At 36.0% G+C, this 72089-nt stretch overlaps 1 long non-coding RNA gene and 1 pseudogene across 1 annotated transcript; one reads left to right on the top strand and one right to left on the bottom strand.

The window, feature by feature from the left end:
- Positions 1 to 40811: 40811 nt before the first annotated feature.
- On the top strand, positions 40812 to 53921 carry LOC141574828 (guanylate-binding protein 6-like; annotated as a pseudogene).
- A 7816-nt stretch (positions 53922 to 61737) lies between these two features.
- On the bottom strand, positions 61738 to 70766 carry LOC141574870 (uncharacterized). The gene is made up of 3 exons (XR_012501998.1): positions 67208 to 70766; positions 64334 to 64434; positions 61738 to 62385 (listed from the first exon to the last, which is right to left on the bottom strand). It is a non-coding gene; the product is annotated as an uncharacterized LOC141574870 (long non-coding RNA).
- Positions 70767 to 72089: the final 1323 nt, after the last annotated feature.

Genomic DNA, 72089 nt, shown 5'->3' with positions numbered 1-72089 from the left:
CATCTCAACCCGATTGCTATTCTGCTTCAACTTCCTGTTCTATCATTCATTATACACTCTTTTCAAACCTTTTTTCTTCATTCTTTTAAAATTCTTTCTCTCTTTTTTTTCTAAGTCTTATTCCTACATAGGCATTAGATAGATAAACTCCTTAAGGACCACAATAGATAACTGATACTCCATATAACACAGTGCCAGAGAGGCATGAGCATGATGAAGAAGCAGAGAAAACATCCCCAATTAAAAGACCAAGAGAAATACCCTGAAAGAAAATCAATGAAATAGACATTGATAGACTACTTGATCAACATTTCAAAAAAGGAGTGATCAAAATATTGAGGGAACTAAAAGAGATAGTGTTTAGAGAAATAAAATATGCCAAAAATGAAATTGAAGCTATAAAGAAGAGCCAAGTAGAATTGATAAACTCATTGACTTAGATGAGGAGTGATCTAATGGCTGAGCAAACCAGACTAGAAAATGCAGAGGAACAAATTAGTGACCTAGAAGACAGGACAATAGAAAGCACCCAATGAGAAGAGCTACAAGATAAACAAATTAAAATAAATGAAAATGACATAAGGGACCTATGGGATAATATAAAGCATCCCAATCTTCCCATAATAGGGGTCCCAGAAGGGGGAGAAAGATCAAAGGGGATTGAAAAGGTTTTTGAAGAAATCATGACTGAAAACTTCCCAAACTTAAAGAAGGAATCAGATATCCAAGTATAGGAAGCTCAGAGGGTCCCAAACAGGAAGAACCCAAAAAGACCCACACCAACACATATCATAATCATGATGGCCAGAGTCAAGGATAAAGAAATGATCCTAAAGTCAGCAAGAGAAAAGCAAAGAGGGAGTTACAAGGGAACCGCCATAAGACTTTCAGCTGATTTCTCTACACAAACACTACAGGCCAGAAGGGAGTGGCAAAATATAATCAAAGCCCTGAATAAAAAAAAGATGCAGACTAGTATACTTTATCCAGCAAGGCTATCCTTTAGGATAGAAGGAGAGACAAAGAATTTCACAGACAAGAAAAAACTACAGAGATTAGCAACACTAAGTCCATGCTAAAAGAAATATTGAAAGTTCTACTCTAAATAGAAAAGAAGCAGGATTCTACATAAATGAGAAACTCACAACTGGAAAGGTGATAACTCATGAATTACAAATAAAATAAACACAAAATTATAAAAGAAGGCATATAAATAATTGAGAGTGGGAGAGGGAGGAAGGAAAATATAGAATTTTTTTTTTTAAATTTCTTGTTCTCAGTAGAATGAGTTTGAGATCATGTTACTATCAGTTTAATAAAAACAGTTATAGTAATGGGTAAATAGACTTAAAAAAAAGGGTAACCACGAGCCAAAAACTTACAAGGGAGTCACTAAAACTAAATAAAATTCATGATAATACAAAGGAAAATTACCAAACCACAAAAGGAAGAAGAAAGGAACAAAAAGGAAATACCAAATCAACTGCAAAGATAAGTTCAAAATGGCAATAAACACTCATCTGTCATTAATTACTGTAAATGTTAATGGACTAATGCTCCAGTCTAAAGACACTGAGTGGGAGACTGGATAATAAAGCAAGAACCTTCAATATACTGCATACAAGAGACCCACTTCAGGGAGAAGGACACATATAGATTGAGAGTGAAAGGATGGAAAAGGATAATCCATGCAAATGGAAAAGCCAAAAAAGCAGGTGTTGCAGTACTGATTTCAGACAAAATAGACATTAAAACAAAGGCCATAAAGAAGGTCGTTTTATAATGATTAAAGGAGTGATACAAGATGAGGATATTACACTCATTAATATATATGCACCCAATATAGGAGCACCTAAGTATATAAAACCATTACTAACAGAGATAAAGGGGGATAATGATGGGAATAGAATCATAGTTGGAGATTTTAACACCACATTAACATCACTAGACAGATCTTCCAGAGGGAAATTAAATAATGCAACAGAGAAATTAAATAATACAATAGAAAAATTACATTTGGTGGATATTTTCAGAGAATTACACTCCCCCAAAGTAGGATATACATTCTTTTCAAGTGCACATGGAACATTTTCCAGGATTGATCATGTACTTGTGCACAAAAGAAACCTCAACAATTTTAAGAAGATAGTAATTATCTCAAGCATCTTTACTGACAACAATGCCATGAAACTAGAAATCAACAACAGAGAAACAAAGAAGAAGAAAAGGAAAGCTTGGAGATTAAAAAAAATGTTATTTAAAAAAAACAATGGGTCAATGAGGAAGTGAAAGCTGAAATTAAAAAATACCTTGAGACAAATGACAATGAAAGCATAACCACACAAAATTTATGGGACACAGCAAAGGCAGTGCTAAGAGGGAAGTTTATAGCGATACAGCCCTTCCTCTAAAAAGAAGAAAAACCTCAAATAAACAATTTAACCCACCAGCTGAATGAACTAGAAAAAGAAGACCAAAAAACCCCAAAAGGCAGCAGAAGGAAAGAAATTATAAAGATTAGGGAGGAAATAAAGAAAATAGAGATTAACAAGATCATAGGTAAAATCAACCAAACCAAAATCTGGTTTTTTGAAAAAGTAAATAAAATCGACAAAACTCTGGCCAAACTCACAAAGAAGAAAAAAGAGAGAGCACAAATTAGCAAAAAAAGAAAAGAAATGGAGAAATTGCAACAAATAAAATAGAAATACAGAATATCATTTGAGAATATTATGAAAAACTTTATGAAACCAAACTGGATAACCTAGAGGAGATGGACAAGTTTCTGGAAACATGCTGTCCACCAAGACTGAATCAATAAAAACTGACCACTTGAACAAACCAATCACTAGTAATGAAACCAAATTTGCAATAAGAAACCTCCCTATAAATAAAAATCCAGGACTGGATGGCTTCAATGTGGAATTGTACAAAGCATGCAAAGAAGAACCGATACCAGTCCTTCTCAAACTCTTCCAGAAGATTGAAAAGTAAGGAATGCTCCCAAACTATTTCTATAAAGCCACCATCATCCTGATACCACAACCAGGCTAAGACACTACCAAAAAAGAAAATTATAGGCCAATATCACTGATGAACATAGATGCCAAAATCCTCATCAAAATATTAGCAAATAGAATCTAACAACACATAAAAAAGATTATACTTCATGACCAAGTGGCGTTCATCCCAGGGACACAAGGGTGGTTCAACATATGCAAATCAATCAATGTAATACATCACATCAACAAGAGAAAAGACAAAAACCACATGATCATCTTAATAGATGCAGAAAAAGTATTTGATAAAATTCAACACCCATTAATGATAAAAACTGTCACCAAATTATGTATAGAAGGAACATATCTCAACATATAAAAGCTATATATGACAAACCTACATCCACAATAGTACTCAATGGTGAAAAACTCAAAAGTTTCCCACTAAAATCTGGGACAAGGATGCCCACTATCACCACTCCTATTCAACATAGTCTTGGAAGTTCTAGCCACAGCAGACGAGAGAAATAAAAGGGATCCAAATTGGAAAAGAAGAGATAAAAGTGTCACTATATGCCAACAACAAGTTACTATATATAGAAAACCCTAAAAGGTCCACACAAAAACTACTAGAGCTGATCAAAGAATTCAGCAAGGTAGCAGGTTACAAGATTAACGTTCAAATATCTGTTCCATTTCTTTACACTGATTATGAATCATCAGAGAAAGAAAGTAAGGAAACAATCCCCTTTAAAATAGCACCCAAAGTAATAAAATAACAAGGAACAAATCTAACCAAGGAGGTTAACGAATTATACACAGAAAACTATGAACCAATGATGAAGGATGTTTCCATGTCTTGACTATTGTAGGTAATGCTGCTATGAACATTGGGGTGCAGGTGTCACCTACAGCCTAAATGTCCATTAACAAATAACTGGATAAAGAAGAAGTGGTACATATAAACAACGGAATACTACTCAGCAATAAAAGCTGACAACATAATGCCATTTGCAGCAACATGGATGTTCGTGGAGAATGTCATTAAAGTGAAGTAAGCCAGAAAGAGAAAGAAAAATACCATATGAGATTGCTCATCTGTGGAATCTAAAAAAACAAAACAAAACATACAAAAAAAAAACCCCAAAAAACAAAAAAACAAATCATAAATACAAACGGAAATAGACTCATAGACATAGAATACAAACTTGTGGTTGTCAAGGGGGCAGGGGTTGGGAAGAGATAGACTGGGATTTCAGAGTTTTAGAATACATAAACAAGATTACACTGTACAGCACAGGGAAATATATACAAGATCTTATGGTAGCACACAGAGAAAAAAATGTGACAATCAATATATATATATGTTCATGCATAACTGAAAAAATTGTGCTCTACACTGGAAATTGACACAACATTGTAAAATGATTATAAATCAATAAAAAATTTTAAAAAATCATTGATGAAGGAAATTAAAGAAGACTTTAAAAATTGGAAAGATATCCCATGCTCTTGGATTGGAAGAATCAATATTGTTAAAATGGTCACACTGCAGAAGACAATTGACATATTTAATACAATCCCTATCAAATTACCCAGGACATATTTCACAGAACTAGAATAAATCATAATAAAATTTATATGGAACCATCAAAGACCTAGAATTACCAAAGCATTACTGAAGAGAAAGAAAGAGGCTGGAGGAATCATTCTCCAAGGCTTCAGACAATACTATAGAGCTACAGTCATTAACACAGCATGGTATTGGTAATAAAACAGACATATAGACCAATGGAACAGAAAAGATAGCTCAGAAATGAACCCACAAACTTTTGGTCAACTAATCTTTGATGAAGGAGGCAAGAATGTACAATGGAATAAAGACAGACTCTTCAGCAAATGGTATTGGGAAAACTGGACAGAAGCATGTAAAACAATGAAGCTAGAACACTCCCTTACAACATACACAAAAATAAACTCAAAATGTATCAAAGACTTAAATATAAGACAAGATAAAATAAGAGGGAAACATAGGCAAAACATTATCTGACATACATATCAAAATATTTCTCCTAGTAGAAATAAAAGCAAGAATAAATAAATGGGACCTAATGAAACTTACAAGCTTCTGCACAGCAAAAGAAACCATAAGTAAAATAAAAAGACAACCTATGGAATGGGAGAAAAAATTTGCAAATGAAATCGATAAAGGCTTGATCTCCAGAATATATAAGCAACCCATATGACTCAATAAGAAAAAATAAATGACACAATCCAAAAATGGGCAGAAGATCTAAACAAGCAATTCTCCAAGGAAGACATATAAATGATCAATAGACACATGAAAAATGTTCAATATCACTAATTATCAGAAAATTGCAAATCAAAACTACAATGAGGTATCACCTCACACCAGTCAGAATGGCCATCGTTCAATAGTCCACAAATGACAAATGCTGGAGAGGCTGTGGAGAAAAGGGAACTCTCCTACACTGCTAGTGGGAATGCAGTTTGGTGCAGCCACTGTGGAAAACAGTATGGAGATTCCTCAAAAGACTAGGAATAGACTTACCATATGATCCAGGAATCCCACTCCTGGGCATATATCCAGAAGGACCCCTACTTCAGGATGTCACATGCACCCCAATGTTCATAGCAGCTTTACAATAGCCAAGACATGGTAACAGCCTAAATGTCCAACAGATGACTGGATAAAGAAGAAGTGGTATATTTATACAATGGAATAATATTCAGCCATAAAACCCGACAATATAATGCCATTTGCAGCAACATGGATGTTCCTGAAGAATGTCATTCTAAGTGAAGTAAGCCAGAAAGAGAAAAAAAATGCCATAAGAGATCACTCATATGTGGAATCAAAAAAAAAAAAAAGCATAAATACAAAACAGAAACTGACTCATAGACATAGAATACAAACTTGTGGCTACCAAGGTGATGGGGGGTGGGAAGAGATAGATCGGGATTTCAAAATTGTAGAATATTTAAACAAGATTATACTGTATAGCACAGGGAAATATATACAAGAACTTATGGTAGCTCACAGAGAGAAAAATGTGAAATATATGTTCATGTATAACTGAAAAATTGTGCTCTAAATAGGAAATTGACACAACATTGTAAAGTGACTATAAATCAATAAAAATTTTAAAAAATAAATCTCGGAACTGAATGTGTGTGGAAGCCATCCATCACCTACCTTTCTGCGAACACTGAGTTTCATTCATTTGGACACAGTCATACCTATGTATATATATGGGGAGGCACTCTCTCCAACTCGATTTTCCATCACAAACGGCCTTTATCTTGAAACCGGCTCTAGGAAACGTGGTGAGAACTCAGGGTAAGTGATTCTATATTTACCCTTGCCCATTACGCTAGCTGAATGTATGCTTCTCCACATGTTCCATTCTGGGATCCAGGCCCTAACCTTGAACTCTGACCCTCACCATGAACACTTCTCCTATTCCTAAACCCTGGCACTGAACCTGCCCCAGCCCCAGCCCCAACCCTAACCTTGCCCCAACCCCAACCAGAAACTTGTCCCTGACCCCTAAACTGAACACGAGCCTCACTCTCATCCTGATCCTCACCCTCATCCTCTCCCTCAAACTCACCCACTTCCTCATACTAAACACGAACATGTACCCTAACCATCACCTGAGCCCGCATCCTACTTACCTGTGCCCTAAACTTGTACCCTGACCCCTAGCCCTATACCCAGCACTACCCATGAAATTGACCCTGACACTGACCCTAGACCTGACTCTGCCCCAAGCCCTAACCCTGGCCCTGGCTCTAGTCCTAACCCTAGTCCTAACACTAGCCCTATCCATAGCCATGACCCAGAAGCCCTGACCCCATCTGCTGACCCTGACCATAAACCCTGTACCTGAACATGACCCTGACTGATATTGACCCTGAACCTGTCCCTGAAACTTGTCCCCACACCAAAAACACTGACCTTAACACTAACCACTGACTCCTATCCAGACCCTAATGCTGACCCCTGAACTTGACCCTGACCCAGACTCTGACCCAGACCCAGATGCTGAACAGGACCTTACCTTAACCCTACCCTAACCCTAACCCTAAACCCTAACCTGAAACCAAGCCTTTACCCTAAACCTAGCCATAGACAGAGCCCTAGCCCTAACCCTGACCCTGAACCTGAACCCTGACCCTAAGTCTGAATGCTGACCATAAGCCTGAACCCTGACCCTAACCTTAACCCTAACCTGATTCCAACCCCAGCCCCAACCCCGAATCGAACCCCAACCCAAGCCTGAACCCAAACCCGAACATTAAAACCCTGACTCTGACCCTAGATCCTAAACCCTAGACCCTGACCTAGACCATGACCCAGACCTTGACCTTTGCCCTGACCCTAGGCCATAATGCCTAACCCAGTTCTTACCCATAGACCCAACCACAGCCCATAAACATGACATAAACATCCAATACTTCCCCAGGCCCCTGTTCCCAAGCACTGACCCTTAACACACTTCGCCTAACACTTACCACTGACTATTTTACTTTCACCCTGTCTCTACCCCTCATCCCTTAATCCTATTTTCTTGGAATAACCTAAGACTATCTTGATGGAATAAAATCCCACAGAAACATCACAAAAACAATCAACTTGCCTATTAAATTCGATTCCTCCACTTACCTAAAGTACTACTTACCTTAATTTAACCACACAATAAAAAGATTATGCACCTTAAGCAAATGTCTCCACAGAAGATTTTATACTTTTTTAACATTTTAAACCAAACAATGTCTTAAATTTTAACATAAAACTAAATGGTAAAATAAACAACAATATTACAGCAGGAGAAATTACATAATCTGATTCAATTGATCACAAGAAATTTTAAAAAAACTCCACTCTTACTTCATGGAATAAACACTCTTGAAAATAGGGGTAGAAACAAATTATCTTAGTATGATACACAGCATTATAAGAAACAGTAAATAAAAACCTGGAATAAAGCCCAGAGATTTCCTTTCAACAATTTTATTCACTATTTTCCTGGAACTTCCACAAAAAGCCAGGGTGAAAGACAGTAAGAGTATCAACAAATAAAATTGTTACACTAAAAACAAATCTATTCACCAATCAGATGACATCATATGTATATATATAAGTCTTGAAATCATGAACAATTCACTGAGTAGCTTAACTTTTAAGCTGTAAGCGACTCAAATACTTCAGCAAGTAGACAATACAAATTGTCAATGTATCAGAATTTCTTTCTTGTACACACTAACAATGAATAATATCAAGAATAATTTAACAGAATTTTATTTTACATAATATCAATATTACTAGAATACTTAAGAATCAATTTTATCAAGGTGTAAGACTAGTAAATTGAAATGGAAAAGACATTACCAAAAGAAATAAAATAAAACCTTATAAAAAGAAGACATCCCATTTTGATAACAAAACTAAACATGGAAGGAGTGCCCAAAGCGATCTAGAGAGAAATAGACTGAAGCCAGTTTACTAGAAGATTTATCTGCTGACTGAAACTTCCTGTAGTGGAAGCCCACCAATCTACTAAGTATTTACCTTAATTAAAGTGTTTGATTGGCTTCAATTGATGTAGTACAAACTCTTGTAATCCATATTTTCAGAAAGGAAATTGTACTTCCTTAAACATTTGAAAACTGTTGGTGTGTATAACCTGAATCCATACTTAAGCACTGATACAGTTGATATTAAGGGCAGTAATCCTGTGACTGTTAGGATTAGTAATAATCGGAGTGTTGTTTTCTATGTTTAAAATCTCATTTTTTTCATAATTTATTGTTAAAAATATAGGTAGTGCTATGGAGGATTTTAGCCAGAAGTACAAATATATGTTGAAAAATGCTGCAAGGAATATTAATGTTTGTAGATTGATATTAATGAATTTTGTTATATCTTGAGTTATTACTCATTTGAGGAAAAACCCTTATACTGGTGGCAGACCACCTTAGACAATATGATGATGGGGATAAAAATTATGATCAGAAGAGTTTTATTTTATGTGTGTGATAATGATACTGTTGCAGTCCATGCACAGGGCATAAATAGTAAGTTGACAGTGTTTTTGATACAAATTAGTGCATTTAGGGTTGTCATGATTGGATTACACATAGTAATAGCTTTTATTCATCTTATATGGACAGTTGATGAGCAGGCTATAAATTTTCTAGTTAGTTTTGTTAGTCTGTCTCAGCTTCTGATGATACTTCATAATACAGCTTTGAAGAATAGTATGTTTAGTGGGCAGTGAGATTTGGTGTAACACATAGGGGTGTACATCTGTCACATTAATAAGATTGGCTCTATTGTATGATGTATGCCCTGTATAAATTCAATCACTCAGAAAAGAAATGGGAGAAGTTCAATTTTATGTCTAGGGCTATTGTTAAAATGGTGGATGCTCTTAGATTAAAGAATTTTGTACTTGTTCATTGACTGGAGTATACTAGATTAATAATAATATCCAATATAAATAGTATAGATGTGGTGTTTATTGTTAGAAAAGACTTGTTGGATGCTTCTATAACTTGTGCATTTAATTTTCTTTTAGAATGGAAATACTAGTACCATGTGAGCTTTTTATTAAAATAATGATTCCTGAGATAATGGTCAGCAGAGTGACAGTAAAAATAGGGTTTACTAGTATACTAAAGATATAAAACAATACTCTTAGGGTATGTACCTGATAGTTTATTTAACAGACTATATTCACCATAGAATGTGGCATAATGTGGTAGCATGAACATTTTAAAATTCTTAGGGGTAGGATCAATTCCTATGATTCTAGGAACTGATTAAACCTCTTTTATTTACTATTTTAAAAGAGCTCTTTTGGGGGAGGATATAGCTCAGTGGTAGAGTGTATGCTTAGATGATGATAATAATAATAATAATAATAATAATAATAATAATAATAATAATAATAATAATAATAATAATAATAATAATAATAATAATAAATATTTTAAATAACAATAATAATAATGATAATAATAATAATAAATTTAAACATGCATAAATAAACCTACTTTCTTCCCCCCTAAAAGCAAAGCAAAAAAAAACAAACAAAAACTCTTTGGTCAGACATACTTCTTATGTTTGTAGTGGGATGCCTGATGCACTGACAGGTACTGAAACATATACATAGAGCTAGTCTTTGTGTCAATTTTTTTCATAAATAAGGGATGTATAAAAAAGAAATCTAAAAAGAGAACATAAATCCAAAACAGAAATAGATTCATAGACATAGAATACAAACTTGTGGTTGCCAAGGGGGAGAGGGGTGGGAAGGGATAAACTGGGAGTTCAAAATTTGTAGATACTGACAGGCATATGCAGAATAGATAAACAAGATTGTACTGTATAGCACAGGGAAATATATACAAGATCTTGTGGTAGCTCACAGGGAAAATAATGTAACAATGTATATATATATATATATATTCATGTATAACTGAAAAATTATGCTCTACACTGGAATTAGACACAACATTGGAAAATGACTATAACTCAATAAAAATGTTAAAAGTAAGAGATGTATAAGATGATCATCTAAAAATTGTGTGTAGGATATTCAAATTCATAGAAAGGATATTGTTAGGATGCATGTTTGAATAATAACATTGGCTGTATGTAATTTGGCTGTATCTAATTCTGTTATCCAGGGATTTTGAAATGCCCTTAAAAATAGAATAATTTTGAAACCATTTATGATAGTGATACTGACATATTCAGCTATAAAAATCAGAGAAAATAGACCTGCTACATATTCTACATGGAAGGTATATACAAGTTTTGATTCTCCTGTTAAATCAAAATGGGGTTCTGTTGATTTCTGCTACAGTAGAGGTAAATATAAAAAAATATGGCTAGGGGTTGGGAGGGGAAAATTAATCATAGGTATTCTTGTTTAATAAATGAGTGTATAAATGATCCATTTATCAGTGGGGATAATAAACCAATAATTGCTAGTTTACATTATTTGAGATTGTGCTCTTGCCCATAAAGCTCTGATTAGTGTGTATTTTTAATATTATACTCATCCAGATCAGAGCATGGAATAAGAAGCTAGGCTTCATACAGCCAGTATAAGAAGTGTGCCTAAGTTTACATCAGTGGATAGTGGATAAGTTATGTTAAGAGGAACTGCTAATGTGAAAGCCATGGTTAAGGCCAGCATTGGTGAAATAATATACATAAATTGATGATATTTGGGCCTCTCTAAATTTCCAGAACCTAGGAATTCCATTTAATTAATGTGAATAATGACACAGTGAGCAAACCTGTAATACTTAGTAAAAGAATGTAGATTGTAAATCTGTTCTTAGGAAGAGGACTTAACCTTAAGGAAATAAAGATTTATGTTTGAAGCAATTGTGTTCTGCTACTGTAGCAAACCATGTTCTACACTAGGGTATATATAAATTATTAAAATTTTACTGTATCACCAATTAATTTGATGGTGATTTTATAAAGTGACCCTTAATTCTTTTGTCCTCTCATACTGGGACAAGTGTATAATAGATACAAACTTACTGGGATCATTCCAGTCTGAACTCATATCTCACAGAATTTTAATCATTAAATGAAACATTTTCAGCAGTTACAACACTGGGATCTTCTGATCCAATTCTGAGGGTATAAAATCTATTGCTGAAATGAATTCTAAATTTGAATTGAGCTATTATTCTTAGAGTACTTTATTATGTTAATCAATGTATTGGATCAATACATGCTACAGCATTTTGAAAAGCTGGTCTAAATTTTAATCACTTGAAGCTGGTTATATTCATTGGGGCCAACACAACCATAATTATTAACCCATTAAAAGCTATGCTATCCCTTAAGATTCAGTTATTTATTTTATAGATTAAACACATAAAGCACCAAAGGAACTTCTCATTTTATATGGCTCCCACCTCTTATTGGGAAGGTCAATTTCACTGATGAAAAGAGATAGTAAAAACCTTGTGCCATTCTCCTAGTTGCTTATTTAGAAAACAAGTGATTATGCTACATTTTCAGTGTCAGGAAACCATGGCCATTCAATATGTCCTTTGTTAGGCAGTGCCTCTAAAATTAGAAGTGCTAGAGGTAACCTTCCTGGTAAACATGCAGGACATGTGATTACAAAGTTCCTTTTCCTTTTAGAAAGTCATTCCTTAAATGCAAACCTGTGTTGGACTAACAGTTTTTTATAATTAAGTATTGGTTAGGGTTTATTTTACTGTTAACCATCAGTAAGTGATTCATCCTGATATAAGCTTATGCAAGGATAAATATTTCTTGCTGCCAATATGAATAGTATTGCTTTTACTAATAGATTATTCCAGTATTAAATTATGAGGTTTATTATTTTGCTATTGATATTGAGATGAATGTGTTCTTAACCTTGAATACTTTCTTAATTGGTGGATGCTTTTAAGCAAACTACAGCATTGTTTATGCTTATTCTCTAGAGAAGCTTATATCCTGCATCTACAAACCTGTACCTTTTAAAATTACATTAAATTATATTAACAGTTTTGTTTTTAATTAATAAATAAATTGAACTAAAATTCTTTTATGAACAACCTGCTATCATCAGACTTGTTGGGCTTATTACCTCTACTCATAAATCTTCTATTATACCATATAGATGAATTTGTTCCAGTAAACTGTTCATAAATACATCATCTGGTTTCAAGGTATTTAACTTATTTCATCTTTCCTTAATGGTACTTTATACTACTAGATTTAATTTTCTATCTTCAATATATTAAGTGGTAAACAAATCTCTAATTTACTTATGATAGTTGAATATGGTAGGAAGCCTGGGCTGGCTTTAGTTCAAATTTTTCATGAAGTAAGGAATCTACTGGGTGTAAACCAGGTGCTTTTCTTTCAACTACACTTTAATGCATCAAGGCACACTTTATGGTGTGCTCACCTTGTCATGAATCACCTCCTCATTAATGACTTGTACTTGCTAATGGGCTGTAAAAATTTATCAATATTTGAGTAGGGTGATGGGATGAGTGTGCCTGCTTCGTGTCCTGATTGCATTTGTCACACTTCTTAATTTACAACTATGTTCTCCTTTGGTATTTCTTAACAATTTTGTATATATTATTTGTACTCAAGTTGGCCCTTGACTTGCCATCCAATAGTTTACATTTAGACCTGACATTTTTATATCTGATCATTATGATTATGACTACTCCTTTTGCGGGTATACTGAAGATGCTGTTACAGAGACAAACTACCAAAAAAAAAAAAAACTGATAAAATAAATGAGTTTAGAAAAGTTGTATGATAAAATATCAATACAGAAAAATCAATTCTTAAAATATACACAATATCACTAATTATCAGAGAAATGCAAACCAAAACTACAATGAGGTATCACCTCACACCAGTCAGAATGGCCATCATCCAAAAATCCACAAATGACAAATGCTGGAGAGGCTGTGGAGAAATGGAACTCTCCTACACTGTTGGTGGGAATGCAGCTTGGTGCAGCCACTGTGGAAAACAGTATGGAGATTCCTCAAAAGACTAGGAATAGACTTATCATATGACCCAGGAATCACACTCCTGGGCCTCTGTCCAGATGGAACCCTACTTCAAAAAGACACTTGTGTCCCAATGTTTATAGCAGCAATATTTACAGTAGCCAAGACATGGAAACAGCATAAATGTCCATCAACAGATGACTGGATAAATAAGAAGTGGTATAATTATACAATTGAATAATATTCAGCCATAAAAATCGACAACATAACGTCATTTGTGCAACATGGATGCTCCTGGAGAATGTCATTCTAAGTGGAGTAAGCCAGAAGGAGAAAGAAAAATACCATATGAGATCACTTATATGTGGAACCTAAAACAAACAAACAAACAAACAGCATAAATACAAATCAGAAATAGACACATAGACATAGAATACAATCTTGTGGTTGATAAGGGGGCAGACGGTGGGAAGGGATAGACTGGGATTTCAAAATTGTAGAATAGATAAACAAGATTATACTGTATAGCACAGGGAAATAAATACAAGATCTTATGGTAGCTCACAGAGAGATAAATTTGACAATGAGTGTATATATATATATATATATATATATATATATATATATATATATGTTCATGTGTAACTGAAAAATTGTGCTCTTCACTGGAATTTAACACATTGTAAAATGATTATAAAGCAATAAAAAATGTTAAAAAAAGAAAAATGAGTTGACTTTCTATATGCTAATAAGTTCAGGAAAGATAAATTACTAAAACAAACTTATTTCACAATTGTACCAAAAAATAACCAAAATGTCTAGAAATAAATTATAAAGGATGTGAAAGGCCTGCACATGGAAACTTATAAAACAGTGATAAAGAAATTGATACAGGACACACATCCACAAAATTTGTGCTCATACATTAGAAGAACATTGGTATAACATTCATCAAGCCAAAGCAGTGTACACATTAATTGCAAACTCTATCAAATTCAAATAGCTTTTTTTTATGGACACAAAAACCAAGAAATCCTAGCATTTGTGTAGAACAAAGAACCTGGAATAACCTAAATGATCCTAAGAAAGGAGAAAACAGCTAGAGGCATCTTTCTCACTGACTTCACAGAACATGATGAAGCTACAGTTACCTAAGCAGTGTGGTACTGGCACAAAAACAGGCACATGAACCAGAGTGATAGAATAGAGAGCACAGGAATAAACCCAGTTTATGTTGTCAGTTAATTCACAACAAAAGAGCTAAGGACACATAATGGGGAAAGACATTATCCTCAATAAATGGTGCCAAGAACACTGGAAACCATATTCCCCCAAAATGACACGAGACACTGTCAACATCACACACAAAATTAAGAGTAAATTCCACAAGTTCCATTTAAAGCCCCTTCTCTGCTGGATCCTCTGAAAATGGAAACCCTTGGCTGTAACCACATGGAGAAAGCTTCTGCCCACTTTTTCCACATCTTTTACTCTCATGATGTTGCCTCCTGTTGGTTCCTGAAGAAGTCTGGTTCCGGCCTGTGTGTACTTACCTGAGCATTGTCCTGAAGTTGAAACCACAACGGGTCCTGAAGAGGCCCAGCCTCCACTAGCTCCACAAGGAGCCAAGCCCCTCAGTGAGAAACGTGCACCTCAAGGGTCAGAGAGTGTGCATGGAGTCACCTTCTGACCAGCTGGGAACTGCAGGTGTAACCACTCAGTGTTTACCAAGTGTACTCTAAATTGTCCATACAATTATAAAAATGCACATCTATAAATATTCTAAAGGAAAACATGTAAGAAAATCTACATAACCTTGTCTAAGTGATGAACTTTAAAAAAAAAATCCCCAAATTTATCCACAAAAGTAAAATTTGTATCATGGAATTTAAAAAAAATAAAAATTTAAACATTGTTTATGATCTTATTCAGAAAACCTAAACACAAACCACACACTGAGAAAAATAAATCTACACAACACAAAACTGATTAAGGATTTGGACACAATTACATCAAAAATTTTATAATAAACAACCCAAATAAAAACTGGCAAAGATCTTAACAAACACCTTTCCAAATAAAATCATATACCATTAAGGAATTACAAACTAAAATGATGATATAGAAATGCACACTTATTAGAACCACTAAACTCCAAAGAAATGATATTACCTGTGATTTATAGAGAATGAAGAAAATCAGGAACTCTCCCTCACTGCTGGAGGAATCCATGTGTGGCTACTTTGAAAGACAGTTTGGCAGTTTTTTCCAAAGCTAGTCAAAGTTCACCTGAGGACCCAACAGTGTGTCTCTAGTATTTAGACAACTGCTTTGAAAGTGTCCAAACAAAACCTAGCCTGCAATTTTGCACAACAACTCTACTCATAATGCCTAAAATCTTTAAAATATGAGGATATCCTTCCATGCATGAATACATAAGATAATTAGGGTATACCCATGTGAAGGATGGCAAATTACACTCTAACATAGATCCCTTTAGCTTGAAGATTACAATGGACAGATTTCTTAAAAAAGAACCATGAGATTCTCTGAAACCCAAGTCAATTTTGCCTTTTTGAGGCAATTTTATATTTATAATGGAAATCTCCATTTGAAAGGTTGTGTCCCCCTCTGTGCCAGGAATAGAAAAATGACTAAATCTCAAACAACAACAACAACAACAACAACAACAACAACAACAAAACACTGTTATTAATGGAGAAGGCTAAGATTTAAATCTGTACAATGAACATACCCTTCCTTTCTTTTGGTTTTAGATGAAGATGGTATTTCAAGTGATGTCTTGGGCCATTTCAGGGAATTAATCAATTTTCTTGGTATCTCCCATGCTTAAAGGAGGTACGCATGTTACTAAGTTTGTTTATACAATTATCTATAGACAGCTAATACCACAAAAGTGTGTACTTAAAATGATTTAAATGTTATGATTTAAAATGATTTGTGTCATATTATGTATTTTTAATCACAATCAAAATAATCAGGAATGTAGTACTGATACAATGCATGATAGTAATACACACTAAAAAGATCCCTAGTGAAAAAAGCCATAAAGAAAAGTTCTCCCAGGTTAATTGATTATCATGTATGTTTTAAACCCATCAAAGTTGTAAAAAGGAGAGAATCTCAGTAACAATTCTAGAAAAAGAAAAAAAAAAAGAAAACAAGCAGTTAGACCTACTGGTGAAAGTTGAAGTGAGCCTACAGATTAAATAATAATGTGGAAAGCATATCACTTCCTCATTTGTACATTATATGGTGGTTCTTCAGGAGAGTGTCCCTGCTTTGGGGAAAGCAGACTACAGTATTTGGTGCAAAGTGCCAATTATGAGGACTTTTTATCATTATAAAAATTATTGGAAAGTCCAATATTTTCAAAGCAACCATATCAATACCATGGCAGAAAAGTGGATAAGACAGATATCAAACGTTGATATAGAGGCCAATACTTATCCAGACCAAGGTCATCTAAAGTTGTGATGATAATTGCCCTTGTAGAAATCCACTTGCTATTAAGAGGTACTGTGGGAGGAGTATACAAGTAGCCATCAAGGTTAAACAGTATCTAAACATCCTTATTGTCTTGCATCAGAGGTGCAGATGTACTGTCATTATGTCTAAGCATCATCCATGTGAGTTCCTGCCTGGGTCCCCAAGCCATGCATCCACATGACTATGCAAGTAACTGTCTCACTCGCAACAACATAGTACTGCCAGTAGCTCCTAGACCAGACAAAGAGAAAAAGAACTCGATGGGATATAGTCAGTGGTAGTGGTTTGGAAGAGGCTGGTTTGGCCGTGTGGCATCTTCCTAGGTTTACAGGCCTCTGTGAGTGAGCGAGGAAGCCTGATATCTGGGTACATGTCAAGGTGACCTCAGCTGGGCTGAGAGGGTGGGGCATTGGTGAAGGTTATAACAGACTTTTCAGGGGTACTTCTGCCTACACTTGTGCAACATGGTCTGTTCATCCCCAGCACAGATTAGAGAACAACACAGTTCCCACGGGTGCTGCACAAGGCCAAACCTAAGGTGTAATGGCTTACTGACTCTGACATCGTGTGGTAACTCAAAACCATCATCCATCCAGTAATGTGTGAATTTTCCTGAGAAAAGTGCTTTACAGAATTCAATATAAATTCAATGTAGATTTTATAGAAATTCAATTATAGTGAAGTAGAAATCCACATATACAAATATATCCCATGCATGCAATAATAATTTTGCCATCATATGTTTCCTAACATAAACAGCTATAATGTAGTTTCTTTAAAGGTTAATTGAAAGGAAGAGAGAAGTAGTAAGATCTTAAGCTCTTATAGAGAGACAATTTCACAGCAACAGATATTTGGATGTATGTGGCTTATTTGGGAAGTGATGACAGGAATCCAGAGAAGTATAGATAGCAAAAAGGGACAGTAAGACAGGGAAAATGGAAAAGTCAAGAAAGGCGAGTTATGGGACTGGTTCCCCTTCTGGGAAATGAGGTCAATCCCAAAATGGATATTCTGAAGAACTACATAGAATGCACTTCAGAAGTATCCCTTTGAAGGGCAATGTGGAGATTTATCCTACAACTCACATTTCCCATTGACTGAGAGTTTTTGTAGATGTCTTTAACACCCCTAAACTTTCAAGCTGTGCTTGTGCAAAATGAGCTGCCTTTCAGTTTAAAGAAAATCCTGAGACAGAATAGATGAAAGGCACTCGAGGCAGGACATAGACGTAAGCTTACTGGTACCAGGAATGCTCTGCTACAGTACATTTGAGAACAGAGGCAAGAGGATGATCAGTGAGAATTGGAAATAACTGAAGCCTAAGAATTGGGAAATAGAGTGACCAAATCTGAATAATAATTTCAGACAAAGCCTTGTATTGAAAATAATTTAAGCTTCTGGATTAAGGAAATGTATCTTTTCAAAAGCAATAAAAATATTAAACTAGTACTGAATGACATCATTAGGCCAAATTTCAAGGGAAAGTGGGAACTCAGTGAGGTAAGTGGAGCATGGAAGCTGTTGTCAAACAAAGGAATGTGCCATCAATTTTGAAGGTGTGAGATAAGCAGCCAGAGTTCCAAAGCCAGAGCTCACCCAAAGAGTCTATGGGGATGCAATGTACTTAATGACCATAGTGAATAATACTGTATTATATATTTGAAAGTTGCTAAGAGAGTAGATATTAAACGTTCTCATCATAGGAAAAATATATATAGCTATTTGTGGCAATGGATTTTAACTAGACTTATTGTGATCATTTGTATCAAATACATAAATATGATATATATATATATATATATATAATATATCTATTTCAAATCCATGATTTTGTGTACCTGAAAGTAATATATGCCAGTTATATCTCAATTTAAAAATAATGTAAAAATGCATGTACTAAAATATCTAAGGAGAAAAGAAGAAAAATAAAGGTAAAGGACTTAGGTTTTAATAACATGATATTAACCAATTATGAGAAATAAAAGCAATATAAAATGGGATGTATAATTCTATATTCTTGCCTCTCAAGAACACTGAAGATTAATGCAATGACAACAGTTCCATTCAACACAAAATGTGATGAAGCTTCAATGGCAAAGTGTCTTTATTAATGAAGAAATATGTTTTGCTTGAACATTAAAAATTCCAAGCTTGAAATTCCCATAGTAGAGCCCTAGTAAAGAATTCTTGCTGCATTTTGAAGGGCTTAAACTTTCACTTCAAAAAATAACTTCAGATCGGAATACTCCCTAAACTATATGAGGCAAATGAATAACTGTGCATTGTTTGTTTTTTTCAGCTTAAAGGGAATAGATGCTATCTCATCTATCCTGAAAATTATCCACTATTTCACACATCATAGAGTCGTTATTTAGAATTCCAGCATTATTTGATAATAAAACTAGAATGGGTTTTATTATACATAAAACTATATGTTATATTAGAAAATATAATAACAGTATAATATATATTAATCACTTATTGTATTCCTGGATCTGTGCTAAACTTACTCAATGTTAATATATTAAAAGTGATCACTATAAACCTTGTGTGATTCTCAATGTGATTGTGCTATTTGTCAATTCATTGACTTCCCAACTCCAAGTCTACTCTTTATTCTCTATTCTGAAAAATTAGAGCTTAACTCCTCAAGTATTTTTCCTTGGCAAAATGGCAAAGTTCAGCTTTGTCTGTAGAAGGTGTTAGGAGGACAGACACGGTCTAGTGGGAGACCTCCTTTAGATATTGAAAGACTAAACTAGTTATTCTTAACATTTTCTGTACATAAACATCAACAGGGATGCTCTTAAAAATGCTCACACGACCTTTGGACCATCACCAGAGTGTCTGATTTAACAGACCTGGACTTGGAACTAAGCTTGAGTGTTTTTTTAAGGCCTCCTTCCCAAGTGATTTTAATTGCAAGCCAAGGATGAAAACAACTGGAGTACATCTACAAAGAAAGTGTGAACTTGAATGGAATCTGCCTTCCCTCACTCCCAATGCATTATATTCAATGTTGATTTGATACAGTATGGAAAGGAGAGAGAAGAGAAGCAAAAAAAAAAAAAAAAAGATTCATGGCTATCATATTTATTTGCAGCCAGGGGTTTGTTTGTAAGTGTATATTTTTTTATTATTCAAATATGGTGAGGCCAACAGATAAGGAGATGATTGTCATGGAAAAGATGGTTTGTTATTCACAGCTCCCAAGAGGAGAGGGCATGCCATGACAATGTGGGGCAACACAAGAAAGTACCAGGGTCAGTAAGGAGCAGAGTGAGCAAGGTGAAACCTGGGCAAGAGCTTTATTGTGGCTGATGCTGGAAGGGGAAAGGGAAGGGGTTAAGCAAAGTAGTCAGGTTAAGATTGGTTAGTTTCAATAATTTCAGCAGGCTGTATGGTATGGGGGTGTCCATAGTTGACTGATATCTGATCATCAGGTGATTAGAGCAGTTGGATAGTGGCCCAGAGTGTGAAGGCTGATAGAGGAAGTGGCTGCAATATAGCCTATTGATTGGTTGGTTTTTTACAAAAGGCACACTTGCAAGGGAGTCCTTTACTATTTCTAAGAATAGGCTAACCCCAGATTGATCAGTCTCTTCAGGGACTGCAAAGGCCCAAGATGCCAAACCATTAAATACAGAAGCTAGTAAATATAGTTACTACAGGGTTGCATCTCTTGGATGGTCCAGGAACTCAAGCCAAAATTTTGGTTTAGGATGACTCTGGACTGGTAATATCCACAGGCACCTTAAAAAATTAAATATGAATCCTTCACAATGGAAGATAATTTTACCCCACTCATCTTACAATTCCAACAAGAAATTTTAAAAGAAATTAAATAGCAATAACAATTTAAAAATTGCCAAGCTCAAAAGGAAACAATGAGCAAACACCCTTCCAAAAAAAAAAAAAAGAATAAAGTGACTAAAAAAATTTAAATGTTGAAAATTATTGAATACAGATTACAAACTCATAAGCTTTCTCTGTTTAAAAAAATAAAAGACAAACTTTAAAATATTTGCAAGTAATAGAAGATTATATAGTGACAGCAAATTTCAAAAGGAATGGAAAAGTCTTTAAATGAAAAATGGAATAGCTGAAATTAAAAACCCAAAATATATCATTAAAAGCAGATTAGAGACATTTGACAAGAGAACTGCTGTTCTGGGGGACAAATCAGAATACAATATCCTGAGTGCAGCACAGAAGATGAAGTAGGAGGAGAAGGAGAAGAAGATATGGAAGAGAACTGAGGCATCTTAGAGGATAAGGCAAGAAAATCTAAACTATATGAAATGGGTGTTCAAGAACCAAATTGAGATTAATGCAGAATCAGTTTTAAAGAACTATCAACAACCAGAAAGAAATTAACAAAATGGCAATAATTGCATACCTATCAATAATTACTCTAAATGTAGATGGACTAAAGTCTCCAAACAGAAGACATAGAGTGACTGAACATATGAAAAACAAGATCGATGTATATGTTGCCTACAAAAGACTCACTTTGAGTCAAGATACACACTAACTGAAAGTGAAGGAATGGCAAAATATATCCTATGCAAAGGGAGACAAAAATAAAGGTGGGGTAGAAATACTTACATCAGACAAAATAGATTTAAAACAAAGACTGTAAAAAGAGACAAAGAAGAGCATTACATAATGATAAAGGGATCAATTTAACAAGAGGATATAACAATTTTATGGGGGAAGGTATAGTTCAAGTGGTAGAGTTCTTGCTTAGCATGCATGAGGTCCTGGGTTCAATCCCCAGTAGCTCCTCTAAAAATAGACAAACCTAATTACCCTGCCCCCAAAATTAAATAATTAAATCATACAATAATAAATAAAATACTTTTTAAAAGAGTACACAAGACTTGTAAATATCTATGCATCAACATAGGATTACCTAAATACACAAAGCAAATATTTACAGACACAAAGGGAGACAGTAAGATAATAATAGTAATGACAATAATACAATAATATTTGAGGACTTTAACACCTCACTTACATTAATGGCTAGATCACAGAAAAGCAGAAAGGAAACAATGACCTTAAACAATACTTCAGACCAGATGAACATAATAGATAAACACAGAACATTCCACCCAGAAGCAGCAGATACATATTCCTTTCAAATGCACATAAAGTGTTATACAAGATAGATCACATGTGAGGCCACAAAACAAAACTCAATAAATTTAAGAAGAGTGAAATTATATTAAGCATCTTTTCTGACCAAAATGGTATAAAATTAAAAATCAATTATAATAAGAAAACTGGAAAAAAAAAAAGCCACAAACACATGGAGGCTAAAGATCAAGGTTCTAAAAAAGTAAATGGGTCAACAAAGAAATCAAAGAGGAAATTAAAAAATACCTTGAAACTAATTAAAATAGAAATACAGCATTCCAAAATCTATAGGACACAGCAAAAATCATTCTAAGACAAAAATGTATAGTTATAAAGGCCTATCTTGGGAAACAAGAAAGCAAATAAACAATCTAACCTTACACCAAAAGAAACTAAAGCAAACAAACAAATAAACAAAGAAAGCCCAAAGTGAGTAGAAAGAAGGAAATACTAGAACAGTATGAGGGGAGGAGGAGAGAGAGAGAAGGGACAGAAAGTTTATTAGAAAGAAATAATGGTTGAAAATTTCCCAAATTTATGGATGGAAATAAATATCCATATTCATACAGCATAAAGAAGCCAAAGGGAATGGATTCAAAGTCGACACTGAGACACATTATAAGCAATTGTCAAATCAAAGATGAAGACAGACTTTACAAAGTGTCATTAAAAAAAATAACTTGTCACATACAAGAGAACCCATAACTATGAGAGAACTTCCTTTTTTTTTAATGTTTTTATTAATTTAAAATCACTTTACAATGTTGTGTCAAATTCTAGTGTAGAGCATAATTTTTCAGTTATACATGAACATATATATATTCATTGTCACATATTTTTTTCTGGGAGCTACCATAAGATCTTGTATATATTTCTCTGTGCTATACAGTATAATCTTGTTTATCAGTTCTACAATTTTGAAATCCCAGTCTATCCCTTCCCACCCTCCACCCCCTTGGCAACCACAAGCTTGTATTCTATGTCTATAAGTCTATTTCTGTTTTGTATTTATGCTTTGTTTTTTTTTTGTTTGTTTGTTTTTATTTTTAGATTCCACATATGAGTGAACTCATATAGTAGTTTTCTTTCTCTTTCTAGCTTACTTCTCTTACCACGACATTCTCCAGGAACATCTATGTTGCTGCAAATGGCATTATGTTGTTGGGTTTTATGGCTGAATAGTATTCCATTGTATAACTATACCACTTCTTCTTTATCCAGTCATCTGTTGATGGACATTTAGGCTGTTTCCATGTCTTGGCTATTGTAAATAGTGCTGCTTTGAACATTGGGGTGAAGGTGTCATCCTGAATTAGGTTTCCTTCTCTATATATGCCCAGGAGTGGGATTCCTGGGTCATATATTAAGTCTGTTCCTAGTCTTTTGAGGAATCTCCATACTGTTTTCCACAGTGGCTGCACCAAACTGCATTCCCACCAGCAGTGAAGGAGGGTTCCCTTTTATGGACAGCCTCTCCAGCACTTGTCATTTGTGGATTTTTAAATTATGGCCATTCTGACTGATGTGAGGTGACACCTCATTGTAGTTTTGATTTTCATTTTTCTGATAATTAGTGATATTGAGCACTTTTTCATCTGCCTATTGCTCATTTGTATGTCTTCCTTGGAGAATTGCTTGTTTAGCTTTTCTGCCCATTTTTGGATTGGGTTTTTTCTTTTATTAAGTCATATGAGCTGCTTATATATTCTGGAGATCAAGCCTTTGTCAGTTTCATTTGCAGAAATTTTCTCCCATTCCATAGGTTGTCTTTTTGTTTTACTTATGGTATCCTCTGCTGTGCAGAAGCTTGTAAGTTTCATTAGGTCCCATTTATTTATTCTTGCTTTTACTTCTATTGCTTGAGTAGACTATTCTAGGAGAACATTCTTGAGATGTATGTCAGATAATATTTTGCCTATATTTTCTTCCAGGAGGTTTATTGTATCTTGTCTTATGTTTAAGTCTTTGATCCATTTTGAATTTATTTTTGTGTATGGTGTAAGGGAGTGTTCTAGCTTAATTGCTTTACATGTTCTGTCCAGTTTCCTCCATACCATTTGCTGAAGAGACTGTCTTTATTCCATTGTATACTCTTGCCTCCTTTGTTGAAGATGAGTTGACCAAAAGTTTGTGGGTTCACTCATACCAGTCATCCTCAAACTCTTCCAGAAGACTGAACAGGAGGGAATACTCCCAAACTCATTCTATGAAGCCATCATCATCCTTATACCAAAACCAGGCAAAGACACTACCAAAAAAGAAAATTATATACCAGTATCACTGATGAACATACATGCCAAAGTCCTCACCAAAAGATTAGCAAATAGAATCCAACAACACATAAAAAAGATTATACATCATGACCAAGTGGTGTTCATGCCAGGGACACAAGGATGGTTCAACATATGCAAATCAATCCAACGTAATACATCACATCAACAAGAGAAAGGACAAAAACCACATGCTCATCTCAATAGATGTGGAAAAAGCATTTGATAAAATTCAACACCCATTTGTGATAAAAATTCTTACCAAAGTGGATATAGATGGAACATATCTCAACATAATAAAAGCTATATATGACAAACCTACAGCCAGCATAGTACTCAATGTTGAAAAACTCAGCAGCTTCCCACTAAAATCTGGGAGAAGACAAAGATGCCCAATATCACCACTCATATTCAACATCGTCTTGGAAGTCCTAGACACAGCAATCAAGCAAGAGAGAGAAAAGGGATCCAAATTGGAAGAGAAGAGGTAAAAGTGTCACTATATGCCAATGACATGTTACTATATATAGAAGACCCTAAAAGGTCCACACAAAAACTACTAGATCTGTTTAAAGAATTCAGCAAGGTAGCAGATCACAAGGTTAGTGTTCAAAAATCAGTTGCATTCCTTTACACTAATGATGAATCAACAGAAAAAGAAAGTAAAGAAACAATCCCCTTTAAAATAGCACCCAAATTAATAAAATACCTAGGAATAAATCTAACCAAGGAGGTGAAAGAATTGTACAGAAAACTATAAGACACTGCTGAAGGAAATTAAAGAAGACTTTAAAAAATGAAAAGATATCCCATGTTCTTGGATTGGAAGAATCAATATTGTTAAAATGGTCACACTACCCAAGGCAGTGTACAGATTTCATGCAATCCCTATCAAATTACCCAGGACATATTTAACAGAACTAGAACAAATCATTATAAAATTATATGGAACCATCAAAGACCTAGAATTACCAAAGCATTACTGAAGAGAAAGAAAGAGGCTGGAGAAATAACTCTCCCAGACTTCAGACAATACTACAGAGCTACAGTCATCAAGACAGCATTGTATTGGTACAAAAACAGACATATGGATCAATGGAACAGGATAGTGAGCCCAGAAATGAGAGAATTTCTCAGCATAAATCTTATAGGCTAGAAAGGAGTAGAATGATATACTCAAAATGCTGATAGAAGAAAAACTGTAAAATAAGACTACTATATCCCACAAAATTGGTATTCAAAAGTGAAGGAGAGATAAAGACATTCTCAGACAAACAAAAGCTGAAGGAGTTCATCACCAAGAAATATTAAAGGGAGTTATTCAAGTTGAAAAGAAAAGACACTAAATAGCAACAGGAAAGTATACCAAAGTATAAAACTCACTGATAAATATAAATATATAAACAAATTTGGAATATTGTACACTGTGATAGTAGTGTGTAAATCATAGCTTATTTTGGTATAAGAGTTAAAAGACAAAAGTGTTAAAAATAAACATAAGTATAAAAAGTTATGAATGGATGCACAATATAAAAATATGTAAAATTTGACAACAAATATAAAGTTGGAGAAGTAAAAGAGTAGAGTATTTGTATGTGATTGAAGTCAAGTTATTGTCAGTTTAAAAAGAGACTTAACTCTAAGATATTTTATGCAAGCCTCATGGTAAACACATGACATGAAAATACCAACAGAGAAGACAGAAGAAAAAGAGAAAACAATCAAAAAGTAACAAAAATCAACAAAACACAAAGGAAGACAGCAAGAAAGGAAAAGAGGAACAAAGAACTATAAGATAGACAAAGCTATAAACAGTTAATGTCCAGCAACAAATGAGTAGATTAAGAAAATGTGGTCTAATCATACAATGGAATATTACTCAGCTTTAAAAAGGTAAGGAATTCCCACCATTTAACACAACATGAATGAAACCGGAAGACGTTATATAAGCAAATTAAGTTGGTCACAGAGGACAAATACTGCATGATTCTACTTATATGAGGTGCCTAAATATTGTCAAAGTCATAGATGTAGTGAATAAAATGCTGGTTGCCAGGAGCTATGAAGAGGATGAAAGGGAGATTGGTTGATCATTAGGTTGTCAGTTGCACAAGATGTGTATGTTCCAGAGAGCTGCAGTATGGTACTATGCCTACAGTTAACAATACTGCACTACACACTTAAAAACTTGTTAAGATATATAAAATAGATAAACAAGTTTATACTGTATAACACAGGAAACTATATTCAGTATCTTGTAGTAACATATAAAGAAAAAGATGAAAATGAATATATGTATGTGTTTATGACTGAAACATTATTCTGTGTATCAGAAATGGATGCAACATTGTAAACTGACTAAACTTTAATAAAAATTAAATTAAAAAGTGTGTGTGTATGTGTATACATATTATATATATAGCAGTTTGGCCCACTAAAATGTTTTTGAAGCAACAGTACTGCAGAAATAATGAACAAATGCAACACCCAGATATTTGTTTTCAAATTTTTGTTCACTTAAAAAAATGTAGCAAACAATGTTCCTTAGAGAAATCACAGATTGATTGCAGGTGTAGGGGAAAAACACAACATGTGGCTATGATATAGTTTGGTGCCAGAAAACAAAAGTACACTCAAAGATTAATGAGGTCATATCAAATAGGTCATATCAAATATGCCAAATGGACATATCATGGGCAAGTTTGGGATAATTTTAATATCAAAAAGACTCATGACTATAAGTGATTATATTCACATAACCTAAGCCGGTATCCAGATATAACTTCAGTAATAGGAAACATAGGGAAAGAAAAACAATATAAAAGACACCATGAGAAAATAAACAGGTGGGATATTCTATATGAAAACTAGTTTCTTTTAAAATTCAATGCTGTTTTTAAAATGGATAACACATTAAAAACACAAAATGATACTTGTAGGTTTATATAAACAGATATAACAAATAAATATAGGACATGATACTTGGTTTGACCCTGATTCAAAGATATAAATAAATGATACAGCTAAAAATGTATGTTAGACGCAATTGGGGAAATTCAAATATTGGCTATCAGGTTATATTAGAGAATTATAAATTACCATTCTTTCCCAGTTACACTAATAACAAATGTTTATTTAGGAAAAGATACTTATTCTTGGGAGATGCATGCTGAAATACTTAGGGGTATTGTGAATTGTCATGAAACAAGTTTTAAATGGTTCATCAAAAAAAGTATGTAGAGAGAGAAAGTAAACGTGACAAAATATTAACAAATTTTAAATCTTAATGGAAGGTATATGGGTGTTCATTGCACTATCTTTTCCACTTTTCTGTATGTTTAAAATGTATCAATTTAATGTTTGGAGAGAGAAAAGAACTGTCCAAGTGTAGAAAGGCATTCTTGCAATGCTGTTAAAAATATTATAACTCAGGGTACAATCTAAATGCACTGCAAAAATAAATCAATTAAACACATTTAGTACAGATGGTCCAGCCACAGAATGAATTCAGCCAATCAGTGAACAGTTACCACCCAGGCAAGTTCTTGGCATCAATACTACCCTAAGCCCTGAGGACAGAGTGATAAAGAAAATAGAGAAGGCTTCTGCTCTCAGGGGAGAGCCAAAAACAAGCCAACAAATAAATGAAAAAATTCATTACAGATAGGACTGGTGCATGGCATGAAGGAAATAATAAATGACAGAGGAGTTTCCCTAGATTGAGGGAGAGGGAAGGTTACATTGGGGTGGCAGTATTGGAGCTGAGGCTTGAGTGAAAACAAGGAGCTGCCACGGGGGACACCTCTTAAATCTTCCCATCCTCACAAGTGATAGCAGAGTGTAAAGGCACTGATGTGAGCATGAGGACGGCTACACAGGTGAAAAAGATGAGCATGGCTGAGGAACATGTTTCCAATTATGGTGCTGTGTGAGAAGAGGGGTCTAGAACATCTTCTCTAATAGGATACAACTCTTCAAAGATACATGTACACACAGGATGATACAATGCAAACCACCAACAGCTTGTCACTGTGTTGACATCACAGGAGACCTTTCTCTTTCTCTCACTATCTGTTTTTCCCAAAGTACAAATGAACATGTGACTTTTATATAGATATAGATATAGATATAGACATAGATATAGATATAGATATTTTAAATGCTTAGCACCCTCCTGGAGGGAAAAAAAAACAGCAGAAATAGCTCAGTAACTCCCTGGCACCCTGAATGAAGTTCAATCTGGACACTTGAGAAGGACCATTCTGATCCCACCTAGTCACAATCCAGGAGCTCTTTGCAGGGAACAGCTTCATACATTTGTGAAATGCTTTGCTTTCTTCCTTGACTCTAAACCTTGGGACTAGGACAGAAAATAGGGGAAACTTCTCATAAGCTACCAACAACAGAAGACTAGCTGAGCCTAAAGAAACAAACAAAGCAATTAATTAATTTTTTAACATTTTTTATTGATGTATAAACATTTTACTATGTTGTGTCAAATTCCAGTGTTCAGCACAATTTTTCAGTCATACATGGTCATACACACACTCATTGTCACATTTTTTTCTCTGTGAGCTACCATAACATTTTGTGTATATTACCCTGTGCTATACAGTATAATCTTGTTTATCTATTGTACAATTTTGAAATCCCAGTCTATCCCTTCCCACCCTCGGCCTCCCTGGTTAATCTTTTTGCAGTGTGGCTATGACTGATTCAGCATCCTGGTTACTGCCACGGAGGAAAGCAACCTACCAGTTGCTCGTTAGTGGGAGTCTGATGATTGGCTGCTCAGCCACAGATATCCACAAGAGGGCAGCAGAGGAGTTTGCTTGCTCAAACACAATCCCATATGCCCTATCCTCCAGGGCCTCCATTCTTCCCTCTTCACCATCTCTTTTAGTTCCCCCCTCAAAATGATCTCCTGCTTTTCAGCTTACTGTGGAGAATAAATCTGTTGGATCTCCACCTTCTGTAGACAATGCTCAAACCACTCCTGCCACCTACTCCCAACCATAAACAAACTGAGAATGTAGAATTTAAACCTTTGTCTTCAATTAAATTGCATGGCGAGTGATTTCCCCAAGTCCCAAAAGGAAAGAGGGAAACTATGCAAAAAGTCAAGAAGCCTTGGCTGCTTACTCTCTGAGATTCCCCAAACTTATATCAACTTATAAACTTATTTGTGGTGATACTTTTCTTTGGTTTCAGAAAGCTAAATGGACCACTATCTTGGAAGACCTGGAGGGGTCTCAAATTACTGCTGAGTTCAGTCAGAAAGTAAGAGTTAGAGAAAAAGGGTTAGAAGCCATTCCAAGTTTTATCTTGTTAAAATCGTTTGGTCCTGTGTTCAAAATTGTAAACAACTGAAGGATGAAATGTGGCAAATTAACACCAGCAATTAGAAACAATTTGGAAAGAGCAGTCAAGGCTTGAACTGAATTACAAAAGTAGCCTTTGCTCTAGCCGCAGATTTCTGAATGATATAAGACTTGAGCTTTATGACAGAAAAAAAGTTTACTGTTAAAATGCTGAGATGCCTGAATTTCAGACATCAGCTAGCATTGTGAGGGTAACGTTTCTAAAAAATAGAAAATTCACTATCAAATCACATTGCTTTAAAATTAAAACAATTGCAAAAATCTGAACAAAGACAGGACCCCAAAATATGGGCTTCCATTGAATAGAATACTTGCTGGCATTACAAAGAAAATTTCACTGGATTTTGGACTGTCTAGACTCCAAATAGAAAGAAAAGCCCCCAAAACACACAGGAGGAATACTAACTTAGCTCTGAGGAAGCAAGCATTCTTTGACCACAGTTCCCACTAAATTCACAGGGTGAGGTTACCCTTGTGAGTTGAAGGGCAACCTACCACATTTCTCTTTAATTCTGGAGTGACATATTTCACTTTTAACACTGCTTCCTTTTCTGGCACCTTCTTCAAAGTCACCAAACTGCCAGTGGTGGGTTTTGATAATTTCCCTCATTGTTTGCCTCCCAGCCCCTCAGTATATCTATAAGATCCCTTCTGTGTCAACCCAATTTTCCTCTTAGAACAACTACTCCAATAACTTCATGGATTGGGGTATTATACTTCATTGTGATACTGCAGGACTACTTTCACAGGTCTCCTATTCATTTCTTTCACTTTTGTTACCTCTAATGGCTTTACCTGACTTCCTTAAGCTTCTCTGTCCTCTTCAACCTAGTACCAATCTTACTGTGGACTTATGTCAATTAGTGGACAGGAGTTCTCTTCTTTCTAGACAAGGAATTTAACTGAAAATGGGCATGTATGAGGTGGAGAACCCCATAATAGAATGCTATGGTAAGTAGAATTAGTTCTGTCCATGCCCACCCCCCCAAGATCCCCCAATATAATATAACACAAGAGAAACTTGATGGGTGCTAATTGTTCAAGAATTATTAGATAAGGTACTCCTGGTTCCTACTTGTATCCCATGCAACACTTTCATTCTGGCTGTTTAAAAGCCAAATGGAAAGGATACTGGCTATTCCAAGACTGGAGATGCTAACATGTTCCCCTTCAAATCTAATAGAACTCTATCCTGAGGTCTATTTAAATGTTCCCATAAGTATATACTTCAACCCTCAATCCACCCTTATCAGAATTTCCCCTTCCCACTCTAGCCCTTAAACTCTCTATAATCACTCAGCTTTAGGCTTCTTTTTCCCTTCTGTGGATTTTTGGAAATGTAGGGACCCTAAAAGCAACTACCACATGTGGAAAAGACTAATTGAAAAGAGAGTGGATATTTTACCAACTCAAATGAATTTGAAAAATACCCAGATAGCTGCTTGGTGTCTTCCTATTCCCCATTCCAAAATTGAGTTTACAGTCACCTTGACACTTATCCAGATGTCAGGCTTCCTCCCACACTCACAGAGGCCTGCAGACCTGGACAGATGTCACACACCAAACCAGCCTCTTCCTCACTACCACTGAGTGTATTCCATCACGTTTTGTTTCTCTTTGGCTGATCTAGGAGTTACTGGCAGTGCTATGTTGTTGGGAGTGAGACAGTTACTGGCATAGATGTGTGGATGCATGGCTTGGGGACCAGGCAGGAACCCATGTGGATGATGCATAGACACATGGACAGTACACAGATTCCTTTTCTGCATCTCTGCTCCAAGACAATGAGGATAGTTAGACACTGTTTAACCCAAATGGCACTAGAAGCAGACACTCAGCCTGAGATTCTGGACTTGGACCATTTTACTTGGCTTGTAAGACAATGATACATGTATGAGCTGATGACAACCCCTGGTATATCGTAGCACCACATTTACTTAAACCAGGATGACTTCCCATTGTCCACCTTTGTAAACAATGTCTTACTGGAACATAGTTATGCCCATTTGTTTACCTATTGCATGGATGCTTTCACTGAATAGTTGTGACAGAGACCCTATATCTCAAAAAGCCTAAAATATTTACTATCTGGCCTTTTATGAAGAAGTTCCCATAGACACAGAGAATGCTGAGGAAGGTGGAGAAGAGGAGGAAGGAGAAGTACTCCCTATACCCTCACAGTCTGGCTTCCTTGGACATCTCCCTGTTGCACTTCTCATCTTTCCCTTATACGCTGCTCCATTTTCTTTCTCACAAATGTGTGCACCCAGTCACTTTCTTATCTGACCAAATACATCCCTTTGGAACTGGTCCAATTGGCTAAATTCCTGTGGAAAGAGGGTATCTATGTTAGGAGAGGGTCCATGTGTTAGGAAGTACAGGCATGCTGAGCAAAATGCCAATAGTGAGCATCTCCAGATAATACAATGAAGGGTTGTTCATTTCCATCTTTAATCTTTATTTTCTAATTATGATAAAAGATTTTCATTTAACTAAACATATATATTAAGGAACAGATGTAAAATGTTAAAAGCCCTTTACTAACAAAAATACCCAGGAATCCCCGCCAAGAGGAAAATGCTTGAAATATACTTGTTGTATACAGCCTTGCTTACATTTGTGCCATGGATTTTCTATTTTTCTTGTTTGCTAAGGAAACTTAAGCCGCCTTTGGCAACTTTACATGGGGGGAGAGATGTATCAAGAAGGGGGGCTATGAAGGCCTTCCAGTGCAGGGCAGCCCACAGAAAGCGGTGGCATGTATTAAGATGTGACTATTAAATAGCTTTTTCTAATCTCCTCTCACCATGAACTACACACCCATATTTGAAATGTAATCAGTGGATATAGCATGACTCTGCTAACTGAAAAACAGCATGAATTACTTTTGCTTTCAGCTTCAGTTTTATTACCATCATACTAGATGGACCAAGAAAAGATGAACCTCCTCGCTCTTTTTTAGCTTTCATGAAGGAGAGTCAGACTGGTAGGAGGAGCTAGTGAGCAAGGTGTGAGAGGCACTGAGAACCGTTCTCGTATCCCCAGTGTGTGGAGCAGGTATGTCCTTGTCTTTTACATGCAGTGCAAAATTGATGTCTTTTCTGTTTTTATTGAAATAGAGTCGATTTACAATGCTGTGTTAGTTTCTTGTGTACAACACAGTGATTGATATATATATATTCTTTCTCATTATAGGTTATTACAAGATGCTGAATATAGTTCAATAGGACTTTGTTGCTTATCTATTCTGTATGTAGTAGTTAGCAAGATTGATTTCAGATTCAAAGTGAAACCTGAGGAAGGGCAAGTGGCCTGCTGTCTGGCATGCAGGGGTCTGTGGCTGGCTTTAGTTCAAAGGAAGCTCAGCTTCTCTGTATGGACCAGTAGCAGCTGCAAAGTGACAGCCAGACACACTGTGTCCCCCTCGATGTGCTTCTCCTTGAGAGAGTCCTCCTGGGGGCCTGCCTGTCTTGCTCTGTCAAGCTCTGTGGGCTGACGTTAGAATTCAGAGAATAAGACAGTCCCTGGCAAGGAGGTTATAGGGAACTGTCATCTATAGAGATTGTTTCTTTTTAATGTTTCTTTTAGTCAATTTAAGAAAGCTCACAGTGAGAGATCTGTAAATCTCTATGTAGAGATAAATTTAGTCCCCTCACCCCTGATCTTTATTACTTAAACATTACGATCACATCAAAACTATCTTTCTCTTTCTGTCTCTCTGGCTCCCTCTTCCTCCCTCTTATTCTCTCTCTTCCCCTGTCCCCCAACCCCCGCCCCTGCATTTGTGGGTTTGTTTTTCATAAGAATATTGGAATCATTTGTAGCATGTTTTGTACATACACAACCTAGTTTTAACAATCCCTCTGGGTGATTTTTTTTCTGTAGATCACATTTTGAAAACCAACCTGGAACAGGATTGAATAGCTGCAGATTGTTAATTTGATGTTAAAAATTATGTGACTTATTCACAGCTAAGAAATCACAGGTCTGTTTCTTTAAAATATTTTTTATTGAGTTATAGTCATTTTACAATGTTGTGTCAAATTCCACTGTGAAGCACAATTTTTCAATTATATATGAACATACATACATTCATTGTCACACATTTCACTGTGAGGTAACACAAGATCTTGTATATATTTCCCTGTGCTATACAGTATAATCTTGTTTATCTATTCTGCATATGCCAGTCAGTATCTACAAGTTTTGAACTCCCAGTCTGTCCCTCCCCCCGCCCTGCCCCCTTGGCAACCACAAGTTTGTATTCTATGTCTATGAGTCAGTTTCTGTTTTGTATTTATATTCATTTTAAAAATTTTTGAGATTCCACATATGAGAGATCTCATATGGTATTTTTCTTTCTCTTTCTGGCTTACTTCACTTAGAATGACATTCTCCAGGAGCATCCATATTGCTGCAAATGGCGTTATGTTGTCAGTTTTTACGGCTGAATAGTATTCCATTGTACAAATATACCACTTCTTCTTCATCAAGTCATCTGTTGATGGACATTTAGGCTGTTGACATCTCTTGGCTATTGTAAATAGTGCTGCTATGAACATTGGGGTGCAGATGTCTTTTTGAAGTAGAGTTCCTTCTTGATATATGCCCAAGAGTGGGATCACTGGGTCATATGTTATGTCTATTCCTAGTCTTTTGAGGAATCTCCATACTGTTTTCCACTGTGGCTGCACCTAACTGCATTCCCACCAGCAGTGTAATAGGGTTCCCTTTTCTCCATAGCCTCTCCATCATTTGTCATTTGTGGACATTTGAATGATGGCCATTCTGGCTGTTGTGAGGTGATACCTCACTGTAGTTTTGATTTGCATTTCTCTGATAATTAGTGATCTTGAGCATTTTTTCTTGTTCCTAATGATCATTGGTATGTCTTCCTTGGAGAATTGCTTGTTTAGATCTTCTGCCCATTTTTGAATTGGGCTGTTGGGTTTTTCTTATTATGTCATATGAGCTACTTATATATTCTTGAGATCAAGCCTTTGTTGGTTTCATCATTTGCAAAAATTTTTCCCATTCCTTATATTTTTGTTTTGTTTTACTTATGGTTTCCTTTGCTGTGCAGAAGCTTGTATGCTTAGTTAGGTCCTATTTGTTTATTCTTGCTTTTATTTATACTGCTTGTGTAGACTGCCCTAGGAGAATATTTTTGAGCTGTATGTCAGATAATGTTTTACCCATGTTTTCTTCTAGGAGGTTTATATTATCTTGTGTTATGTTTAAACATTTGATCCATTTTGAGTTTATTTTTGTGTATGGTGTAAGGGAATGTTCTAGCTTCATTGATTTACATGCTGCTGTCCAGTTTTCCCAAAATCATTTGCTGAATAGACTATCTTTATTCCATTGTATATTCTTGCCTCCTTTGTCGAAGTTTAGTTGACCAAAACTTGTGAGTTCATTTATGGGCTTTCTATTCTATTCCGCAGACCTGGTTTTTATAAAGTTGTTTCTCTCACATTTTCCTGCAGCTTCCTTTAAGTTTTCCATTTAAAGAGGGGGACTGGACAACTCTGGTCATTATAATGTAGCTGTTAGAGGATCCTGTTTTACCTTTGTATTCTTTTCTCCCACAATGAAGAATCAGAAAAAAGGAGATGGTACAGGAGCAGTGTTTGAATTTTCTTGCTGCTTTGCTCTGAAAAAAAAAATTATAGACCTTGTTTCTTAGTAACCTGAAGTTTGCAGATTGTGTTCAAATATGTAACCCAATTTGTTTAGTGCAATTATTGTGAATAAATCTCCATCTAATTCAGTAAGCATGCACTGAAATCCCATTTTGTGCTGCATTCTATGCTCATATATAAGCTTTGACTTATCTGATTTTATTATCAAAACATCCTCCAGACTGGACTTACATTTTTTATAATACCCCTATAATTATTCTTAAAAACTTAGATTTAGCTAGGGGAGGCTTCTTGTTTAAGGCCACACAAGTAGTAACTGATAAAGCTGGTATTTTTTAAAAATATTTTTGATAGTATTTGAGGCATCTTGAATACTTGACCAATAAATATGGAACTGAATAGTTGAGACATTTGAATATAATATCAAGTTTATATAGTCTGATTATGAAATATGCATAGATATTATAGGGAACTTTTATTATAATGCCAATCAGAAATATGACAGAAGAACCATGGTATAATTGTGTTTTTAGTACTTAATTTTTAAAATCAAATTTGCCTTGGAAAACAATCACAAGGGAATCTCATATCCTTTTCACCTAGATTTACCCACAGGTGGCATTTTCCTAGATTTGCTTCCTCTCTCTAAATATATGTATATGTCTCTCAATATAATATAAAACAATATTTGCATTTTCATTCTTATTTTCATTTATGGGATTAAGTTGCAAAAATCCTGACCCCTCTCAGCTAAGTACCTTGGCCTAAATCTCTCAAGATTGAAGACATCCTCCTGAAACAGAAGAAGAGTGGCAAGTGGGAGAAGGAGCAAGTGTGTGGGAACATTGACCTAAAGTGTGCAGTCTCCTTCTCAAAAAGGGGAGGCAGGAGGGTGGGAAAACTCTTCAGTAGTTTACCTATGAGGATGATGTTACCTGTGCATTTTTCCATACATAGACTTCATTATTTTCAGGAAGTTTATTTTTATTCTTAATTGTATTTTGTTTCGTTTTCACATATTTGTAGACTTTGCAGTTTTATTCCATCTATTAATTTCCAGTTTCATTTCATTGGGTTCAGAAAAGATACTTTGTATGAGTTTAACCTTTTAAAATTTGTTGACTTGTTTTGTGGCCTAAAATAGGGTCTATCCTTGGAAATATTCCATGCCCATCTGGGAAAACGTGTTTTCTCTTGTTGGATGAGAGTGTTCTGTATATGTCTGTTAGGTTCAATTAATTTATAGTGTTATTCAAGTACTCTGTTTTTTCTACCTATTATTGCAAGTAAGGTAATAAACTATTGTATTACTGTTAAGTGATCTGTTGCTCAATATTGTCAATGTTTATTTCACATATTTGGAACTCTGAGGTTCAGGTATACATATTTAGAATTGTTTATCTTCTAGATAAACTTGACTCTTTTAACATAATGTCCTTCTTTGTCTCTTTTAATAGTGCTTGAAATAACTTTTTTATCTCATATAGATATAACGACAACATTACTCTTTTTGTTGTTATTTGAATAGAAAATCTTCCTGGGGTGTACAGTAAGGTGGTAGTTGCTCAGGCTGACCTGTCTCCAACCTGTCTGGTGGCAAACCAGCACCCATTCACTCCTTCAAGTCTAGGCTTCTCCAGCCTTTCTATCTGTTTCAGTCTTTCTCCAAGTAGCCAAGGGGACTTGTCTCCTCTGTGCAGGACCCCAGGACTGGGATGCCAAGTCTGTGGATTGACCTACTCACTCCTCAGGGTTAGGGTCTATTTGCACAGTCTTCCTTTTCCTCTTAGTCCTTCCCTAGGTGCACAGGTCCCAACCTGAAGTTTTTACTCCTCCCTAATTATGTGGAAATATCTCTTGAAATCTTGTTTGTATACGAGTTCTGCCAGTTTTCAGTCACTTTTCTGTGAGAAGTTATTATCCCTCATCTTGACCCCCCTCCTCTGGAAACAGTATTCTTGATTGGTAGGTTCCCCCCTACCCCATCACTCAGTTTTTAGCAATTTAAACATATCATTCCACTGCCTTCTGGCCTCCAAATATTTTGTTGATAAATTGACTGACAATCTTATTGGATGTGATGAGTTACTGCTTTTTGTCGCTTTCAAGATTCTCTCTTTTTCTTTTGACAGTTTGATTATAATATGCCTCAGCATTGGTCTCTGAATATTTATCCTACTGGAGTTTGTTGAATATCTTGCATTTGTAGATTTATATATTTCATTGCATTGGGAATTTTTTAGCCATTATTTCCTCAAATAATCTCTCTGCCCTGCCTCTCCCTTCTGCTTTAGGGACTTTCATAATGTATATACCTGTCTATATGACAGTATTCCATAAGTTTGTTAGGCTGTATTCACTTTAAAAAAATTTTTTTCTTCCTTCTGCTCCTGAGACTTGATAATTTCAAATGTCCTGTCTTCAAGTTTGCTGAGTCTTTTTGCCTGTGCAAGTCTAATCCCCTTTATATGTATTCAAATGCTCTTCCCCTGAGCTTTACCACCAAGGCTAATTCCCTGTTGATAATGTGTAAATTCATTCATTGTATTTTCCAGCCTCAGAATTTCAGTTTGGTTCCTTTTTTAATTATTTTTATCTCCTTGTTCATTTTCTAATTTTTTCATATATTGTTTTTCTGATTTTCTTTAGTTATTTTTCTGAGTTTTCCTTTAGCTTTTTAAGCATATTTTTAAAAAGTTATTTTAAAGTCTTTGCCTAAAACATCTAATGCACATGTTTCCTCAGGGTTGTTTTTTTTTTTTTTTTTTTTTACCACTTTATATTCTTCCTTTGGAAGGGCCATATTTTCATTTATTTTGTATGCCTTGTTATTTTTGTTGTTGTTGTTGAAAAATTGGATGTTTATTTATCTATTTATTTATTTTAAATGAAGGTACTCAGTACTTAACCCAGGATTTTGGACATGTTAAGTACATGCTTTACTACTGAGTTATTACCCTCCCACCCCCTGAAAATTGAGCATTTATGAAAGCAGTCACCTTTCCCATTCTTTGCATACTGGCCTTTTGACAAGGAAGTCTTTTCCTAAGCTGGCTCTTGATTTTGAAACTTTGGATTAAACTTAAGAGAAGTTCTAAAGTCTTTTTAGGCTTTTTTGAGCATGCATCTTCCCTGGGCCTGTGTTTTGCTTTTTCAGTTTTCCCATATATGTGCTCCTTTTAAGTATATTAATTTCCCAAAGGATGCCTCCTTTGAACTTTTGATTGTCTATTGTGTGTCTCCACCCTGAAAAGAAAAAGAAAAATTCCGTTTCTCTTCTCAACTTTCTATTCTCTATACTTATTTCTGGTCACCACATACGTGAGCATTTTTTCACAATAAGCAATTCTGACCCTAAATTCCAAGAGTTAGTTTATACCCTACAGATTAAGGGCTCAGTCCCACAAGACTTCTCCTCAGTTCAGATGCAATTACAAATCCAGGTTGTCACCTGTGCTTCTGACTAACTGGCTGTACATTGGAGTTACCCATCTCTTCCCCAGTTTCAATGATTTGCTAGGATGGCTTAAGAACTCAGGAAGGATAGTTTGCTTACTAGATTACTGGTTTATTTTAAAAAAGGATACAGCCTATAAACAGCAAAATAGGAGATGCAAAGGGAAAGATATCAAGAAAAGCATGTGGAGCTTCCATGACCCCTTTGGATGTGCCACCTTCTAACAACATCCACATATTCATCAAGCCAGAAACTCTCTGAACCATTTCAGTTAGGTTTTATTTATTTTTTAATGGAGGACTTCTTAGATAGATATGGTTGAGTAAACTATTGGTCATTGGTGATTAACTCAACTTTCATCTCTTCTCTGCTCCCCAGTGGTTGGAGCATCAGGCTAAATGTTACAACTTTCTAATAACATTGATTCCTGTAGCAAACAACTCCATTGTAGTGATCTAGGGGCTTTACAAAATCACCTGATTAACATAAACTCAGTTGTTGTTGAAAGGTGCTTGTTATAAATAACAAAAGACTCTCCTTTTATCTTTATCAATCTGGAGGTATTTTAGGAATTGAGGACAAAAGACCAAAAGTTACAAGAAAAATAATTTCATCTCTCACATCACATAGGGTTTTAAGAGCTATAAACCAGGAATAAGGACATTGATCAAATTTGTGTTTCTTATTATACATCTCAATATCACACACCCATAATGTCTTGTCATAGATGTCTGCAGGTCATTCTCCCTGCAGCTTTAACAAGCAATGCCCACTGCTTCTCCCTGCCTAAGATCCAAATAAGGGAAAAGATAACAGTCCTTCAGTCAGCCCATGAGGTGTCAGAACATTGTAAATGCAGTCTGCTCTGCTCTGTTTATTTTGAAAAAGGGAATTGGAAACTCAATTGATGCCTTAGATAGTCTATTTTATATATTCACTGGTAACCTATTGCTCTAGGCATCTGTGGAGCAGTTTCTCCACATTTTTCCTTGAGAAATACCTGCTGCTTCTTTCCACCTGATATCCAAGTTTTACCACCACCTACCCCTCTGCCACCCTTCCCTGAGTTTCATGTGAGGTGAAACAGAGACCTGAAGAGGCAGCCCTGACAGGTTAGAACATTATAAAATTCCCTCTCTCTGAATCAGGGGAGGGAATTGGGAAATGATTTGCCACTTCCTTAAAGACCTTACCACAATGGGGACAGAGGGCAACAGAAAAACCACAGAATTTCCTACCATTTTGAATGAGGCTGTTTCTTGATTTGGTATTTGGTTGGTTGCTTTGGACCTTTGACTGTTTTATGGAACTACTGTAAGGTTATTCTAGCTAGTATTTTGGTTGTTGTTTATATCTCCTTGGGGAAACAAGAGCTTAGAGTTTGCTAGTCTGTCATTTTGCTCAAGTATGTAGATTTTCAATCCTTTCTCAATGACATTCACTCAGCCTTTGTGAGAACCATTTACCTCATTTCCAAAGTAGTTATGTTAATTTCTAACTTTCAGTCTCTTGTGAATATCAGTTTAGCTGGATATGTAAGTTATTATCAAAGGGCTTGGTATATTGTAGGCCTTCAGTGCATCATAACAATAACTTTAATTATATTATTAATTTGAAATAACAGTTTGGAGAGTGATATTATATTATTTCACTACCAATATCATGAGAGACTTGAGGGAATGATGGGGGAAAACCTCTGCAGTATGCTAATTCTAGGTTACATTTTGTCTCATGGAAAGCACAGAACTCTTACTTACCTTATCCTAAGTTGATAGATGCTTTGTATAATTCTGAGTTAGAGAATGGCTTTATAATCTGATTTCCACTAAGAAGCTCTTCTAGGTTGGCAGGTTGCCATGGCATCCAGACCCAAAATTATGGACCCCATTTGTCTTCTGGAAAGTGTCAAGGTTCTTTCAGTGAACTAAAAATCTCTGCAGATTCTTGGTGAGATTTCTTTGCCAGTGCTGTTGGTGGCCATTGTAGGGCCGTATCATACAGGCAAATCCTACTTGATGAACCATCTTGCAGGTCAGAATCATGGTGAGTGTTGTACAGGGTCCAGGACCAATTGCTTGATTCTAGCTAATACCTCAGCTTCTTAATTTTTGTCCTGATCTTGTGTAGGGAAAACCAAACTTCTCTTAACAAATCAACTTTCCACTCCTATTTCTCACTGCTAAACCACTGTCTTACTGTAATTCATTATCATATTGTATGTTTTATTCCTGTAAAGCAAAATTTCTCCTACCAATTCTCACAATCCTACCTTATTTTACATGCTTAAGCACTGGACTCTTGCAATTGTGTCTACTCGCTCTTGAAACACATTTTGCTTTTTTATGGACTATACTCATCAACATATAAATGTGTTCAAATGTCTATAATCTTAAAAATATTTCCTGTATGTCATATACTACTGTGGCTAACACCTCTCCCCACTTTTGAAAAATTTGTCTGACAAAAATTATAATCTTGATTTTTTCCCACCTTTTTCTCTTCCCATGTCTGTCTTCAGTCCATTTCTCTCTGGCTTTGAACCTCACCATTCTTTCAAGATACTCTTGTTATGGTTATCAGTGACTTCCATTTTGTCTGATTCATGGATTCCCCTTTGCCTCTATGTTGAGCCCTTGCTTGGTATCTTTATCACAATTAATGTTCCTTCCTCCTTGAAACAGATGACACACAAAGTAGGACATTCTTGAGGAAATGGAGAAAGCACCAACTCGTATGCTGGGATACTGACATTCCAATAGATCTGACTCTGTAGCCCCTTGGTTGTTTAGATTATCTGCTCTAACTGAATGCTGCTTTCTCCCCTCTCCTCACAGGCTTTCCTCTAGGCTCTACAGTGCAGTCTGAAACCAAGGGCATCTGGATGTGGTGTGTGCCTCACCCACACAAGCCCAATCGTACTCTGGTGGTCCTTCTGCACAATTAGAGCCTGGGGGATGTGTGAATGGTAAAGCAGAAATTCACAATTAAATCCTTTTTATTCTGGATTTTCCCCTTATCTCTCCATGGTCCTAGAAATTTTACTGTTTAATCTGTAAAATCTAGAAATCAGTTTTAGTAAATAAGGCAAACTATGTTTTGTTTGAATCTCACTTCTAGGTAAGTTATCATAGTGTCTTAGATAAATTCTTTTATTTCTTGGCACTGTGTGGATGACTTAATTACATTTAGTAAGTCATTATTGAACGGCTGAGTTCCAGGCCTTTGGACTTAGAATTGTAGATATCAGTGACCAAAGTAAATGTCCTGCCCTAAAAGAGTCTTTAGTTCAATTGACAAGACATTATCTGCAGTCAGATTTAATACCATGTAATTGGGAAAGAAGCAGGCTGGAGAGAAGAATAAATTACATTGCATTGCAATCCCCAATTTCTGGGAAATTCATGGGAGCTCCATGGCTGGATTGGCTTTTTTGAGTTATCCTGAGTTTTGGACAGGGGTGCTGATAAATTTTTGAAGAGCTGCTCCAGAAGCCTTTCTAATTAAGAGGGCTGACACCTGAAGACTGTCTTCCACCAGCACTCCCAACAGCTGGGGGAATAAGTCCTTCAGTTTTGAAAGGCTATCCAGGCAGCACCTGACTGGTTTTGAGAACTTACAGTTAAGCATAACTAAGAAAGAGAAGTATCAATCTGTGAGTGAGGAAACATTTCTGATTCACCTTCTTAGCTACAAGGTGAAGAGTGTATTTGAGGGTTGGATTTAAGAGACGGGTTTACATTTTCTATGATGAAGTTCATCAACTACTCACAGAGTGTTCTGGAAATCTGTGAGACACCTCTGAATGTGCAAGTTCTATAAAAGTAAGTTTTTGTCCTACAAGAAACATTTTAAAATGGATTTTTGGTGTTTTAGCTTTCTGCTAATGGGTGAAATGAACTATCCCTCCTTTCACCATTTTGAGATTTATTTGGAAATAGTACCTACATTTTTATAGCTCTGTCTTTTTTCTCAACAGGAGTTAGAAAGTCTGCTTATTTTTAAAGCCATATATCAAACAATGATATAATCTTGCTGTTGAAATAATTGCTTGTCATAACTGCTACTTCTTCTTATCCTAATTGATTATTTTTAAAAACTGGGTTTTGGGGAAAGAAAGTAATGAATAGACACTTATCCCCCCAAACTCCCATTTAGAATCTTCTCAACATAAACCACAGTTTTTGCATTTACACTGGGAGCAACTTTACATGCCATTTATAATAAAATAAAAACTATTTCCAGTTTATGCCATCATTTAGACAATGCTATGATTTATACAACTTAGCCTGGGCTTTAGGGCCCTTGATTAGGCTGCATGAAACTCACCTTAACTTCTCCACTTGCCCTCTGCCCTCAAATGACTCTGTTCTAAATACAAGACCCCTGTTTTCTCCCATCTCTAATTTTGTTTCTCTGGATTTTCCTGTCTATGGGATCACCTTCATTTCTTCAGTTCCACATTTACCAGTTCTTTAATATTCAGCTCAAGATATTGAGGAAGCTTTCAGATCACATACTCTTTCTCCAAATTTCATAGCCCTGTTCTTCCTTGATAGACTTCTAAATTTTAGTTTAGTGTTATAGCTATAGGTTTCACTGCTTATATACATTACTGAGAGTAAGCCTTTTACAGATACTTCTATCTTTGTTGCACTTACTGTTATGGATGTTTGTCCACTGCTTTGAAATTATCATGTTGAAAGAAAATTTTCATTTTTAGCATTGCTTTTTTAAAATCTAAGAACAGTGGGGGATATTTAGTAGCTTCCTGCAAGTATTTATTGATTGCATATAATTTAAATACCCAGTTATGCCAACTATGGTATATTTTATATGGACTCTGATTAATAAATATATGCAGAATGAATAAGTGCCCACACTCATCACTGAATTCCTAATTACACAACAGGTACTGTATTAGTTTTTCTGTATATGTTATTTTACTTTATCCAATTGAGGAAAAAGAAAGCACTGTGAACACTAGAATCCTTTTATATATGAAAATTTTGCAAACACAAGAAATGTCTCTGTAATTGTCAAAGTTGATATCTGCATTTACATCTGTCTTCAATTTCTTTGCATGGTGAGTATGTTAGCTGAAATAATAAATGAAACCATGTTTGAAGAAGTGTACAGATGAATTTCTAATGTAGGGGTAAACTTCTAACTCTCTTGTTCTAATGTGCTTTCTAGGATGAGTCTAAGAAGGATTCATGGATCTTTGCCATGGCTGTGGTTCTCTGCAGTAGCTTTGTCTAGAACAGCATGAGCACCATCAACCACCAGGCCCTGGAGCATCTGCAGTATCCTTCCAGGTCCTGAACCACCATGTTTCACTGAATTCATGGGGATGAGGATAGAGTCAGTCTCTCCCTTCGTGTCATTTAGTTTCTTGGGTGGAACAGAGGGGACCAATGGCAAAAGAGTGTGTTTATAATATTTTTATACTAGAGAAATATGGGAATTGTTGGTAGTGAGTTTCTTTTCCCTAACCAAATGTTAGTTATGTGACAGAACTTGCAAAACATCAGGGCAAAGTCCTCTCAAACACCTGATAGAGTAGAAGATTCCACAGAATTTGTGAATTTCTTTCCAGACTTTATCTGGACTGTATGGGATTTCACCATGGAGCTGTAGTTATGTGGTCAGCCTATCACAGAAGATGAGTACTTGGAGAATGCCCTGAAGCTGATTCCAGGTATCAGAGTATGGCCTGGGCAGTGTACGGTCCAATAGAGTGTGGGATCTACTAAACAATATCCCTCATCTCTGTGATTGCATTTGTATTTGAGACTAAATCAAAGTCTGTGAAAATGGTGGCTGGAAAGTGGGTTGCAAAGATCTAGGGGCTACAGTTGAAGTTTACTCAAGAAAAGTAAAGTGTAAAGTGAAATTACTCAAAACCAATTTGTTTTTTATACATCTTTAAATTTAGCATCCAGATTTACATGGGTGATGAAACATTCTAAAGACTGAACACTGTGTTTCCTGCTCCATCAATTTTTCTCTGTTGAAGAAAACAACTAATCAGCTAATTGTTAGACATGAAACTGCAGTGAAAAGCTTACCTAATGAACAAAATATAGATTTCACATATTATTCTTTTCAAAGAGGGCTAGAAAACTTTCTAATCCTGTATAATTATATCATCTACAAAATGACTGTATGTTCTAAATAAACCTGAAGAAGTGACTGTCTTTACAATCTATGCCTTTTCAATAATACTGACAATTATTAGAATATTCATTTTACCTTCCACATCATAGCTTTCTCCTAATTCCATGTTTACCCATGAATTAATTACAAGTTAAAAAATTATTTTCATGGGTTACATTTCCAAGGATGTGTGTCTATTGAAACCTTGAGAGAAATATCAATCCCAATTTAGTCATTCTTCCTTTCATGTTTCTATTTATGATTTCTCAAAACAGCTATTAAGAAATTGGCTGGCAGGAGAGGACCAGATATGAACATTTACCTCAAAGAGTTTATAGATTAGAGGTGATACCTTAAAATTATATTTCAGGTACATTTATACTTCAGAGGTTTTTACTAATAAATACATAACACTGCATCAATTATTTTTAGCATCAAAACAGTTTTTCTTAAATAATGAAGATGTCATTCCTAATATTCCAATTACTGTCCATGATCCCTTGTTTGTGGCTCTCCTTTTTGGTTCCACAGCTCAATTCCTACATGAGGTTGAGTTGAGCAGAAAGTTTCATGTGACCTTTCATCCTTTTAGCTGCTAGTTAAGCAAACACATCATAGACAACCACTCTACTATGTGCATGTCTGGAGAGACCAGCCATAGGTTTCCTTTACTGGGTCAGATGTCTCCCTAAATTTCTCTGCAGTTATATCATTGGTATAAGTCTGATGTGCAAGGAAGTATTGAATGTCTATGTTAAAACAGTTCTATGTGTAGAAATGACAAAGACACACAAATCCCTGCCATGAACACCTGTAACCCCCTCGCCTCAATACTCTACACACTAATCCCTGTTTTTCTGTCCCTCAGGGAAGAATCCCAAAGCCCAAACATCCAATCGACCCAGAGACTGCATCAGGCATTTATTTCCAAGATGGAAGTGTTTTGTCTTTGACTGGCCAACATAGGAAAAAAAATTCTAGCCAATACTGTGATGGCATCTGAAGACCAACTGGATCCTAAATTCCAGGAGCAAACAAAAAAATTCTGTTCTTACATCTTCACTGAAGCAAGGACCAAGACCCTCACAGAAGGAATCATGGTCACTGGGAAAGGTGAGTCTCTTTTTCCCATTTCCATGGGGACTGCTATGTGTTGAATATTTTATATAATGTGCTTTCTAGTATTTTTGTTTGATTCTATAAAGGATTCTGATTTTACAGACTTTTATACTCCATGAAGAAATCTGTATACTTTATAATTATCTCACTTTGGGGGATTTACAAATTCCTTCCCCAAATTTCAACTTTTGTCAATGATATCGGTGACTCCCACTTATCTGAAAACATCCTCCACTTAGAATATAATCACTCTCTTGGTGTAAAAACAGAATACTGCATGTTTTCAAAGAAAGTCCTATACAATAAGTGTTCTTCACAAGGAGAATTCAAAAGATAATTTGAGAATTTAGAGTGGTCCAAAAATAAATATTAGCCCATAAATCTCTGAAAATCCATTCAAAGCCTCAGAATTAGGAATAAATTAAACATAGTACACTTTGCCTCATCTGTCTATCTATGTAATCTGTATTGCTTTCAATTTTTAAAATGAGAAACTGTATTTTCCAGGTAGCCCCTAGTATGTTAGATAGAATTAGATATTAACTTTTTTAGTCCTGTGGCCTGGAAAACCATAAAAATGAAGAGTCAGTAGGAAAATGAAGGTGATAATAGTAGAAGGAGGTAGGGGTGCGTGTGTGTGTTTGTGTGTGTACATGTGTATATGACCCTAGAAGCATAGTCTCAGAATCCTGGAGCCATTGATTGATAACTTGATATTTAGCCCCTAAATTTCCTGGCTTCTTCAGGGCTGAGGACTCTGGTTGTGACCTACCTCGATACTATCAATAGTGGAGCAGTACCTCGCTTGGGGAACGCAGTGACAACTCTGGCCCAGCTGGAGAACTCAGCTGCCATTCAGAAGGCAGACAACCACTACAGCGAGCAGATAGCCCAGCGAGTGAGCTTCCCCACAGACATGCTGCAGGAGCTGCTGGAGGCGCATGCTACCTGTGAGAGGGAAGCCCCTGCAGTCTTTATGGAGCACTCCTTCAAGGAAGACAAGCAGGAGTTCCAGAGGAACCTTGTGGTAATCTGTCTTAGTATTTACTTTATGTCGCCTCCCCTTGAAGAATGAAGCCTAGAAGTGTTGTTACCGGTCCCACGGCTCATCTCTCACTCAAGGATAAAGTAGTCCATGTTCTCATGAGGGACAGAGTTTCAAAGGACTACATTTCCTTCTTTTTTGACTGCCAGAACTCAGGCAGTTTATCTGGAACTCCCTTTGACCTTCAATGAAAAATCAGTATAGATATCCTCTTGAAATAAATACTTCTGTGGATTCCAAGCCTGTCCAGAACACCCAAGACATTCTTTAGCTGGCTTCTTTTCTGTGAACACACTCCTATGCCTGGGAACCAAAATTTCTCTTTTCAGATCCACATCTCAGGCCACTTTCAGCTTAGGTTGCTCCTTGTTGTATCTATCATTGAAGACAGAATCACTGAATGTGGCAGCTTCAAGGAACCAGAGAGATTAGGTAATGCAACTCCAACAGCTCAGATGAAATACCCAAAGGAGGTTAGGGAACTTCCCCATGGTCTTCCAGAGTTTTCAGAGCTGTGAATAAATCAAATCTTGTGACTGCTGTTTTATTACATGTCCTCCAACAGAATACTTTTCTCATGAGGAACACAGTTAGACCAATTCTTCTACCAGATCCTTTGGAAATTTACTTCCTCTGTTCCTTGCTTCTGGTGACAGCCCTCTATCTTTCTTCCCTCTAGGAAATCATAAAGAATAAGAAAGATGATTTCTTGATGCAGAATGAAGAGACATCAATCAAATATTGCCAGACTAAACTTGATCAGCTTTCAAAGGCACTAATAAAAAGTATCTCAGCAGGAACTTTCTCTGTTCCTGGAGGTCATGAACTCTACAGGAAAGCAAAGGAAATTATTGAAAAGGAATATTACCAAGTGCCCATGAAAGGAGTGAAGGTGAGGAATAAGGGAAACATGGGGAACCTACAGAATACTCAAAGGGGTCTCCTGAAAATCTGAGAGTGCAGCTCCATGCATGCATAAAGAGAGTGTATGGGGCCATTCAAACAGCTGTGGCTTTTAAGGTTCACTGCATGCTATTTATTCCTGAAGAGAGTACAAATGTCAACTCCCAACCATGAGTACAGATTTCTTAAATCCACAAGAGACAGAACAGAAATTATTCATTTTTTTTTACTCAACAACATATTTGACGTGTTGAGCACTGATAATTTACAAGTCAGTCTTTGTACACAAGGATGATCACAGTGAGACAGGAGGTCAACTACATAGGCAAGCTATAACACTCTGGAAAGAGCTACTTAGGTGTTAGAAACAAATATAATAATAATAATAATAATAATAATAATAATAATAATAATAATAATAATAATAATATTAATAATAATAATAATAATAATAATAATAATAATAAAACAATAATAATGCAACTAATATATATTGAACTGTTGTTTCCTATAGCCAAAATGTTAAGCTCTTTCCCTAGACTCTTTAACTTAATCTTTCAAATAGCATTAAGAAGCATCTACATTATCAACATTTTAAAGATCTCAACTGAGAAGCATAGGCAGGTTAAAATAAGTTGTCTAAAGTTATAACCAGCTAGTGGCAGAGGAGAACAGCAGCACAATTTAGAGGCACTATTTCACACTGGTAAAGCAGATATGTAAAAGCACCAGAGATTTGGGGTTTGTAGAACTGAACATGATTCTGACTGGCTGGATTCTAGAGTGGGGAGAAGGAAGTAGCACTGGGCAAGAGACTGGAGAGAGACAGGTCAGTCTAAGGAGCTTGGACTCATTGTAAGGAACCACTGTGGAACTTTAAAATTGAAGCAAAAGTTACATGGACTTAGTTGTCTTTGCATCACTAATTTCCCTATTGGAAATCTAATTTCTGTGCTCCTCCTTGGTTCCTCAGGCAAATGAGTTCCTCCAGAGGTTTCTGCAGTCCCAGATGGCACTAGAGAAATCCTGCAGGCAGATAAAGCCCTCACTGATGGGGAGAAGCCCATAGCAGGTACAGGGTAGGGCTGGGCTCACAGTGAGATGTATATGTTCTTGCAGTGCCCTCTGACAGGTGTGAGAGCAAAACCTTCCCAATACCGGAGCTTCCTTCCTTTCTGTGGAACAACCCTGCTGCATCTGGAAACAGCAAAGGGAACTGTGGTTGGACCCCAGACAGGCAGAGCCTTTTCTCTCACATTCTGAAGTGTGTTCTCGATGGTGTGGACATGGGGTTTTGGGGGAGGACTTCAGAGATTTCCTACCTCTCTCTTTAATTTGGTTTGGCCTCTGAGCTCAGGAGGGTGGAGGTCAATCCTTGCCTATTTTTCCCTCCCTAATACCTTCCTGTGGCAGAAGAGTGGACCTGGAAGGAGACAGCTGAGAAGGAACAGGAGCTGCTGAAACAGAAACTGCAGGAGCAGCAGCAGCAGGTGGAGGCTCAGAAGAGAAGTCTCCAGAAACACATAGTTCAGATAATGGAGAAGACGGTGAGAGAAAGAGAAAACCTGCTGAGAGAGCCAAACAAGATATTGGAGCATCACCTGAAGGTGAATCAGGCTGTGGCAGTAGTAGAGCTTGATAGATTTGCCCTGGTACCCCAGGAAGGGATGGGTGAAGGTTACAGCATGGTCATGCAGAGATCACAAGTGCATCTACTGCTTGTGATTTATTAAAACCCTGAAGCCTTTGAATCCTTCCAAAACCTTTAAATTTGGCTCTGTAAGTAGACTTTGGAGAGTTCAGGATGAGTATTCCCCCCTCTACTCCAAGCCCTCAGAGAATATAAATAGGGTTGGATAGCCATTTAGAGAATTTTAAAATGACCTCACAGGGCTTCATTGAACAGATATTCCAATTATGTGTGTTTAATATGAACAACAACTAGTACGCTCTACCAAGGTCACTACCTTTTACCAGGAGACCTGCTCAGCCCAAGGCCCTGAGGTAGATCTGTTCTGACATAAGACTACCAGAAATGTCCAGACTTAAAAACACATAGAAATGATAGATTTTACACTTGCTGCATTGCCTCCAGGTGTGGACAGATCCCCAAGCTATCATGTGGCTTGGAGGGATTTCTCTCATTGTTCATCTGAACATGATTTATAAGAGATTTCTATAATTTAGGGGCCATGTGTTTATAACAGATTTCTATAATATGGGTGACAGTGTCATCCTGAGTGGGACTGAGAATTAGTGCAGTCAGACCAAGGCTACCTCTCATTTGCATTTTTTGACTGGAAAATATTACATTTGTCCTCATGCCAGGCTTAGCCTCCTGGCAAATCCCTAAGGTATATGAATATTATTAAGGCTGTAAACTACACTTCTTCTTAATATTTCGGTCCAAACCAGGAAATATTCCTTGTTACAAGAGTCTCCTTTCATGATTAAGAGAGAACAATATTAGGAATAAAACAAAGATAGTCTGACAAAGTTTCAAAGTTTGACAAAATGTAATCCTTGAAAAAATGGGGGATTTAAAAAGTTTTACTTCCTTCCTCATTTTTTTTTTTTTAGGTCCAAGAAGATCGGTGTACTGAAGGATTTAGAAAGAAATGTGAGGAGATGAGTACAGAGATAAATCATTTGGGAGAGAGAATTGTTGATACTAAAAATGATGATAGTTCCTTGCTTGCACAAGCCTTGGACAACCTTGGCAAAAGAATCGCTTCGTTATTGCCTGCCCCAGCTAATATTCTTGGTAATGTTATGAAAGTAGAGAGCTCACTATTTAAAAAGAAGTAGCTCTCCTTGTAAAGAAATCAGATATATAATATAATATACATGTATGTTCTCTGGCCTATTTCTGATATGCATGCTTTTCACTTTCATCCAGCAATGCTTTAAATATAAAAAGTGATTTCTAGAGAATACTGATGCCTGGCCCACATTAGATAGAATAAATGCATGGACACTTTGATATAGTGTGTTCAGTTTTAGAAAATATATATGTGTGCAAAATCATATATATGTGTATGTACATATATACAAGAGTTTCACTGAGGCTTCACTTCTAATGGCAAAAGATTGGAAACCACTTAATGCTCATTTATGTAATTTGGTAATATATATTTTGCATGTATTTATACTAGAATTCTATGTTGCTAGTAAATAGATAGTGGAGCTCTATTTGTATAAATATAGAACAATCTGGAAGATAGAATGTAGAGTGAAAAAATGAGGCACAAAACAGTATGTATAATGTGTTCACCATAAAAAAAAAAAAGGCAATTATTTTGGGCACTCATAAACATGTATGTATAGTACATTTCTGGAAGATTCATTAGAAATTGGTATCATTGGTTCTTCCTGGAGAAGACAGCTTGGCATCAGGGATGGAAAGGACACATGCTTTTCATTATATACTCTATATTTTCAATTTTGCAAAGTTAGCTTGTGTTATTTCTCGAATAACAAAGAAAACAAACTACAATACTAATAATTAAAATAGTAAATGGAATGTGAATAAATGGAATTGCTCATTGCTTCCAGAAATGACATTAGCCTGCTAAATGAGGGGTATAAGACTAAGATCAGAATACTAGAAAATAACGTTTGCATCCTAATCTTGTTTTTGCTTTGGCCTTGGTTTTTAATCCCTTATATTTGCTTCAAAAATAAGGTATGAACTTTCCTGTTACCCCTTGAAATCTCAACAACAGTAACCTTTATTTCATAGGTTTCAATTACACTTTTACAGTGTTTAGAAACAAATTACTAAACACTAAGAATAGTCACTGGTGAGAGGAATTCCCATCATCCTTAAGTTCAGTGGTGGCGTCTCTGCTGTTGGCAAGTACAGAAGGAGTGATGCACCACTGCAGAAATGGATGCCTTGATAGTAATGGGGAATGAAAAACCCAGACACACAGAGGCCAGGTGTTGGCATTTAAACATCAGAATTCAAGTACATACAATAAGAGTAATGAGCATCGTGGTTTGTCTTAGCTCAGGCTGCTATAACAAATTACCATAGACTGTGTGGCTTACAAAACAAACATTTATTTCTCCCAGTCCTGGAGGCTGTAAGTCCAAAAGCACTGTGCCAGCATTGTTATTTTCTTGGTAAGGGTCCTCTTACAGCTTTACAGATGACAAGGTTCTTACTGTGTCCTAGCATGGTGAAGAGAGAGAGACAGAGAGAGAGAGAGAGACAGAGAGAATGAATCTCATGATTCTTTGTTATACAGGCACTAATTAGATTCATGAAGGCCCCACACTCATTATCTAATCCCTCGCAAACCCCATTTCCAAGCACATTGGGACATTGTTATTTGGGGTTTCCTCAAATGGATTTTGGAGAACACATTCAAACATTCAGTCTATAATTTGGTTGGAGTGGCAGCCAGCAGACCTGACCAGAGGAAATTCTGAAGATGGCAAATAAAACAAGGTGTCTGTAGAGAAAAAAAGAATGGGGAGGAAACCATTGTAATCAAGGATATTTATAGGAAGCTGAGAGGTAACATTGATAAAACGTTATAATCCGTAGCCTTGGTCTAAACCAATTTCAGATGATGGAACTATCACCTGGAGGGGAGGGCAGGATCCCAGGAGAGAGGACCTTGCAACTCTGGGATGAGGATAAATGATAATGATTTTCACAGTGCCTCTCCTAGGGGACCTCTGGAAATGTACTTGGATCCATATGCTGGGAAATGAGAATGCCCAAACACTTCAAGGACTCTCAGAATCAGGATCCAAGCTAGGAGTGATGCTCAGATCCTGAAAAGACATCACAGTCTCCCTGTTAGAGGTACATGACATCCTGGTATGAACACAGTCTTGGCCCAGGTGCAACTAACTTGGTCTAGTATTTTTTTCAAATAAAAGTATAGTTCGTCTGAAGACAGACACCATTTTATATATATATATATATGTATTTTCTTTACATCTTCATAGTGTATGTTTAGGCACAGAGGGTACTTAGTAAGAAACTTCTGTATAAACAAAAAGCTGACACATGTGTGATAGTTTTCAATTGCCAGAATTCCATGATCACACCAAACCCCTGAGATAATAGATTGTTTGGATTTTAGATATTAGATTAAGGTCTCTAATTTGACTTAAGGACCAGAGGAGCAGAAGAAACACTTTTGGTACAGTTTCCCCCTCTGTGACCTTATTCACCACAGTCTCAGTATCTCTGCGAGGATGTTAACTCATCTCCACTGGAGAATTTAAATGACTCCGTCTAGTCGTGGCTTCAAGTGTTCAGAAGGAAGAATGAATGGCTTTGCCTTTTAAAGAAGAAACCATATAGTAATGAATATGTGAACAATGTATCATGGGGTTTAATGCAAAAGTAAACGATTCTACAGAAATATCTGTATATCTGTTCCCACTGAGAGCTTGACTTAAGCAGATGTTCTAATCCCTTGGACTAGACACACCCTGCATTGAAGAGCAAAGAGAAGCCTTGTCTTTTTTAGATTCGACATACAAGTGATATCACACTGTACTTGTCTTTCTCTGACCTATCTCACTTAGCATAATGTGCTCAAGGTCCATTGATGTTGCAAATGGCAGGATATCCACCTTCCTTGTGACTGAATAATATTCCCTTGTGTATATGTATATGTGCCACATCTTTTGTATCCATTCATGTGTTGGCATTTAGGTTGCTTTCATTTCTTGGCTACTGTGGTTAATGCTGCAATAAACTTGAGTGCAGATATCTCTTTGAAATACTGTTTCTATTTTCTTTCAATAAAAAATAATAAAACTGACAATGGTCACTTAGAAAAATAAAAAGGCTTTAAAAAGTAGTTAACAATTTATTCACACATCTATTCTAATCCTCATTAAGGAATGCTTGGTTCTAATTATTTACATTGTTTGTTAAATTCTTATGTCCTCCCTGCCATTGTTCTGGATTATGTAAAGAGAGAAAAGCAAAGATCTTGTCCTCATGCAGCTTACACTGTGTATGGGCCTTACATAATTTTATTTAGGCAGAAATAAATATTGTAATTATATACATGTATATATATATATATGTGTGTGTATATAGATGTGTGTGTGTATATAGATATGTGTATGTGTATGTATGTGTATGTGTGTGTGTATATATATAAATATTTTATGTGTAGTGATCAAGAATCTAAGTTGCAACAAAATAGTCATTTTTAAAGTTTGGTTTCAACCTAGTGCATCTTGCCTGGAGATATAATTGTGTATTATAGAGCCCTAAGGACCAAATATGTTAACTTTAAAGTAAGGTAAAACCTAGAGTGCATGGTGATTGAAGCAATGAATAAATAGATTAATGTTTGGACGTATGAATAAGTGTGACATTTGTTAATTATTTCAAAGGGTAATAAATATCCCTCTTATTACCTATAGGCCAAAAATTAAAGGCTTTGGTGAAGAATTTTGTGTTTTTTGATCTCTATTCCTTTATCACCTGTACAAATTATTATGTTTAAACAAACTAAAGTGGATTCTGTTTCTATGACTGTACTAGGACTGATATGACAACTCTGGAATATTCTTCCTTGTGTCTCTTTTTCCACGGAAGTGTGGTTGTGCCACTCAACAGTGTTATTTGGATGGAATTCCTTTTACTTCAGATAATGTGATCTTATTCCTTAACCACTGTTCTGTGGACAGTGGTCCCAGGCTGCATTGAATATGGTGCTCACTCTTAGCCCAGGAAACAGTCCCTGATAAAACATGAGTAATGAATTCCTCCCCTGATATATTTGGTCTAAGGCCCCAATCTCTCTCTGCCCCTGCTGACTGTCCATTAATATAGAAAATGCAGACAATCAAGTTCTATTTCCCTCCCACTTAAAGTACCTAATTATTTTATTTTGATGAAATATGCACAACTATTTACTATTTTAACTATTTAAAGTGTACAATATAGTGGAATTAAGTATATTCACATAGATGTTACAATCATCATCACTATGTACCTCCAACCCATTGCATCATGCTCAGCTGAAACTCTGTATCCAATAAACAAGTCTCCATTTCCCTCTCCCCAAGCTCCTGGTAAGTGTGAGTAAACTTTCTGTTTCTATGAATTTAACTACCCTGGATACCTCATAAAAATGACATCATATAGTATTTTTCTTTTTGTGACTGTCTTATTTCAGTTAGAATAATGTCCTCAGGTTTATTTAGACTGTAACATGTGTTAGAATATCCTTCTTTTTAAGGCTGAAGAACATTCCATGGTAAGAATGTACTACACTCTATTTTATTTTTTTAATTTTTAATTATTATAGAACTTTTACATTTCCACTTAATTTGCAGTTATTACAAAATACTGGCTATGTTCCCTTTGTTTTGCAGTACATCTTTGTAGCCTGTCTTATACTCAATAGTGTGTTACTCCCACTCCTCCCACTCCTCCTTACCTTTATTGCCCGCCCCACTTCCCACAGGTAACCACTGGTTTGTTCTCTATATTTGTGAGCCTGCTTCTTTTTTTGTTGTTGTTTTTGTTATATTCAATAGTTTGTTGTATTTTATACATTCTACATATAAGTGATATCATATAGTATTTGTCTTTCTCTGTCTGACTTATTTCACTTAGCATAATGCCATCCAAGTCCATCTATGTTGCTGTTAATGGCAAAATTTCATTTTTTATGGCTGAGTAGTATTCTATTGTGTGTGTGTGTGTGTGTAGTGTACAATAAATATCTATACATACTATATCTATCTATATCTATCTATCTGTGTGTGTGTGCATATCATATCTTCTTTATCCATTCACATGTTCATGGACACTTAGGTTGCTTCCATACCTTGGCAATTGTACATAATGATGCTATGAACATTGATATGCATGTATATTTTCAAATTACTGTTTTTGGTTTTGGTTTTGGTTTTGCTTTTATATACCCAGGGGTGGAATCTGGGTCATATAGTAATTGTATTTTGAGATTTTTGGAGAAATCTCCATACTATTTTCCACAGTGGCTGCATGAGTTTACTTTCCCACCAAGAGCCCACCAAGGGTTTCTTCTCTCCACATCATTGCCAATATTTGTTGCTTGTGTTCTTTTGATGACAGCCATTCTGACCAGCAAATACACTACAATTTATTTACCCATTCATACGTTAGTGGATAACTAGATTGTTTCCATTTTTTTCTACTGTTTTGAATAATGCTATTATAAACATTGGTGTACAACTATATATTTGAGTTCTTACTTTCAGTTCTTTTGAGATATATAACTAGAAGTTGAACTGTTGAATCAAATGGTAATTTTACGTTTAATTTTCTGAGGAATAGTTATACTGTTTTCTACATTAGCTGTTCAATTTGTTCCTACCAATGATGTACAAGATTCTCAATTTCTCTATATCCTTACCAAAATTTGTTTTCTGTTTCTAAAGAAATGGCAACCATATTAATGTGTGTGAAATGTATCTCATTTCCTTAATGAATAATGATGATGAGCAACTTTTCAGGTACTTATTGGCCATTTATCTTTGTTATTTGGGGAAGGTGTCTTCAAGTCCTTGACTATTTTTGAAATGAGCTCTTTGTTTTTGTTTTTGTTGTTGCTGAGTTAAAGGGTTCTTTATATATTCTGTGTATTAATTTCTTATCAAATGTATGATTTGTAAACATTTTCTCCCATCCTGTGAGTTACCCTTTATTCTTTTGATATTGTCCTTTTATATGCACAAAAGTTTTAAATTTTTGTAAAAACCAATTTATCTATTTTTTCATTTGTTGTCTACAAACACCTTTGGTGTATATCCAAGAAATCACTGCCAAACCCAATAGAATGAAGAGTTTCCCCTACGTTTTCTTCTAAGAGATTTTGTTTAGCTTTTACATTTAGATCTTTGTTCTATTTTGAGTAAATTTTTGAATATGGAGGAAGGTAAGTGTATAACTTCATCCTTTTCCATGTGAATATCGAATTTCCTCAGTATCACTTGTTGAAAATATTGTGCTTTTCCCACTGAATGGTCTTGACACCTTTACCAAATCATTTGACCACATATGAGAAGATTTATTTACTGTATTCGTCTATATGTCTATTTGGATTACAATAGTTTGTACTAAGTTTTGAAATCAGGAAGTATGATATCTCCCACTTTGTTCTTCTGTTTCAAGATTTTTTATTTGTTTATTTGGAATCTCTTGAAATTCCCTATGAATTTTAGAACTTTTTATTTTCTGGAAAAAATATTGGAATGTTGATAAGAATTGCATGAGATCTGTAGAATCTGTTGAGTAGTACTGACAGCATAACAATATTAAAACTTCCCACCTATGAACATGGATGTCTATTTCTTTATGTCTTATTTAATGTCTTTTGGCAATGTTTTCAGTATGCAAATCATTCTTCTTCTAGGCTAAATTTATTTTTAATTAATCACTTTGATCCTATTTTAAATGGGATTGCTTTCTTAATTTTTTGAATTGTCATGTTAGTGTATAGAAATGCAACTGATTTTTAATTGTTGATTTTGTATCCTCCAAATTTGCTGAATTCATTTATTTTTTCTATTTTTTGGTGAAATCTTTGATATTTCTATATTTAATATCTTGTCGTGTGTTGAGAGAATTTATTTCTTCATTTCCAATTTTAAATCTCTTTATTTCTTTCCCTTGTTTTATTACACTGGCTAGTACCTCTAATACTATGTTAAATAGAGGAGGGAAAAATGGGCATTACTGTCTTTTTTGTTATCTTAGGGGAGAAGATTTCAGTCTTTCATCATTGAGTAGGATGTAGCTGTGGATTTTTCATGCATGGTTTTTATCATGTTGAGGAAGTTTTCTTCTATTCCTAATTTTTTAGTATTTTTTTAACAGAAAAATTATTAAATTTGATCAAAGGATTTTTGTGAATCAATTGGATGACCATTTTTTTCTTTGCTCTCTTAATGTGGTATATTATATTGATTGATTTTTCTATTTGGAATCTACAGGATGTAATCAACATTTATAGAATACCAAAAACATCAGAATACATATTTTCCTCAAGCTAACATGAAACATTCACCAAGATAGACCTCATTATGTATCATTAAACACACCATAAAAATTGAAAGGAACAGAAATGTTATAATGTATGTCTCAGACTAGAGTGAAATTAAACTAGAAATCAACAATGGAAAGATAGCTGGAAAGTCCTAAAATACCTGGATAGTAAACAACACACTTCTACATTATACATAGGTCAAATAAGTCTCAAGAGGGATTTTAAAATGTATTCAATGAAATAAAAATAAAAATACAACTCATCAAAATTTGCAAAATGCAGTGAAAGTTGAAGGAGACTTCTAAGATACTTTTGTCATGATATATAATCTTATGGAGACCATAAACTCAATTTTGGGAAGGGGAATAGGAAGACACAAAGCAGCAGTTCCCAGGAAGGGAAATGATCCTAAAATTAAATTCATAAATGGTTTCCAAGCAAAGAACAAATCCAGGGTGTTGCCAGAAAAGAAAAGAAAAAAGATGGAGGGGTCAAATATGAAATGAAGGACATGACTGAAGATTCTTTTCCTTAAACCTCAGAATCATTACGGTTGCATCCTTGGAGTATGACATAATCAGAAAAAGACTCTCTGAGGAGATACAGTATGTATCATAGATGCTCTCAAACAATTGGGCTTCTGGAAAGTTTAAGGGAGTTTTTCCTCAGACTTCTCAGCAAAAACCCAACGTAGAAATAGGGCTACATTGAAAGGATTTGTGGTTTCAGCATTGTTGAGCCTTGATGAAGCTCACCTCAGAAGGCTTAGACCAAATTGGAGGGTATTTGTGCTAATGAAGAGCTACAGGGGAACCTGTTGATCCTGCCCTGGCACTCCCATGCATGACTATACTTTCATACATTTTTCCTTACCACTTCATTCTCTTATCTATTTTTACCTTTTGTTTTTCTTTCTTTTCTCATTTCTTCACCCCTTTTTGGACAGTTTTGTGTAAGTAATGGACAGAGGACAGGCCTTGGAGTCAGAGAGCTTGCATCTGAGACTAAGCTCTAGAACCAAGCTAAGTGACCTAGAATATGTTAAGTCTAATCTCTTCACTTGCATAAATGTAGGAATAATATCTAATTTACTGTGTGATCATGAGGATTAGAGATAGTAAGTGTACTTCCTTAAAGGTAGAAAGTGTCCAATAAGAGTGGCTTTTATATTGTTTTTATTACTGTTGCTACAATTTTCTTTATGTGGTTGATTTGGGTTCTTGGAGCAGCTGTTAGTAAACTCTACACTGAGTTTCTTTACTCTACATACTCTTTAATATGATTATTTTTATGAGGTTGATTTTGATAGCTGATATTGAACTCTCTTAGTCTCTTTACAGCAGAGTATCCATCACAAGATGCTTTGAGTGTTGGCTTCTAGAAATGCTTACATGATATCCCTTGAGAAATGCCTGGGAACTTGCATCCTCCTATGTCTCCACTTCTCTAAAGATTTCTTCTCAGAGGATTCAAGCAACAAATCATCTACAGGAATTGCCATCTTATGCTTTGCTTCTAACATACTAACATTAGAAAATTATTTATTAATTTTTATTTTTAATACTACAAATATATCTTAGGCCTTCCACTAGCAACCAAAGATACAGCAAGCCCTCAGTTAAAGAGAATGCTAATCTATACTGTATCAGTTTCCCCTTCCTGGCTCCACTTCTGGCACGATGGTTTGCAACTCAGAATCACTCCTCAAAAAAACTGATGAAAACTATTTTTAAAACACATTTAAAAATAGTTGGCCTTATGAGCATACACAAATGGAAATGCCGCTACTGATATACAGAAAATGAAGACACATTTACTAAAGAATATTTACTAAAGCTCCATAAAATGATGAGTCTTTAGTATTTGAAGATCCGCACTTTTCCCCTCTCCACTCATTGAGCTGGGAACTCCACCCAGACTTGTACAACTAAGAACACAAGTTTTTGACTCCCCCCAGGTCCTGGTTGGAGGGTTGTCTTCCTGGGAAGGACATGACATTAGCATTTCTCATACTGCCCCTAGATAATTGTTGCTGAGGCAAAGTTCTGTACTACTGCAGCCAACAGGTGGGGGCCCCATTCTTCCACCACGTTTCCTCTCATGAGACAAAGGTTCTACCTTGGGCATGGTAGGACATTGAGGTCCCAATTGCTATTGACTCAACTCATAGGACAGGGGATTGTGCCAAGGGAGACAAGCCAAGGACACCTGGGGCTCTTGCCCATATAGCCACTGAGCACTTACTTCTTCAAACTGGGCTGTCACTTAGAATTGACCTATTGTTCCTTACTCCAGCACCAGAGTTGTGGCTCAGAGATTTTCCCTGGGAGGAAAGGCAGACCATAGAACAGAGAGCTCAAATTATCTCCCCAAAGGAGCCAACTTTATTTGCAACAGCATATGAAGTTCAAATCTAAGTTTGCTTTCAAAAACAGTAGAAGTGTTGGTGAGAGGCAATGTGGAGGAGACTGATAAATTCATTGAAGATACAGGATAAATGATAAGCCAACTATTTGCTGGAGAAAAATAAGAAACCTGCTGCAAGAACTAGACTCTGAATAAATTTCAAACTTTGACCATCAGGAACTGTCCCTTCATAGCAGTCTGAATTTGACTGGATTAGGGTGTAAATAATTTATTCTCCAAGGCATTGTTATGAACAGTAGAGCTTTTAACCAGCAGTTAGTGGAGTTTCATAGGTTAGTGTGGTCAGGTAACTAGACAAACACTGCCTAAGTCCTGCTAAAACCTTGTTATCCCAAAGTGGCTGGGCATGTCCAAGGATGAATCCCTGAGGAAAAACATCAGAGGCTTTACCCTGTGTCTGTTTAGGGGATAGAGGAGGAAGAGAAGGGAATGGACAACACTAAAATAATCCAGTTAGTCTTTAAACAAGTAAACAAGCTAACAACAATGACAAGCACTGAAAGAGGGGAGAGATGACGCCAGTACCCAAAGTTGCTGCAATATCTAAAATGTTCATTTTCCAAAAAATATGAGACATGTAAAATAAGCAGGAAATTATGGCCTAGATACCAGAAGAATAGCAGGCAATAAAGCCACCTGCATGAGAGACCAGATGTGAGAAAAGAAGCCATTATAAATATGTTCAAAGAAACAAAGAAAACCATGATTTTAGAAGTAAAGCATGATGACAGTGTCACATCACATAGAGAACATTAATAAAGAGACAGAAATTATTAAAAATAACCAAATGGAAATTTTGGAACTGAAAGGAGCAATAACTGAAATTTAAAAATTCACTAGATGGAATCAATAATACACTTAAACAGGCAGAAATTAAAAGTACTTAAGAATAGATCAATAGAAATTATGCAATCCAAGAACAGAGTGAAAAAAGAATGAAGAAAAAATGAGCAAAGTTTCAGAGAAATGTGGGACACTAATGTATACCAACAGACATGTAAAGGCAGCACCAGAAGAACAGAGAAAGAAAGGAGCAGAAAAATATTTGAAAAATTATTGGCTAAAAACTTCCCATTTCCAAAAAAATTTAAATCTACATATCCAGGAGGTTCAACAAACTGCAAGTAGGATAAACTCAAAAAGACCCATGAATAGACACATAGTAAAAATGCCAAAGAAAATCTTGAAGGCAGCAAGAGGAAAATGACATCTTGCTTAAGAAAACTCATATAAGATTAACAGTTGATTTATCATCAGAAACAATAGAGGGCTGAAGGCAATAGGATAACCTATTCTCAGCCCTCAAATTTTAAAAGCTCTTAATCAAGAATCATATATCCAGCAAAATTATCATTTAAAGTGAAGATGAAATAAAAAGACATTTGGAAAACAAAATCTGAAAGAATCTGCTGCCAGTAGACCTACTTTACAAGACATACTAAAGTTAGTCCTTCAGGCTGAAAGCAAGTGACCCAAGACAGTAATTTGAATACACACACACACAAAACAAAGAACACTGATAAAGGTAATTATGCAATTATAAAGGAGTATAATTGCCTATTTCTTATCCTTTCTTATCTTGTTTAAAAATCATAAAGCAGTATACATTTAATTGTATTTGTGGGCATATAACATACAGAAATGTAATATATTTTACAATAGCAGGGCAAAGAGGTTGGTGAGAACAAACCAACATTGGGTTAAGAATTGACTCCAGATGTTTCACTTGAATCCAAAGGAACAAATGCATAGAACCTGAAATGGAAAGAAGGCTAATATGAGAAAAATTATACATATAACATAAAAATTGTGTTCTACACTGGAAACTGACACAACACTGGAAACTGACTATAACTCAATTTAAAAAAAAGAAAAATTATACCTATAAACTTGCTCTCTTTTCTCCTCTCAGCTTCTTTAAAAGACATAAAATTACATAAAGGAATAATAATTATAATGATGTACTGTCGGGCTTATAACATGATTAGAGATAATACCTATGACAAGAATACCACAGTAAGAAAGAAAAGAGAGTAGAGCTATATGGGAATGCTGTTTCTACATTCTCTGAAATTGCTGGTGTAATTGTGAAACTGTTTTTGATAAGACATATATGGTAAGGCCTAAAGCAATCACTAAGTAAATAACTAAAAATATATAGCAAGAAAATCATTAAAGAAGTTAAAAAGTAATATTAGAAAATATTCAATTAATGAAAAAGTAAACAGTAATGCCAAAAAAAAGACTTGTGGTGTAGAGAAAATAATAACTTAAATGAGAAATGTAAATCCTATTGATTTGCTTAGTTTTGTTTTTATGAACTCTGGATACAAGTCCCTTATCAGATATATTATTTGTGAATATTTTCTACCATTTTGTGGGTTGTCTTTTTATTTTCTTAACATTACTTTTTCAATTAATGCTATGTCTCTCTCTCTCTTTTTTTTTTTTTTTACTTAAAATAAATCAGAGCAAACACAACATGTGTACAAATCTATAGATAAAGCTTCTCTGGAAAAAATGCATAAATACATGGCAAAGAAATGAGGCTTGGCATTTTAATGCTGATCATGCCAAACTCAGTGCCATAACACCAAATCTGTGCTTGCAACACAGTGAACTATGTGTATCTGCTATACCCTACTTCTCAAATCCAGGACTTATGAACTCAAATCAGAATTTGCCATCAAAAACTCAAACTTGAATTCCTGTACTAGGAATGTCTCCAGTAGAGAGCACTAATGTTTTTTGAATATTCAGTGTAAGTAGCTTTAATTGAGATAAGGCCTAGGAAGGAGTTACAACCATTTCCCATTCCCATATATCTGGGTACACAAGACATAGGCAATTATTCCATATCTATTAACAGTTTACAGAGCACCCATTGTCCCCAGGCACCACATTAGGCCTTGGGATCCTGAGGAGGAAAAGATACACTCTTACCCTCAAGGAATTTGGCCTAGTGAAGAAGACTGTCTCAATCCCCTAATAACATCTCTTTGCATCAATCAAGGAAAGCATTTACTAATCATGCACTTTCCTATCACAAACTACATACATATATGTAGAAAAGCACATGGACTGTAAGCATTTGCAAACAGTAGGTTCAGGAGGGCCTTAGAGAAAATCTAGTCAAAGTCTCTCATTTTGTACCTGGAAACTTTAAACCCAGAGTGGATAAGTGACTTACCCATGATCACGACAAGAGCTAAGATTAATATGGCACTTCCTATATGCCTAGAACTGCTCTAACAGTATTGTTTATTTAATCCTCACCACAACTCATTTTTGAAATACAAAACAAAGGCACAGAGAAATTAATAAACAACAAAAATCAAACAGCTCACAAGGGCAAAGTCAGGATTTGAATCTAAGTAGTCTTGCTCCAGAATCCATACTTTTAGTCACCATGCTATATTTAAGTAGCTATGTCTAAAGGCAGTCATGATTTTCTGACTCATGTTTTTACACTGTCTTGTTATTTTATACTGTCAGGGTTTCCAGCAACTCTAGAACCCATTGGTCAAAAATTATCAAAGAAATCTCAAGATATTATGGTACTTCAAAGTCACAAGATCCTCGATTTGGGGAAAATGGCTCAATTCAACGTGGATGTATATGTTACCAGAAGGTGAAGATGAAGACATGCACAGACATGAGAAATATAATAAGTAATCTTGTAATAAGTATTTTTTTATCTTACTTTGACAAATGTTGCCACTTGTGTCTCATTTCCTTGTCTTCCTGAATCACTTCCATGTACTCCTTCTCACTTCCAAATCCCAGTCTTTAAGTGTGTTGATTCTTCAATCAAATAAGGACATGTTAATGTAGACAGAGCTAGGGATTAAATCTTGAGAGGACCCTGCACTATACAAGATAGAGAAAATGTGCATTTCAGAAGCCTCAGACTTCACTTCACCCATTCATTTATTATCTAACAAGTATTTATTGGGTGCCTGCCATATGCACAACAATGCACTGGGTTCTGGGGATGTGCTAGTCTATGTGATGGATGTGACCTTTACCCTCCTGAGGTCCACAGTCTTACAGCATTCCTCCAGAGTAAGTTAGGGATCAATAGTTAAGCACTTGTCAATTCTCAACCTGTTGGGCCTCTGAATGATGACTGAGCTACAGGAGGATGAACAGAATGACTCAGCAAGACTGGGGACTGCTAAGAGATGCTGTCACTCTCAGGTGTGCAGACTACAGAGGAGAGAGCATGTTATTTTGAAATGACAGTAATACACTGTTTGAGTGATATGCATGAACTATAAAATAGTTTATAAATAGAAATTATTTGCATTATGATTATGTTTTGTCAGAATGCACACATATTTTTTTGTGTGTTTGTGTCCTTGAGGACCCTGAAACAAAATTTTGTATCTGATTATTGAATTGGTTTAGTAAATTAAGCAAATCCAGGCATTTTATTTGATAATTAAGTTCACTCAAAGATGAAGGTAAAATTATAAAATTTACACCCACTTACATATTTGTTTCATCCTTTAGTATGCTTCCCCCCTCATTTTTACTTGTAATCAATCTGTCTGTAACTCCCCCAGTTACACAGAGGCCTTTACCAGACACAAAAAGCTATTCTGCTCACAAAAACAACAGGCTTCCTTAAGCCTTAAGTTTTTTTTTTTTTAATTTGCCCTTTAGGTCTCAATTTCTCTGAGAAATCTGGGAAGTCCTCTCCACTTTAGCCCACTCTTTCATCTACCAATGTAAGACCCATCTAATTTTGCCCTTCAATTTTGTAATGAGATAAAGGACACCTGATTTATTATCATACTGCTCTTTTTCATAAGGTGACCTGGTTACATTCAGCTATTATAAAGCATATTTGAGTCATAGGCTCTGAACCATGTCAATATCCTGTACTAGGAGATTTTAATCAGCCCTGAATTTGCTCATATATCCAGCTACATATTTGCCTCTATTTTTTTTTTTAAACTATAAGTTTCTTGAGGGCACATGTTTATTTGTTTTTAAATCCTCCAAAAACAATTTGGTGGAGAGACTGAATTGGAGATAAAGAAGTTAGCAGAGATAAATTAGTAGAATAAGTGGATAATTGGAAGGTGTGCCTGCATTTGGATACATAGGATTCAGGAGACAAAGACAAAGAGAACTGTGGTGTGGGGACACACTGGTGTTTGATTAGTTAGTCCCCACTGATTTATCATGTCCAGCCTAACGGTCCCTGGAGGAATGCTTGGAGACTTGTGGACCCCAGGAGGGCAAAGGCCACATCCATCAAATGGACCAATGTATCCTCAGAAACCAGTCCAGTGTTTTGCACACAGTAGGCATAGAATAAACATTTGTTGGATGATAAATGAGTGGTAAGATGAAACGAAGTCTGAGATATCTGGAACATGAAATATTCCTATCTTCTTTTCTGATATAGTCCAGGATAGTTACATTAAACACATAGAAAACAGAAACTCCTGCCTAGACTGTTAGTGGCTTGCCCCAGATCTCACTGACAGAAGAGCCACCAGCAGAAGCCAAGATACCAATTCTCATACACTTTCTGACTCATATCTCTTTTCCTCTATTTCTAAAATGTTCTGAATCTTGTTCTTTTACAATTTATATTGATTCTTAAAAATTCTTAACAAACTATATATATGTGTGTATATATACATACATACACACACACACACACACACACATACATATGCATACATATTATGTCCTAGTCTTAGAGAATCAGTTAAGATTAGAATTGAAGTTCAGTATTAAATGTGTATTACAATTAACAGATAGCCTAATATTAGGCCAAGAAACACATACGCACAAATACATACACGCACAGTCATTGAGGAACAAAAGATGGGAGGGGCATGGAATCAAGGCCTAGCTGGTATTAGACCTGGGTTACTTCAAATCAAAGAAATGAAAAAGTTGACTATGAGGAACCTCAGAAACCAGCTGCTTTCACAGTATCAGGAAAACTTTTGCCCAGATTTCAAAATGGTCCAGGGAACACAGATTGAATTCTTACAGGGATCCCAGCAAGCACTGTGTCAGTCACTAGCAGAACCCATCAGGGCTTTTTTTATATCACTTCACAGGAGCTAAAGAGCACTAACTCTGCTTTAATTCTAAGCTTTCAGCCTGGCTTCACTTGCAAATATTTTCTTAGAAGTCTTCACTTTATGGATGGGAAAGAGACAATAGTCAATAACTGGCTGGCTCCTGTGTGGCAGATTCCAATATGGGACCCAGATGACAGTACATATTCTTTAAATGGGATGCATGGGAAACTTTCAAAGAAATATTTGGACATCTTCCAAGAAGACAGATTAGCTGGAGATGGCGGGCATCCTGCTGCAGGAAATCGTGTTTTTCCCTTGAAGGAGAGCCTGGAAGATCACCTTCCTAACACTTGTCATAAAAGGAAGGGATGTCATATAGTTAAGGCAGAGGGTCAATCAGCATAGTGGGCTGAGAACACAGAGTAATTGGTCGTGAATATTTAAGACTGGGACCATGATAAGGGATCAGCTCACACAGAAGTGCACAGCTGGACTTGCACAATTACAGTTTCTAGTCAACCTACCTTATTCCAAAACCACTTGCAATGTCGACCTTATCCTGTCCTTGGACTTCTCACCACTGAGCTCATTCTCAGGGGTCATTCTCAGAATTTCTCCCAGGCCCGAGGAGAGCTCACGTTAAAACTCTGCAAACAGGAGATTGAAAAGTTCAGGAAAACATGGGGAAGTCTTTGATCAAAAATAAATAAAAATTCTTCATCAATGACAATATGCTCAATCATACAGAGTTGAACCAGCAGGATGACTTTCTGAGAATGCAAAGCCATGAATGCCTTCTCACTTTTGTTCTTTTCTTCTGACCTGATGTCTCAGTAGGACTAACAAACTTGAACCCTGGTGTTGAGAAAATATTCCAAAGTAGTATTTCAATTGAGCACTGTAAAGCTAGCCAAACTTTCCCAGACCCATGTTCCTATGCTCCTCCTTCAACCCTGCGTGGCCCACAAACCTCTCCTCCCCTTTCAGGTGCTGCATGCTTCCCCTATATATTACATACCTCTGAGAAAAGGAATAATGTTTCCTGTTTACCTTCGTATTCTGCCTCACCTCTCCAGAACTCCAGTGCTTTCTTTTATACACTGTAGAATTTCAATGTTTTAATTAATTGAAAGAAATAGAGAATTTTCCATTATCAGAAATAATTTTATAATACAGAATTGGAAAATAACTGTTAATGCTGGATAATATTCTGTCTTCCATTAATCATAAAAATTTTCTAATGACACAGAGAAATCTGAACCCTTATCAAGGCAGCCACATGGAGCAGAGATGATGACACTCAGAGTCTCTCTTTTTTTAATTTTTTTTTTTTATTTTTTGGTTTGGATTGGGTTTTATTGTTTTGTTTTGTTTTTCAGGGAATCAACTCAGAAAGGCCCTGCCAAACCTAGGAGTGAGTTGATTGCCCCATGTAGGTCATGCAGTTCAATAACACAATTTGTAGTGATCCTTTCATTTCTGTTATTTGTGACTCTGCTTGTGCCATTGGGCAGAGGAACCGGCCACATTGCTGCTCACACTCATCTCCTTTATCATATGAATGTGAGGAGCCTAACACTAGATATGTCCCCAAACCAATGGGATGCTGTAGAAAACAGAGTATTTCTATGTCTTTTTCTTCTGGATTTTCTCAGGTTACCAGAAAGAGATTGACTGAGCCCTGAGGGTGGATTGGTCATTTTTAAGACAATATTTGGGGCAGATAAGGCAAACATATACAATTTAGGTCTTTCTAAATTTTACTTCTCTTTCATGAGTCTCTTTCTGATTATTATCACCTGCACTGATCCATCTCTTCATGTAAATAGTACTTGGTTGTTTTCTATGTGTTCACCTAAGTTCTGAGCTGCTTGAGGTCAGAAACCAATATTGATGCTTTTTGATATTGTTCTTGATATCTAGCATACTGATGGGCACAGAATGAGTGCTTAATAATTATGATGAGACTTCTAAACACAATTTTACACTTTGACAAATTTGGCTGTGGAAATAGTGACTGAGTGTTTTAGAATTTTCTATGAACAGAATAATAAATGTATATAGGAAATTTATAAAATATAGATGGGAAATAAAATACAGCAGCATCTTTCAGAGACACAGCTTCTCTTTCCTTTCTCTTTCCAGATCCATGCAGGTGACAGATCTTTCTCTGTCCACCTCTGATGGAGACTATATTCTTTACTGTCCAGTAGCATATTCCCTTTGATTGTCTCTTAGGTATGCAGAATTGCGAGCATATTCGAACTTTCCTTCTTTCCTTCTGTCAAATTCTTGTCAGCAGTTTTACACACACACACACCCTTCCCGCACCACCAATCTTTTGCAGATTATAATCAGGAGTTCTTCAGGCTTCTGCCTAAGAGGGTGGACTTTGCAGACTGGTGGGCCTGGGTTTGAACCTTACATGATCACTTTGGATAAGTTTCTGGATTAGTTAAAATTAGCTGCCAGTTACAGAGACTGCAAAGAACAGTGGCATAAACAAAGTGATGTTTGTTTCTCTTTCACATTAAAAAAATTTCTAGAGAGACAATCCAGAACTGGTATTATGATTTCACAAATCTCCTGAGGCTTAGGCTGGTTCCACTTTTTAGGTTTGCTAAACATCAGATGAGGTCCTCAAACTCATAGCCCTAGATGGAGCTTTATCCATCACATGCAATGTAGAAAGGAGGAAGGAAGGAAGGGAAGGAGACAGAGGAAGGCAAGCATCTATGATCTCTTAAGGAAATTTCCCAGAGGCTGTCATACACTTCCTGTTACATTTCATTGACCAGAATTTAGTATTGTGACCTCACTAAGCTGGAATAGAGACTGGGGAATGTTGTCCTTATTCCAGACAATACTCAGCTGAAATGTGGGCGGTTCACATCCTTAGAAAGAAAGGGGGAAAGGAGCATCAGAGTAGCCAAATACCAGTTACTCTATACCACTTTTTTCTTGACTGTTATTACCCATCTCACAGGAGTCTTAGGATTAAAATAAATGTTACTATGAAAGCATCTAATACAGTATCTAACATAAAACAAGCTTTCGGTTAATGTTAGTTAATATCCCTCCTTATTATTTTTTGTGAATTTTCTCATTTCCCTGATACCCCATCATTGGCATCCAAATTCTATTTTAAATACTTGCCCCAGTTGATGGTACTAAGCTGTAGTCTTGTACCTTTTCATAAGAGGGAGCAACAAATACATTATTATTCAAAGTCAGCATTAATTTTTTAGCTTAAAGTTTGGCTTAGATTTAAGACATAGCTCTTGGAATCAAATAGACCTCGATGTGAATCCTGTCTCTGCCACTTAGTCAGTGTCTAACCCCAGACTCTTGCTCCCTCCATTTCCTCATCTGTGACCTGGGGTAAGATTCAGATATGAGGATTAAATGAAAATAATAGAGAGAGAGCGCCTGACAAAGTAAGTGGTAGTTTTTCTTATCTTTTTAAATTTGGCCGAATCTGGGTGAACCTTTTTGAAAATGAACTCTTATTCCATTAAAAAAAAAAAAGTTTTAAAATTGGTCATCTCCATACATATACAAATGAGTGTTGTTAAATTGTTAGTCAAACCTTTTGATAATTGTCTCCAAAATCAGTTTAAACCCAAATAGCAGCAAAGTCTTTCTTGTTTTTTTTTTTAAAGAAAAAAACAGCATAGCTGAGCCTTAACCTTATTTAGCCTTGATTTGAATGATTTTTGGCAGATCCACTCTTAGAAGCAGAAACATTTCCACCAATGAGTATATTTCATAGCATCTTTCCCCCAGTGGCTAGTTGTTAAGCCCCTACTGTGTCCCAGAAGCTGTGCTAGTTTCTGGGGACATATTGGCAAGCAGAAATGCACATGGTCCCTGCTGCTGTGGAAGTCGCAGTTACTGAGGGAGACAGGTGAATAAATCACTGAAAATAAATGAAAAATTGCCATTATTAAAGTTGTTAGGAAGGAGACATACCGGTGCTGTGAAAGTATGTGTGAACATCTTATGATCCAAGGTTGAATGGTGATTTTAGGAACAAAAAATTGACCAGTCAGTTGAAGTAAATAGATATTATGAGCATATGGTTTGAAATGAGCTCAGACACAAGGTGAGACTGCCCTTGGCATGGACCAAAACATGCCACAGTCTCCAGCACCACTCCAAAGAATGCATTTCATGGTTTGGGGCTGTATTTAAAATAAGTGCCCGTGATATATAACTTCTCAATGTGATACTCTGAAAGGGGCTACATAATTTAGGAATAATCTAATTATTTCATAATGTATTCATGCTATATTGATAAATATTAAATTCACATACTTTTTTTTTTGATACACCAAGCAGAGATATCTGAGAAAATTGGCTGTAAAGTAGGATCTTTTCAGAGAGGGTCAGAGTGTTGATCTGCATTACCTGTAGTGAGAATTTGAATTTGAAGCCATTTGGCTGAATGGGGTGGCATAAGAAACACTGTTGGCAGAAGAATAGGTAGCCCACAAAGTAGCAGTGGAGGATGACCACAGGATGAGAGGTGTGAGCAGTGTGTTCCAGTGAGCAGGCAGGACTGTGCTTGGGATGGCCCATCTCAGAGCCAGCAGGCAGCCCCAATGTCCCATCTCTCCAAGGCATTCCAGGTTCACATAGACAAGAACCCAGCTTGGCACCTTGGCAGTGGGGTACCATTTCTAATTGTCCTGTCCAGCTGAGCTAACGGGGCATCCTTTGGGGAAAATGTTGCCTCTCTGGTCTCCTTTAGGGGTTTGAAAGTTGTCTGGGAGGCTCTGTTCCCATGTAACATGTTAGGGCATGACTGAGCCTCGGGGGAAGAGCTGCCTGCCATTGGACTTTAGGTGGTTTCTTGTTCTGAGCTGATAAATTTAAGATGAATTCCATTCATCTAAAGATTTTTAAGTTCATCTCTGTAGGCAAACCTAAATGAGTTTTAGTTAAATGAGGTACCAAAATAGGCAACTGAGCAAGGGCTTGTCTTCCAAAAGCATTTGTGAGTCATGATGCAGTTTCTAGAGGCATAGTGTTGTGCACGGTGGGCAGGTTCCCAGCCTTCCCCAAGAGTATTTGTGCTAGGTATTTACCCTAAGGCATCACAAGCCTTTCACTTTCACCTTCCCAGGAATGCCACTGGAACTAGGAATTTCCCCAGCTCTTCAATTGCTCTGTAATTGGAATTCCTCCCTCAGGGTGCAGCAAACTTGTTTCAACCTCAGGGACTTCTCAATTGTTGTTCTCTGCCTAGAAAATTCTTCCCCTAAGAATCTGAATGACTGCTTCCTTCTCAATGGAAGGTCAGCTCCAGAGTGACCTCAGGGATACTTTCCCTAATATCTAGATAAAGTACCACTGCCTGCTACCATCATAGTCCTTCAGACCTGGGTTCATTGCTTGCTGACT

The sequence above is a fragment of the Camelus bactrianus genome, chromosome 23 (assembly GCF_048773025.1).
Source record: "Camelus bactrianus isolate YW-2024 breed Bactrian camel chromosome 23, ASM4877302v1, whole genome shotgun sequence".
NCBI classification, from domain to species: domain Eukaryota; kingdom Metazoa; phylum Chordata; class Mammalia; order Artiodactyla; family Camelidae; genus Camelus; species Camelus bactrianus.
Note: the sequence above shows the minus strand (reverse complement) of the source record. Positions and strands in the feature narration are given on the sequence as shown.